A 72,089-nucleotide genomic window follows, 5' to 3' on the forward strand; every position below is an offset into this window, starting at 1 on the left:
AAAAATAATTTAGAAATACAGCAATACCATAAACCAACTATCATCTGTTTAAACTTTAAAATCAAAACCAATTAATTACCCCTCTGATGACTTTTTAATCAGACAGAGACCCAAATTGCCTTACACAGAGAATCATTCATCTCATCACCATTGACATAAACTTCATATCAAAGATGAAGCAAGGATGCTCCTCCAATTACTATTTGATAAAGTACTATTGATGTTAACTAAAGCATTGAGACAAGACAAATGAATTGAAGGAATAAACATATTTAAAGTAGAAATACAATTATCTGGATTTTCAGGTGATATGATGACATAAACATATAGAAAACCTTGGAGAATTGGCAAAGAAATGAATTGAGAAGATTAATAGCTTCAGTGAAATAGCAGGATATAAATTACTCCTCCAAAAATCCATCAGTCTTTCAGTATGATACTACTAGAAAAAGGAAGATTACATATAGAGTTTTATTCAAAGTAAAAACAAACATATTTCAAGGGACATGTGAGACATACATACAATGACAAAAATGGCTTTTAGAAAAATATGGTAACAGGGTTAATGAAGCCTTTGTTAAGAATAAACTTTCAAGAGAGCGTACAAAAGAAATCAGAGAGCTTGAAATATAGGTCTGGCTGAATCAAAATACAGGAAGCATTGTAGGGCTATCACAAGTGAGTGGACTCAACACAAATTTGTATTTTTCTTTTTCACAGTGGATTTACTTTATAGGAGTTCTTGCATCTCTATATTGTAAAATTACAAAAAACCCTTTGGCACTAGCTGGAAAAGAACAATAATGGAATAAATTAGACAAGCAGGACAGAGAAGCAAACAAATATAGTTAAGTGTTCATAAACTATATACTAGGTAAATTGGGATTCAAGGAGCTTACTGATTCCTTGCACTACAAATACTCTGTGTCTTGTGGTAATTTAAGGGACTGCCAGTGCTAGGTGATGCAGTAATAGAGCACTGGACCTGGAGTCAGGAAGACTAAGCTTTGTGAGTTCACATCTGGACTCAGACATTTACTAATGTGTGAACCTGGGCAAGTTGCTTAGCCCTATTTTCCTTAGTTTCCTCATGTATAAAATGAGCTTAGCAAAGACTTCATTAACCTTGTTACCAAATGAACTTTTCAACTATCTTATTTCTTAATTTTTCCATGTAGATTAACTAGTCCCTGCACCAAAATCATAAGGGGTCAGTATTATATATTCCATTTCTTTAAAAAATGTACATACAGTGCCCACCCCATAATACTAGGCATAGGAGTCTATGCCCTTTAATACTTCTTTATTTGATCAATACAAAGAATTATGGAAAGTTCAGGGACATTATCCTGTGTCCCTTACCTCACCTGCTCACATGTGTTTATAACAGGACCTAGACTACTGGCATTTTTACTTCAGTGCTATAATTTCATTACCTAAAATTACCTTCTAACAGTAGCTCTTTGTTATGAATGGATTTTCAGGTATTCACAAAGCAAAATCAAATGATATATTTTGTTTAATCTGTTTTAATTTGTGCAAAGATTTCAAAATACTCAAAGAATCAAAGTCTTCAGCCTTTCAAAATGCAAGTCATGAAATGAATGGGTCATTCATCAGCAGAAGGAGGTTTGAATGAGTTAATTAGGAACAATTGGTGTGACCTGCATGCATATTAAATCATTTAAAAGGCATTTCAAAATTAGTGAAAGGGTGCTCACAGAAAACAAGATTTACAGTACCAGACAGAGGGAAAAGTTTAGACAAGGAGAATCTGAAAGCTGATTCAAAGAATATTCAGAGTGAGTAGCAGAGAGGTGTTGAGTTGCTTACAGTATTCTAAATAGCAGCTGAGAAGGAGGTGGAACAGATGGGGCCAGGAGAAGTGAGAATGGCCTGGAGCAGCCCAGAGGTGGGGGAAAATTATAAACAAGTAAATATTTAGAGAAAGGGAGTTTATGATAATTAGGTTAGTGACAAAGTACTTAATTTGTACTAGGTGTTTCTTGTTTCTTTTAGCACATACTATAAATGAGATATTTAATGATTTGAAAGAAATTAGCTAACTTATGTGTTGCTTACAAGGTAAACACTTATTTTAAAATGTAAAAGAACAAAAAGTTAACCCACTTGGGGGAAGATCTCTCCCTGTCCCAGTTAACCACCAATAAAATTATAAATCTATTGACCAGTCACCTGGTGGCAGGTATACAATGTGAAGGAAGGCAAAGTACCTTAGAGGCACGAACTTCTTCTATTAGATATGCCCTGTAACCTTAGCAGGCTTTTTTATTTCCACAAAATTATCAGTTATGGTACTCTTCTTGAAAAGCTCTAACCTAACAATATTTTCTCATGTTATTATCTAGGGAGTCCAAAATTGACAGAAGGAAGTTCCAATGGGATGTACTCTAGGAGCTTACCAAGTTTACTATGCTGAAGACAGGTATAGTTATTTTTTGTTTGCTTATTTTTGTTTTTGTGGGTTTTTTAATATAGGACAACTATAGGACATACTATTGGAGTGGAATATTTGTGAGAGATGAAATGTTTCATATCTTTAGACTTAATTATACTTGTTTTTTTTTGCAGGTGACATTAGGGAATTTATAAAACAAATCATACGCTTAATGAGTTTGTATTCAATTTCATATTTTATTTCAAAGGGAGAGAGTATGGCAGGATTTTTCTCAATGTGGGTTATGGTTTTGTGGAATAGTGGGCACAATTTTGGAATTAGATTCAGGAAGATTTGAATTCAAATGCCATCTCTGGCACTTAACTCTGTTCCATTGAACAAAACACTTAATATCTCTTCATATTAAACAACTCCCAAGAATATATTTACTAGGTCAAAGGAGGTTTGAAATCTGAAATTATGAGGAAATTGCCAAATGGAGATTTCCCAAGGTGGCTGGTATCTCCAATCAATTACATTTTCCTGTAATAGGTTATATCCTTTTGGCAGAAGCCAGAGACCTCACCCTTGTTTTAGGCATAAGTAATTTAAGCTACAGGCCCATCCCTAGACAGTTGTCCCAATAAACATTTTAAAAATATGATAACTATAACCCACCTTTCTGTACTGAAACCTTCAACGAGATCATCCATTTTCAGGGCTGCTATGACTCTATTACTAATTCTTCCCTTAGGCAGTTTTGGTTCTTTCCTACTGAATTCTGTCCTTACAAAATGCAAAGTTTTCCCTAAAGTTGTATTTTCAGGAAATCAGTTTATCATGTAAGATATGCTTGAACTTAAATAAAAAACCACCAACAACAACAAAATAAACTTAGGAGCAAAAAGGAAATTTTAGGCAACTTTAACTTTTTTTTTCTTATCATTAAAACATACAGACTGTAACAAAAAACATAAATCTAGGAGGATCTACTTAGGCCAGTGATTCCCAGTTGGGGGTTCATGCACCCACAATGAGGTGTTCTAAACTTGTGAAGGACATAGGGAATATGTGGTAAATAACTTTATTATCTTGTTGAAACCTTCAAAGAATACTAATGTTAGTGAAAAATGGCAGTTGGAGGGAAAATAACTTTATGATAAGCAAAAAATGTTATGTAGTGAATAAAGTTTTATTTATTTAAAAAATCCACCTGTAATTTATCTCTTATGTGCATATGCATAATAAATTCTAGAATTTATTTCATTTCATATTAGATAGGGAAATAAGAACATTTGCTGAAAACTGAAGGTTATTGGAGGTCCATATAGTTAGGAGCTAATTAACTATGCTTATTTTGGTGTCTGTAGAAATGAAGATTTCAGTCTAAAGAGTCAGCTGAAATGGGCTGTTGCTACTTCTCTGGTATTCATTGGTTCCCCTCAACCCTGAAAGGAATTTGTTAAATTCTGGTCTTCACTAAAGTAGAGGCTGAACTATTTAAACTTGTTATTGCTATTGTTGTTTATAATCCTCTTTCTCTCTGAAAAGTGTGATTGCTAACTCACAGCACTTTGATTTATAAAAAGTTATCCAAAATTTCTAAAACTCCAATTGTAGATCACCTATCATGTGAGACTTTTGTCCCAATTTGGGCTCCATTTGTCTATGGGCCCTAGAAAACCTTTGGACTATCCTTGAATTCTCCCTCTTGATCAAGGAGATCTCTGGCATTCCCCTAAGGCCATGATTCCATTGTTTTGGCTACACCAATTTTCCCAATTCTGTTATCCTTCACCTAGCCTGGCCCTCCCATTGTCTTGCCTCCCTATGGCCCCAGGCCATTTCCCACCCTTGGTCAGATTGTACTTAAAATATTATTTCACTAAATTGGCATTATTTAGAAGAAAATTAATCTTAAAGATACTGATTCAGGAACACACTCTCTTTTTTTCCTATACAATATTATTAAAGAGAGGATCTGGGTCCTAGTTACTAGCTATCAGGTAATTGGGCAGTTGCTGTTGTCATCTTAATCATCTGGACCAACTTCAGCACATTCTTGTAAGAAGAAAAAAGTTATTCAAAACTGATCAGCTCTCCAGGAAAATCATTCTTTTCTACTAATCCATGGGTCCAAAGGAAGGCAAAAAACAGTACCTGCTCTCAAGGAGCACAGACTAGCCAAGGGTTTGAAATAATAAGATACTCTTCCTATGTTATTTGTTATTTGTTGCAGTTGTTTTCTAAAGAAAAAGATCACAACATATTTTATTGGCATATCTTGTACTCTTATACCCAAATAAGTGTGAATGTGTGTTTGTATGTGTGTGTGTGTATGCATATCTATATATAGGAACATGTGGAAACTACCCTTTTTGGAAACTGTTTACCTGTGAGCCCTTCAGCTTGGTTGAACCCATATAATATAAAACTCACAGAGACTCCAGAGGGGAGTTATACCTTTTTCTGGCTATATCTGAAGAGGTCTAGACTTTGTGGTGCTGCTCGAACCCCAAAATCGAGGTACCGTGCACTGCCTGAAAGAACTCAACTCAAATCTTCTTCAGCCAGAGGAAAAGTTTATTAGTGATAAAACACTTAGGCCAGGTGATGCCAGTAAGGTCTAGAGGGCATGAGAGGTTCTCAGCCTTTTGAGCATGAGATTCTCAGCCCCACATGGGGGCCAGAGTAGATCTTATATACTTTGGGTGACGAGGGGAGGATCTGGGAAAGTGGTCTGGGAAAAGGGTCTGGGTGAGAATTCCCAGAGATTGGGGAGCCAACATGGGGGAGTGAAAGCAGTGACTTTCTTGAGCTCTGCCCCAAACCCCTCCACATACCCATAAAAAATCTCTCTAAACAAATTCTAAAATAGCAGAACCCATAAAAAGACACAGTAAAACAAACTTCCAGCCCAAGACAGCCTGGATGGTTGATCAGAAAGGCATACTGCTCTGTGTAGGGAGAGGAGCGCAGTGCAGCATGGGTGCACAGGCTGCACTGAACATAGAGCAGGCCTCAGAGGACTGAATTACGGGGCAACTGTGGAGGCTTCCAGGCTCCTCAATCCACAAATGCCAAAGACAACTTAGAAGGTCAGTGGGAAAAGTCGGTTTTTTCGGTGAGAGAAGAACTAGGTCAGAGCCAGTTCCAGAGCACAGAGCTCAGGCGCCAGGGTGGTGGCTGTGTCCTGACCTTCTGGCCCACAGACTGAGAGGGAATCAAGTGGCTGATCAGAAGCAGACTGCAGGGATCTCTTTGCTGGTGCTGAGGCAGGAATCTCTTCCTTTGCCTGTGCTTGGATCTGGGTCATAGTTGTGGGTGGTGGTCTTGGGGTGAGAAGGAATGCTGGTGTGGTAAAGCTTGTAGTGGCTGTGAAGAGAAAACCCTCCTCATAGTTCCAAGAGAGAAAAGACTGCTTGTGGTCGATCAGTCAAAGACCACAGCACAGGCCAAGAAAAGAGTGAACACCTCAATCCTTATCACACCACCTTGGAAGAACTGAAAATTTTCAGGTCCCTAGAGATATCTCTGGAAACAGCTATACAAAACCCCGAAGCTTGGGACAGCACATTCTCCAAATTGGAAGCAGACTTTTACCATAACAAAGAGTTTAAAACTCAAGTAGTTGGCTAGGATGATGAGCAAACCTCACAAAAAGAGTCAAGCTATATTATCTTGCTTTGGTGACAAAGAAGATCAAAACATACAACCAGAAGAAGACAACAAAGTCAAAGCTCCCGCATCCAAAGCCTCCAAGAAAAATATGAATCAGTCCCAGGCCTTGGAAGAGCTCAAAAGGGATTTTGAGAAGCAAGTAAGAAAAGTAGAGGAAAAACTGGGAAGAGAAATGAAAGTGATGCAAGAAAATCATGAAAAAATAAGTCAAAAGCTTGCTAAAGGAGACCCAAAAAAATACTGAAGAAAATAACACCTTAAAAAATAGCCTAACCCAAATGGCAAAAGAGGTCCAAAAACCCAAAGAGGAGAAGAATGTCCTAAAAAGCAAAATTGGCCAAATGGAAAAGGATGTCCAAAAGCTTACTGAAGAAAATACTTCCTTAAAAATTAGAATAGAGCAATTGCAAGATAGTGACTTTATGAGAAATCATGACATAGTACAACAAATCCAAAAGAATGAAAAATTAGAAAACAATGTGAAATATCTCATTGGAAAAACAACTGACCTGGAAAATAGATCCAGGAGAGAGAATTTAAAAATTATTGAACTATCTGAAAGCCATGATCAAAAAAAGAGCCTAGACATCATCTTTCAAGAAATTATCAAGGAAAACTGTCCTGATATTTTAGAACCAGAGTGCAAAATAGCTATTGAAAGAATCCACTGATCTCCTCCTGAAAGAGATCCCCAAAGGAAAACTCCTGGAATAGTGTAGCCAAATTCCAGAGTTCCCAGGTCAAGGAGAAAATATTGCAAGCAGCCAGAAAGAAACAGTTCAAGTATGTGGAAACAATCAGGATAACACAAGATTTAGCAGCTTCTACATTAAGGACCACAGGGCATGGAATATAATATTCCAGGGGCGAGATAGGATTACAACCAAGAATTACCTACCCAGCAAAACTGAGTATAATCTTTCAGGGGAAAAAGTGGTTATTCAGTGAAATAGAGGACTTTCAAGCATTCTTGATGAAAAGACCAGAGCTGAATAGAAAATTTGACTTTCAAATACAAGACTCAAGTGGAACATGAAGAGGTGAACAAGAAAGAGAAATCATATTAAGGCTGAACTATTTACATTCCTGCATGGAAAGGTCATGAGACCTTTGTCAGTATTAGGGTAGTGGGAGGGGAAAAATGATATGTGTGTATGGATAGATAGATAGATAGATAGATAGATAGATAGATAGATAGAGAGGGCTCAGGGTGAGTTGAAGATGAAGGGGTGATATCTGAAGAATAAAATTAAGGGGTAAGAGAGGATTATACTAGGAGAAGGAGAAAGGTAGAGGTAGAATGGGATACATTATCTTGCACAAAACAGACAAGAAAAGGTTCTTACAGTAGAGGGGAAATGGGAAGGTGAGAGGAAATGAGGGAATCTTATTCTCATAAGATTTGGCTTAAGGAGGGAATAACATATACACTCAATTGGATATGGAAATCTGTCTTACTCTCCAGGAAAATAGGGGAGGAAGGGGACGAGAGAGCAGGGGTATGAGAGAGAGAAGGGCAGATTGGGAAAGGGGTAATCAAAAGGAAGTACTTGTGAGGAGGGACAGGGTCAAAAGAAAGAATAGAATAAATGGAGGGGCAGGATAGGATTAAGGGAAATAGAGTTGTTTTTCACTACATGTCTACTATGGAAGTGTTTTGCATAGCTGCATATATATGGCCTATATTGACTTGCTTGCCTTTTCAATGAGGGTGGGTGGGTTGGGAGGAAGGGAGAAAATTTGGAACCCAAAGTTTTAAAAACACATGTTCATAAAAAAAATGTTTCCACATGCAACTGGGAAATAAGAAATACAGGAAATGAGGCACAGAAATCTATCTTGCCCTCCAGGAAAATAGAACGGGAAGAGTATAAGAAAAGCAGGGGGAGAGATAGAAGGGAGGGCAGACTAGTGGAAGGGGTATTCAGAATACATGCCATCTTGGGGTGAGGGGAGGGGCAAGATAAGGTGAAAATATGTATTTCAAAATCTTGTGGAAGTAAATGTTGAAAACTAAAAATAAATGAATTTATATTAAAAAAAAAAGAGAATTCCCAGAGATTGGAAAGTCAATTCCCAATAGACAATGGGAATAGATAATGATGGAACTAAAAGGTATCTGAATGAGATTAAAAGGTAGGCTAAGGCTTTCAAAGGGAGATGAGGGGCTGGGACCTGTAGACAAAGAGGAGCCAGATTCCTTTTGGGAAAGGGGCAAAGACTTCGGCTTGGCCTACACCCCATTATTCCCCCCTCAAATAAATTTGACCAAATTCTTTTGGGGAAAGGGGCAACGGTCTTGGCTTCTGAAACTGCTTCCTGCTGGCAATGGGGCATAGAGCTGTCCCTGCCTCTCTGAGTCCCATTTGAGGGGTCAAACTTCAAAAATCCATCTGATGCCAGATTCAGAGGGCCAGAATCCTTGGGTTGGTATACAGCCTGAGCAGTCATCTGGAAGTTGATGTCTCTGACCCTAGAGGAAAGGAATCTGGCAGGGATATTTAGTAAACATGGACCAAACAAACACAAAAGAGATATCATCACTAAAGCACATATACCCCCACTGGACACAAGCAAGTAGTTTAGGGCTATTCTATTATTTAGAACTACTTTTGCTAAGGAATCTAAAGATTGCTGGATTTCCTGGAGACCATAAGCTGTCACATTTGCCAACTGGTGAATAGTCTCTGAAAGGTTAGAGAGAATATGTTCATATGTAGGTTATACCAGGGCATAATATAGTCTGCTCCCTTTTTAAGAGACCAGAGGACATTTCCCAAAAATCCATCACAAAGGGGCTTAGCAATCAAACTATTATTAGGATCAGAGTCTACAAAATCTATCTATGCCTAAAAAAGTTTGAAATTGTTTCTTAGTGGCTGGAACAGGGAGTTTCTGGCCCAGAAACTTCACAGACTGGGGTGCTATCTGGACTTTGTTCAAAGAGACCCTATAGCCTTGAGTTACCAAGAAATTAGTCACTCCTGAGGCAGAGGAACAAAGAAGTCTCCTGGGTGGGACTAGAAATACTGTGAAGAGAAAAATACTTTAGGGTCTCAGAGGTGAACAACAGCTGGGGTGGCAAAAGTATCCCAAATTGTCTCCCACACTTCCAGGGGAACATGGGGAAGTCTGGTGAACAGAAGGAAAAGAGAGATGGGAGGCTTAACTAGAGAAAACTGGCTCCCCAACGTCACCATCAGGTTCCTTCCCAATGGGGAGGGGGCAACGGGAGAACATAAGAGAGGAGTGTTTAAACAACAGATTCTCAAATAGGCAGGGGGAGGGGTATGTCTGGAGACATCCCTCAGTTACCTCTCGAATGCTCATGACCAGATGGGTCAAGGGGTGAATAGGGCCAGAGTAATTGGTTAAAGCAAAGAACATAGCCATGATATAGTGGGTAACCTTACCTTCAGCCTCGATTTCTGCCCAGGGCTTGGGGAGAGAGATGGAGAAAGTGGGAGTGTTGCCTGGACCTGGGTTCCCTTGTCCTACCCAGTCTTGAGAAGACTGGAGGACAGGGTACTGGGGGGCTGCTTTACTACTTCTCTTACCTCAGGGACAATCCTTCCTCCAATATCCCTCCTGGTCACATCTTGGTCAAGGTCCAAGAGGTGTCCGTCTTGAGGGCTTCCGCCAAGGGGGCACCCTGGAGGGGCACTCCTTGGACCAGTGAGCCTCCCAATGGCCTCCCCTGCCCAAGTCTCTGGGCTTCCTCCAAGGGAGTACCCTGGAGAGGCACTCCTTTGACCAGTGAGCCTCATGGTGGCATTGAAAGCAGGTTTTCCCACTGCCCAAGTTGCCAGGAACACCCTTGGGTCTTTTCCTGACCATGGCAGCAGCCCTCTGCCTGCATTCTTTCTCCTCTGCTGCAATTAGGTCCCTGTTGTTAAAGACTCCAAAGGCAATCTCCAATAACTGAGCCTGAGGTGTTTGGGGTCCCATTGCCAATTTCTGTAGTTTTCTCCTAATATCTGGGGCAGATTGGTTAATGAAATACATGCTAAGGATTGCTGCCCCTTCTGTAGAGTCAGGATCTAAATTTGTATACTTTTTAATGCCTTCTACTAGCGTATCTTGCAAAAGGGCAGGGTTTCCCTTTTCCCCCTGAGTAATTTCCTTAATTTTTTGAAAGTTTACTTGCTTTTGAAATGCTGTTTTCAGGCCCTCTAACAGGCAAATTATCATGTAGTCTCTCTTTCCCCTATCCTCACTTTTCTGATAATCCCATCCCAGACCGCTGGAGAGAACTGCAGCTATTCCTGGGGGGTATCTTGTGGGATCATTGCTAGCAAAATGATTCCCAAAATTTTGGGCTTGTTCCCAGATTCTCCTCCTCTCCTCAGTGGTACAACAGGTGGAGAAGAGGACATGCAAATCATCCCAAGAAAGTTCAAATTGTAGGGACACATCCTTGAAGCCCTCAGTAAATTTAGTTGGATCTTCAGAGTATGGACCCAGCCTTTCCTTAATGTGGGTGAGGTCTGAAGTGGAGAATGGAACATGCACCCTAAGTGTCCCATTAGGAGAGGCAGGTACTTCCCTTAAAGGAAAAATCCCTGAAGCCCCTGCAGGAATTGGGGCTTGCGGGGGAGGGGAGAGATGTAGGAAATCCCACTTCTCGTGAGTGAGGGACTAGAAAGTACCAGCTGAACTGGCAAGGCCAAGGAATCCAGCTAGCAAGGTGGAAGATTACCTGGCACCAGAGGAGGGGGAGGGATCAGGGGAGAAGACGCCACAGTGATATACTTGTCTGGAGCCTGAGGAGGGGTCCCGTCCAAAGGAGAGGTCTGGGGAAGAGGCACTGAGTTGAGAACCTCATCCGGAGCTTGAGCTGGGGCCTCTCTGGAAGTAGAGGCTGGGGTGAGGACCTTGCTCAAGGCCTGAGTAGAAGTAGCCTCTAGAGTAGGGACCTGGGGAGGAAATGGAGGGACTAGAGGAGCAGAAGGGGGGTTCTTGGAAGAATAAGGAACAGTTGGAGAGGCCAGAGGAGAATGGGGTGGAGATAGGTGCTGGGGAGGTGGTGCTGATGGAGGTTGGGAAGAGGGGGATGCCATAACCCTAGGAGACATAACAGGATTGTCCAAAAGGTTCATTTGGTCCCCACTCATTGCTAGTGGGGTGGCTCTAGCTACTAGCATCTTACAATCCTTTCTGAGAATGGGATCTCTAGAAAGCTCAACAAAAGCCATTAAGTAAGAAATCTCCACCCATTTTCTTTCTTGGGAATTCTTGGGAAATTAAAAGGATTGACCTATTGTGGGCTTAGAGAAAAGAAAAAAAAGAAAAGAAAGAAAAAAAATATACATGCAACAGTTTCCCAATTCCCTAGCGCCGCCAAGAGAACTGAGAAGTTTGAACCTACGCTTCCTGATACTCAGTTCATCCTCTATGCTAAGGAAGGTATACTCAGGTCCAAGTGCCCAAGCACAGGCAGTGCACCAAAAGCCTGGGAGCATCAGGCAGACTTCAGGACAGCCTTGTAGCTGTCTGACCTAAAGGAACCTGAGAGGTCAGGCCTGAAAAAATAAACTTCCAAGGCAAGCCTGGCTAGCTGCTTGGAAATCCAGGTCCAAATGCTCAAGCAGAGGCACTAGATCAAAAAGACTGAGAGCATCAGGTGGAACTGGGGAGGGGGAGGCTTACCAGTCATGGCTGAAGAAGAGTTTGAGATTTGGCAGTTATTTTCTGATCAGGGAACCATATGAAGAGGTCTAGGACTTTTGGGTGCTGTTGGAACCCCAAAATCGTGGTTCCATGCTGTACCTGAAAGAATTCAACTCAAATCTTCTTCAGCCAGAGGAAAACTTTATTAGGGATAAAACAGTTAGGCCAGGTGATGCCTGTAAGGATGAGTGGTCATGAGAAGTTCTCAGCCTTTTAAGCATGAGATTCTCAGCCCCGAATGGGGGCCAGAGTAGATCTCATATACTTTAGGTGACCAGGCAGGGTCTGGAAATAGGGTCTGGGTGAGAATTCCCAGAGATAGGAATATCTAAGAGATTGAATAGACAATGGGAATAGATAATGAAGGAACTGAAAGGTATCTCAATGGGATTAAAAGGTAGGCTAAGGCTTTCAAAGGGAGATGGGGGACTTGCATCTGTAGACAAAGGGGAGCCAGATTCCCTTTGGTGAAAGGGGCAAAGACCTCATCTTGGGCCACACCCCCATCATATCCACTGTCAAATTACTTCATAAAATTCTTGTTAATTTGTTTGTTTTTTGGTTTAGGGTTTGCTCTCAAGTGACACTAAGTATAACACACAAGTGTATACATATATATATATAATCGATACACATGTGTGATACATATGCATACATGCATATATAAAATATAAATTATTATTGTTTTGTCTTGTCATTATTATTATTGTTATTGTTATTGTTATTATTAAGGCAACCTGTTGCATAAGGAAGATGAACTACAAAATTTCCTGTCCTGCAATTTGCAAATGCAATCCATGGATGCTCAAAGGAGAACTACTGCCCCTAGGAGTTAATCTGCTTATATAGAATGTAATCTAAACCTGTTATCAGTAGTGAAAGGACAAGGAAATGATAAGAGTGATGATGAATAACAGAATTCAAGTTAAATATTTCTTGGAACCAAGAGGAGATAAAATGTAGTTTAAGAAGTATTGAGGTAATGATTTGTGAAAATTCAAAAATAAACAATCCTAACTTACAGATATGAGGCATTAAAAATATGTTCATCATTATAAAAAGTTTCCTCCATTTTCAGGAGTTACAATAATTGTCATAATAGCAAATGTATCTGGAATCTTTAATCATCCTTTAGAAACTCTCAAAATCACCTGCTATTTTCCTAGTTATCTGGACAGTAACTTTGTGGATTTGTCTTTTAACAGCCTAATACTAAAAAAAAAAGTAATAATAATAATAATTCAGGCTTGTTTTTCTACATAAACACTAATATCCCATCATGTAGCAATTACTCCATATAAAAGAAACTAAACAAATATGTAGAGGTATATAATTCAGGTCAGAGCAGCTAGGTAACATAGTGGATAGAACATTGGGCCCTTAATCAGGAAGACTTGAATTCAAATTCTTTCTCAGACACTTATTAGCTGTGTGGCTCTGGGCAAGCCATGCAACCCTGTTTGTCTCAGTTTCCTTTCTGTAAAATGAGGTAGAGAAGAAAATGGCCAACTATTCCAGTGTCTTTCCCAAGAAAACCCTAAATGGGGTCACAAAGAGTCAGACATGACTGCAAAATGACTGAGCAACAATAACATAATACAGGTCAATGAATTGTTTCAGGAATCTGATGAAGAAAAAGGCAATGGAGTAGGAAGCTGACCATATTTGAGTCTGAAATGGAAAGGCAGGGGGAGCTTTTTGGAAGTTTCAAGTGCCATTAATTTCTTCATAGCCTTAGGGTCACAGGTTAATCTGTTTCCTTTATTTGAGGCTCTTCTTGCTCTTCCCTGAAAACTCCTCAAAATGTGATCCAAATTTTGAAAAATGTGAAAGTAAAGTATGTCGCTACAAAAATGATATGATGTAAAGGATTCTGATTTTGGAGTCAAAAGATCTGGGTCCAGTGAATAATCACAACAATGAACTTCCACATTACCAAACAGGGAAATTATCAATTTATTAATATTTTGAAAATTGTGAATTAGATTTTCATTATGAGATATTCTGTTTAAATTCAATTTGTGATGAAAATATTTTGTTTAATTATGTTTCTTAAATTTTACTTATTTTTTCCTGCAAAAGAGTCTTCCTGAAAGATTATTAATCATCCAGTCATAGTAGCCTTTTGCTTATGTATATGTAGAATTTATTACTGAGCTACACTTAAACTCTATTCCAAAACCATGTCATGGCTCTAAGTTGATTCTAGTCTCTAAAGAACTAGAACAACATAGCATAAATTTTTGCAACTCCCACAGACCTAGACTTTACATATGGTTCTGTGAGAAATGAAAGAGTTAAGTTTCCACATAAGGAGATAAGAAATCAGTGAAAACAGGGTAACTTCTCAATGGGGGGAGGGGAGTGATAACACAGTCCTAAGCACATAAAGTATATTAATGGTGGGGCATATAAGGAAGATTGTAACCCAGAAGGATTAGGACCAATCCTGATCCTGAAGGGAGGAGTTAGGCAATTACTAACAATAAAGCTTTCTCTGGCTTCTTCACATGTGCATTTCTCCACTTCCAAGGAAGTATGCCCCCTTCTCCCAAGAATCGAAAGGACACACTTCAACCTCTTTAATAAAAACTCTGAGGCACCAGTCTTCGGAACTGAGTCTGGGATCTTCTTTATAACAGTTCTAGTGATAATCTGTTGAGTTTGGCCCAGTCTGGCTCATTTTGGAATCAACACAAAGTTGGGGAGCAATTAATAATATTTTTTTCAGTGAGAGAAACTTATAAAGGCTATTTAGTAAGTCACATCACTAAGTCAGTAGAGGGAGAATTGCATAAATGAAATCATAGATCTTTGAACTAAGTGAAAAAATTAAGATGAACTCCAAATCTTCTCACCATGATCTGAACTTTTTATGTGCACAAAATATTACTTTTAAGAGTGGAAAGGAATCTTGTTTCTCTTGGGAATCCTCAAAATGAAAGAAAGAAGAAAAAAAATAACCTACCAGTCTGTTTGCATTCCTTAATCTTCCTACCTCCTAGGTTGAGAGGCTAATTTCATCCAGTATGGAAGAACGTCTGAGGCAGAGATTGAGTAGGTGTGAACACCAGTATGATAGTTATGCAAAGCGTCAATTAGCATTTCAAAACTTGTCAAAGTGCCTAAGGAAAATATCTCTTTGATGGATGTTCAGTAGGAAGGTTTAACAGGAAGTAGAATGGCTATTTTTTAGAGTAAAATCTGATGCCTAGAGCTTCCCAAATGTGAAAAGAATTCTGGGTTTAGGGAAGGATTATATTGCTAGTTTAGGGGCTCATAACTTCACTCTATGTATGTGTTCCTTTATACTTTTCAAGTAGGAAAGTGTGTCCTCTGGAAACTTTTTTTCTGTTAACTCAGTGTTTGATGAAGTTAACCATTTGGACTCACTGGCAGAAATTAGAGATACTACATAATGTCCCCAAACTGGGAATGAAATTTAATGATGGAAATACATATTTATGGTACTGGAGGATTTTCATTTAATCTTTTGGTCATACATGCAAAATATTAATTTGCATAAGTTCTCTCATCAGCTTTTAAGAATATTCATATGTACCTATATGTTTCTACATAGAAAATGTAGCTGTAAATATATATATATATATATATATATGTTATATGCGTATATATATATATATACACTAATATTTAATGCAACACTATAAACATCAGCTATTTTAAGTAGTTTTAAAATTGTATTTTTAATCTAGCAATATACTTTAATGAAGTGATCACAGTGTGCCAATCACAGAGGCTGGCAACATGGATGCAACAGAAAGATCATCTCTGACCTCAAGTATCCACAGTTCTGCTGCTTGTAAAGGTAAGATGTATATAAAATAAATACACTGTGACTCAGTGGAAGGGGAAGGAGAAACTAACAAATGGGGAAATCATGACAGGCCTCCTAAAGGAGATGCCTTTAAGCAGAGCCTTAAAGGAAAATACAAATTTTAAAAGGCAAAGGTGCAGAGGGAAGTCTGGACAGTTTGTGAAAGGTCATGGAAGTGTGAGACAGAATGGCAGAATGTTGTGTGTGGGAAATATCAAATAATCTCATTTAGCTGAATTGTACTATATAGGGGAAGAAGAGAGCAATGCATAATCAGTCTGTAAAGACAGGTTGAAATCAGATTATGAAGGATTTTTAATGTTAGAGTAGATTGTATTTTATTTTAGACATGAGGGAGCCACTGAAGTTTCTTGAATAAAGGAGGAATATAATTCTGAGCTGTGCTTTTCAAATATCACTTTGGCAGCCATGTGGAAGATGGATTGGAAAGAAAAGCTGACATAAACTAATTAGGAAACCAGTATAATCTTTTAAGCAAAAGGTGATTGGGTCATTTGCCCACTCTGAAATCTCCACTCTTGTACTTATTTTCAGTCTCTATTGGCTCATTTTCTATTGCCTACAATCATACCTATGTCTCTCCTATCCTAAAAAAAATGAAACAAACAAACAAAAACACACTTTTGATCCTTCCATGCCTATTATCTAATCCTATATCTCTAATTCTCTTTGTAGCTAAACTCCTTGAAAAGGCCATCTGTAAAAGGTGGCTCTACTTCATCTTTTTCACTCTCTTCTTAACTAATTACACTCTAGCTTCTTATTTTATTACTCCATTGAAACTGCTCTCTCCAAAGTTGCTAATGATCTCTTGGTTGCCAAATCATTTTTTTTTTCTTAATCCTCATTCTCTTTGACCCCTTTGTGGCCTTTGACACACTCTCCTCCTTGATAGTTCCTTCTTTTTAGATTTTTGTGACACCACTGTCTCCAGAATGAATGGGGCTCAAAGGGAGGTTCTAGTCAAGCCTTCAGTAGATTTCCTTTTATTATTTTATTATTATTATTATTATTATCATTATTACTTGGGAATCAATGCCATTATTCCTCAACATTTTTTTTGACTGAAAGCCTGTGTTATGTTAATACTAACCTCACTTGACCAAAATCTGACTCATGGAATAATAGTGTTGAGTAAAGATTAACATTCTTCAGGTAGAAGCCAATGGGGAGTTTGAGCTCTCTAAAGTGATTTAGTTATTTGTTAGCTCCCTTAGGTAACTAGGTAAGGAAAGTTTTCCCTGATGCTTGGTTTTCTTGGTTATCTTGATGACATGTAAATCTCTCCACTCAATCAACTGATTATGAAGCCTATAAATGTATCTTAATCCATAACCTGACTTAGTTTACCTATAGAGTCTGTTTAACTAAGTTTGTTTCCTTAAGGGAATGTGTGAAATTATTATTGTTTTTTAAAAAATCGTTTTTTATGGCATTGAAGCAAGCATGGGATTATGAATCTGTCTTTTTTTTAAGCCTAAAAGAATGTGCAAGTTTGAAATATGTAAATCAATGCATTCTCTCTGGCTCTAATACAATTTTGTCTTTAAGAGCCCTTACTAGAACCCTAATCAGGGTTCAAGTTAAATATTTTTGAAACCCAAATTTGTGCTTAAGCATAATAAAACACACCTAGGGTTTTTCCTTTGTTTTTTTTTTCCATCTCTATAATATCTGTGTTATGGTAGGTTTATTTTGGCTATATGAACTCCCAAAGCAGATACTTCCCCAATAACACTAGTTTTCAATGTGAAATATTTTATAGCAAATTAGTCTGATTCACTAAAATTGTGTGAAGTTTCTAATTCTTTTTTTTCTTTTTTTTGTTCATCCTCATATTCCTTTTCAGTGGCCAAATGGTCTTTATCCTCCCAACTCTTCTCATCTAATGTTCCCTATTCTAACAGTAAGGAATTCGGTCTGTTTTTGAAAGAAAACATATACGCACATAAAATATCTCAATAACAAGAAAAGATGATCAGTTTAGTTATACTGTTAAGTTCAATGTGTCAGCATGGGATGTAATCCAAGCTAATTCAAAACCTAATGCTTTTGAGAGAAGTTGAATGTCCAGGACAAGGAAATGTCCACTGTGCTTCAGTAAGACTATGTCTGGTAAACTGTATACAGTTCTGAGCTTCCCGCTGGAGTGTGGATATTGATAAGTAGGAAAATGGCAAAACAAAGCAAACCAAGAAAGTGAAGGACTTATGCCACAGGAAGGTAAATTGAAAGAAGTGGGCTGGTTCCTTCTGTGGAAAATTTGAAGCAAGCACAATCAGTATCAAAGTATTTGAAAGATCATCATATGGAGAAGATAGTAAACTTTTTTATGCTTGGTCATAGGGAACAGAACTAGGAATAACTGATGAAGTTGTGGAGTCCAATTTGGCCTTGACTTAAATGGGGAAGGGAGAATTTTTTTTTAATTAAAAATAAATCTTTTGTAATTATTAGAACTTTCCCAAACTACCTCAGAAGTCAGGGCTTTCTTTTTCTCTCACTAGAGGTCTTCAGGCAAAGTATGTATCACCATTTTAGGGGGATTTTTGTTCACAGATGGAATAGCCTCCGAGGTCCCTTCTAGTTTGGTTTGCATATGTGATAGCACAGTGTAGTCACATAGTAGTCACCTAATGTTATTTGATAGTGGTCATATATGATTCTGATTAAATAAATGTTAAGAATACTTACTATGAGATTTCTTCTATTTATCTCTATCCATGTTATAACAGATTCAGCTTTCTGTTCCTTTTGCTTTGTAATTACACATTATTATCTCTATATCTTTATGCACCAGCCAGCAGACGCATGCCATGTAAAATTTCAAAGGCTGGCTATAGTAATGGACCATTGTCAGGGTTGCATTGGGTTGAGTTCTGATTGAAACGTTTTAAAAAGATGATAAAACTCTTTATATAGTTCTCTCTTTTCTTCCTTCCTTTCTTTCTTTCTTTTCTTTCTTCTTTCTTTCTTTCTTTCTTTCTTTCTTTCTTTCTTTCTTTCTTTCTTCTTTCTTTCTTTCTTCTTTTCTCTCTTCTTTCTTTCTTCTTTTCTCTCTCTCTCTCTCTCTCTCTCTCTCTCTCTCTCTCTCTCTCTCTCTCTCCATGCAAACTACTAATAAGGAGTAAGTTTGGAGAGGAAAACAAACTTAGGGACTCCAAGATAGCAGGAGACATGTTCACCATTAGCCAAGTAAAGGGGTCAAAAGTAGTAGGGGTCTAGGGTGTTAATTTTATGATTCCTTTTGTAACTTTGAAACTAGGACACTTGAAAACTTGTTTTATGATTCCCCCCCAACCAGGGTATATAAAAAAGAAGCTGAAGGAAGTAGAGGAACACTTCTACTTTATTGGGCTATACAATTTTATTTGAATTTTTCATTAATTTATTAAATTTATTTTGATTTAATGAATTCCTTAGGGGACACATTGAGAAAGGAAAAGAAGACAATATCCAATGGTTAGCCCCACATAAACCAGTCAAGGTACAAATTATTCTTGAGTATCATACTCTAGAGACAGAAAACCAGGAAGGAGAATAAAGAGTTATAGATGTTCCTGATTTGATATGGTTATTATTATCTATGAATTAGATATGGACTGAACTGGTGAGGCTAAATTTTCCATCACTATCAGTTAGCTTGCCTACAAATTGTACCAGAAGCTACCTCTCCCCAATTTACCAAGTGCTGATAAGTACTCAAAACATTGTCTGCATTGGAGCTGGAGGTCACATTTCCAAACCAAATGCTACAAGATTTCGGAATAAAGAGGTCACCATGAGTTAGATGATCAGGAAAAGTTCTGCAGGAGAGGTGTGACTTAAGATGGGTTTCAAAAGAGGAGGAGCCTTTGGTGAGGTAGAAAGGAAGGGAGAAATCTTTTGATAGAAAATACCAGATAAGCAGAGACAATTAAAATAAGCAATATGGATTGGGTATAATGAGAAACGTAGCTTAGACAAAGTTAGAGACACCCATAGTACAAGTACCAGATATACAGTGGGAAAACCTGGTTTAAAATACCATATATGTCACTTACCACTGCCTTCTGTGATTTTAGTAAAATCATTTGATGTCTATGGGTTTCTGTTTTCTCATCTGCAAACTGAGGGAGTTGTATTAACTAACATCTAAGGTCCTTTCTGACTCTGTGTCTATGAATCTTTTTGATGTTCACATATCCAGACTATATTTGTACAACCTGTCCCCTGTGCCTGGACTGTTCTCCCTCCTCCATATTGACATCTACATTCTCTTACTTAAAGAAACAGCTCAAATCTCACTTTCTTAAAGATGTCTTCCAAAATTCCTCATGCCACTAATCTCTTCTTTATAAAATGACCTTTCGTTTACACTGTACATCTTGGATTTAAAGTTATTTGTATATTATTTTTCTCATTAGAATGTGAGCTTTTTTGAGAGTAAAGACTTTGTTTTTGCTATTCTTTGTATCCCTACCACATATATAGCACATTGCCTGGCAGCACATAATGAGCTCTTATTAAATACTTCTTGACTGACTGACATCTAAGTGAGGGTTTTCTAATCTTCTAATCTAAGTGGGGGGAGTCCTTTTCTGGATCATATGGTTCGTCTAATAATTTTTCATTGGGAAACTGTGAGAGAGGGAGTGAAAAAAGCTTCTGGAATGATTTAAAGGCTTGCTCATTTGGCATTTTAACAACATTTTCATATCTATTATCTCTTTGCCTCCTACTGTAAGTGCTGTGGGATTGATAGTAAGACAGATATTAATCATGCTTCCACTCACACACCTCTGTTTTCTAACTGGGGAACACAAAATGTATTCTTTTTTTTTTAAATGATTTGTTTTATGTTTCATGGTAATTAGTTGAATAAGTATTAGAACCCAGGTCTTCTGCTGCCCAGGTCTCTGGGTATGGGTTTCAGTTAGAATATAGGGGAGTCATTAGATCTAACTCATACTAAATTTCTCTTGACAAAACATTTGGGGCAACAGGCCACAAAGTCCAACTCTTCATCTTACTTTTATTTTTTATAGCTCTGTACATTTGGGCTAATGGCAGCACAATTGCCATGGACTAAGGCTCAACTTGAGCATGCTTTGTGAATACTTTATACATATGCACACACACACGGATACATATATATGTATACATATAAATATTGCTGTTAAAATTTATTTTTACTTATTTTTCAATTAATAGTATTCTTTTTTTTTTACCAATTATATGTAAAGATAGTTTTTGACAGTCACTTTTATGAGATTTTAGGTTCCAAATTTTTCTCCCTCTCTCCCTCATTTCCCCCTTCCCAAGACAGCAAATAATCTGATATAGGTCATACATATACAAACATATTAATCACATTTCCACATTAGTCATGTTGTGAAAGAAGAATCAGAACAAAAGGAAAAGACAATGAGAAAGAAAAGAACAAAATAAAAGTGAAAATAGTATGCTTTGATCAGACTCCATAGTTCTTTCTCTGTAAAGTGGATAGCATTTTCCATCACAAGTCTTTTGGAGTTGTCTTAGATCGTTGTATTGCTGAGAGGAGCTAAGTCTATCATATTTAATCATCACACTGTTGCTGTTACTGAATACATTTTTCTCCCCATTCTGCTCACTTCACTCAGTATCGGTTCGTGTAAGTCTTTCCAGGTTTTTCTGAAATCTGTTTGTTCATCTTTTCTTCCTGAACAACAGTAATGTGAATGCTTTTATAAACAGACTACAGAAATACTAAGAACAACATCTATGAAAAAGAGTCCTCGATTATTTGGTACAAGCATATTTTTGGTCAAAAAACAGAGGTGTTATATTTTTAATGTAATGTCAGTCTAAAAATACTTACTATGTTGCTTCAAAGAGAGATGGAGTGAAATCGAGGGGTAAGGGAGGTGGAAACATTACTGCTTCTCTAAACAAATTACCATAAGTAGAAGAAAAAGAAATAGAAACAGTAAGCTTAAATTTAGGCTTTTTAATATGCCCTCTACTTTGGCATGGAGCCAGGATTATTTTGTATTTTTCCCTTAATTACAAATTCCCTAAAATATCTAGTTATTTTAGTCCTTTTATTTGGATAGTACATACTTTCAGTGGTAAAGAGCTAGTTCAACACTTTGATACCAGGGATAAAGTGAGTGTGTATGCATGTGTGTGCACATTGGCAATTTGAATGCCTGATGACTTTTATTTAAAGGTGAAATTTTTCATCTTTTTATGTGATTTTTAAATGATTTTTTTAAGTTGGCTAAATGCTTTACTTAATTGCTACATATACTGCACAGACATTATACAAAAGAGCAATTAATCAAACCCCAACTTACTAGAACTCTCAATTAAGTGATTCAACTTCTGTATTTTGTCTTCTCACATGCACAAGTGCATGCACAATAAATGCTTATCCTCTTGACAAATGCAAACATACACAATGTACTTCTAATAAGAGGATAAAAAATGAAATGAAGTTTAAATTACAAGAAATGGAGGTAACTACATAATTTAGAGTTTTAAAAAAATCTTATAGTAGATGCATTGAGGTCAGTGCACATAGTGTCCAATTTCTTATATCCGTTTCTATAGCTATACTGCAATGATGTGTAATGAAATCCTCAATTATTAGACTCATTTACATTAAATAATACACCACATATAGTAACTAAGGCACAAAAGTGTGATCCTACACCAGATCACCTTAAGCACTATCTTTAACATTCTCAGAAATCATGCTCTTATTTTAATTAGTCATATTTCCATCTGTACAAACCTATCACATCAGTGCTCACCTGCCTCCACAGCTATGACTTGCTTCTGCAAGATAGCAACTGGCTTTCTATAAGCAGGTTTCTAGATTTCATTGCCTAATAACACCACTACTCTTAGCATTATAAATGTTGCCAAAATTTTTACAATTAATTCCCAAACACATCCTTAGGATAATTATTTTCTCAATTGTTGCTGCTGTTGTTTTATAGCATATGGTGGCACAATCTACCTATGTTCAGTCAGTTTCATTTTTTTCCTAACATTATGCATAAATTGTAGTGCTCATTCTAAAATTCTACCAATCAGAAAACTTATCTTATTTTGAGGCTTATTTATGTCTCGTAGAATCCTTCTCTTTCTTTAAAATGTAGCTAATGGGCATCTTTTATGAGACTTTTCCTAATCAGTCCAACTGAATGTTCCTTCCTTCCCCAGCTAGATCTTATTTAACTACATTTTTAAAACATTGTATATATACACCTTATATTTGTGCTATGTACACATACACATGTATTTGCTGTCACTAATATTAAAATTTAAGGGTTTCATTCTTTGTACTTATAACTTCAATACCTAGTATAGTGCCTGATAAAAAGTAAGGGGTATTAAGTGTACATAAAATGATTGATTAAAGGCACTTCTTCCTCAGACACCATCCCTTAACTCTTCAGTGAGTACAGTTCAGTCCTGCAAATTAGCTTGTTTTATGCTGACACCTGGAATACACACACAACACACACACACACACACGTGTGTGTGTGTATACATGTGTGTATGCACACAATACATGCACACATAGACTATATATACACATATGCATTATATATATATACATATAAACACATATACATATGTTAGACCATAAACTCTTTTGAGTGTAAAAATTGTTTCTTTATTTTTCCTTTGTAACAGTTCTTTGCATATAGCAGACATTTAATAAACTTTTGTTGAACTAAATTAAAATGAATTTATTTAACCTGTCTTCTGAACACATGGGGCTTTATTCTCTTTGGAGCTAAGCTCTTTTCCTTTCTCTCATCCCATACTTACATCCTGTGCCTTGGATTTCATATTTATTGTTCTCTAAGGCTCATCATGAATAACTTTTTCAATTAAAAAATAAAGTAAGAAAATGGATTTTAGGAAATTAGGAGAAAACATTTATTTGTGGCTAAAGATTAAGAATTGAAATAGAACAAAATTGAAGAAAAAGGAAAGCAAAGAGGGGGAGCCAAGGTGGTAGAGTAAAAGAAGGGACTCACTTGAGCTCTTCCCCAAATCCCTCCAAATCCCTTTTAATAAATGACTCTAAACAAATTCTAGAGTAGCAGAACCCACAAAAAGATGGAGTGAAACAAATTTCCAGCCTAAGACAACTTGGAAGGTTGGCAGGAAAGTTATGTTGCATCAAGGTAAGAGAGAAGCACAGGGCAGCACAGGGCACACCAGCAAAGACTGGACCCCAGAGAACCCACAGCAGGCCTTCTGGTAAATAAATCACTACCAGTAGAGGCACTGTCTGCTTCTAAAGCTCTCGGCCAACAGACATTAAGGTAGTCAAACAACTGGTCAGAAGGAGTTTGCAGGGGCCTTTTCACTAGCACTGAGGCAGGACTCTATTGCTTTGCCCATACTCAGATCATGGGTGCAGCTGTGGATGGCAGTCTCAGGGCAAGGGGGAGTACTAGCATAGCAGACTTGTGGCCAAGGTGAGGGGGAGGGGGACACATGTTACAGTTCCAGGGCAGAAAAGAGTGCTTCTGCTTGCTCAAAGACCAGAACACAGACCAAGACAGTAGTAAACACACCTCTTTATATAATACCAACTTGAAAGAGATGAACACTTAAAGGTACCTAGAAGTAACTCTGAAAACAGATGCACAAAATCCCTGAATTTTAAGGCAGTGCTCCCTCCACCCTGGAAGCAGAGTCCTACTTTAACAAAGAGTTAAAAGTCAAGTAATAAGCTGAGGAAATGAGCAAAGACCAGAAAAAGAAAAGAAGAAAAAATTATCTGATTATAGAAAGTTACTATGCTGACAAGATCAAAAATACACTCAGAAGAAGACAACAAAGTCAAAGCTCCTACATCCAAAGCCTCCAAAGAAAAATAGGAATTGGTTTCAGGCCATGAAAGAATTCAAAAAGGATTTTGAAAACCAAGTAAGAGAGGTAGAGGAAAAATTCAGAAGAGAAATAAGAGTCATGCAAGAAAATCATGTAAAATGAGTCAACAACTTGGTAAAGGAGACACTAAAAATACTGAAGAAAATAACACCTTAAAAAAAACCAGCCTAGGACAAAGAAACACAAAAATCCAATGGGGAGAATGCCTTAACAAGAAGAATAGGCCAAATGGAAAAGGAGGTCCAAAAACTCCATTAAAATTATAATTCCTTAAAATTAGAATGGAGGAAATGGAAGCTAATGACCATATATGAAATCAAGAAAGCAAAACTCAAAGAATGAAAAACTAGAAGGCAATGTGAAATATCTCATTGGAAAAACAACTGACCTGGAAAATAGATCCAGGAGAGATAATTTAAAAGGAAGTGAATAAACCTCATTCTCATCAGAATCGGTTCAAAGAGGGAATAACATATATGTGCAATTGGGTATGGAAATCTATCTAACCCTACAGGAAAGTAGGAGAGGAAAGGCAAAAGAGAAGGGACAGGGTTGATAGAAAGCAGGGAAAATTGGAAAGGGGTAGTCAGAAGCAAAACTTTTGAGGAGGGACAGGGTGAAGTCAGTGAGAAAATGGAATAAATGAGATGGAGGAATAAGATGGAGGGAAATATAGTCAGTAATAGTTACATATGAAAAAATGACTCTAAACAAATTCTAGAGTAGCAGAACCCACAAAAAGATGGAGTGAAACAAATTTCCAGCCTAAGACAACTTGGAAGGTTGGCAGGAAAGTTCTGTTGCATCAAGGTAAGAGCAAGCAAGTTTCTCTGCTAAAGGCCTCATTTTTCAAACATATAGAGAAGTGAATCAAATTTGTAAAAAATAAGAGCCATTACCCAATTGATAAATGATCAAAAGATATGATCAGATTTCAGATAAAGTAATTAAAGCTATCCATAGCCGTATTTAAAAAAAAGTGCTTTATCCCCAATTGATAAATGTTCAAAAGGATATGAACAATCAGTTTTCAGAGGAAGAAATTAAAGTTACCTATAGTCACATGAAAAAGAAAATGCTCTAAATCACTATTGATTAGAGAAATGCAAATCAAAATAACTGTGAAGTACCACATCACACATATGAGATTGACTAACATGAAAAGAACAGACAATGATGAATGTTGGAGAAAATGTGGGAAAATTGGAACACTAATGCTCTGTTGGTGGAGTTGTGAACTGATCCAACCATTCTGGAGAGCAATTTGGAACTATGCCAAAAGGGCATATATATATATACATATATATATATATATGTATATATGTATATATATATATATATGTATATATGTGTATATATATGTATATATGTATACATACATACATACATACATATATACACATATATGTATATATATGTATATATGTATACACACACACATACATACATATGTACATATATATATACACACATACATATATATACCCACATGTACACATATATACATATATATAACTGTGCATACCTTTTAACCTAGCAATAACACTTTCTAGGTCTATATCCCTAAGAGATCATAAAAATGGGAAAAGGACCCACATATACAAAAATAATAATAGCAGCTCTTTTTGGGGTGGCAAAGATTTGGAAATTGAGGAGATGTCCATTAACTGGAGAATGGCTGAACAAGTTGTAGTATATGAATTGAATGGAATACTATTGTGCTATAAGAAATGATGAGCGCAGGGGCAGCTAGGTGCTGCAGTGAATAGAGCACCAGCCCTGGATTCAGGAGTAGTTGAGTACAAATATGTCCTCAGACACATAATACTTGCTAGCTGTGTGACCCTGGGCAAGTCACTTCACCCTATTGCCTAGCCAAAACATAAAACTAAATTAAATTTAAAAAGAAATGATTAGCAGGTAGACTTCAGAAAAACCTGGAAAGACTTATATGAACTGACGCTGAGTGAAATGAGCAGAACCAGGATAACGTTGTCCACATTGTATGATGACTGATGTTGATAGACTTAGTTCTTCTCAGCAATACAAGGATATAAGACAACTCTAGAATACTCCTGATGAAAAATGTTATCCTTATCCAAAGAAAGAACTTAAGAGTCTGAATGCAGATGGAAACATACTATTTGTGTTCCTTTTCTTTTGTTATTTGTTTTGTTTCTTCTTTTTCTTGACTTTTTCTTGACTCCTCCCATTGGTTCTAATTCTTCTTTACATCATGATTAATACAAAAATATGTTTAATATTAATTAATTAATTAATATTAATAGATATTAATATTAATAATTATATATATAAGTAGAGCCTATATCAGATTGCACACTGTCTTAGGAATGGAGGAGGGAAGGAAGGGAGAGAAAATTGAAAACTCAAAAGCTTATGGAAGTGAATGTTGAAAAGTAAAAATAAATTAATTATAGAAAGTCCTCTAATTCACTATTAATTGGAGAAATGCAAATTAAAACAATTATGTGGTACTGCCTCATACTTTTTAGGTTGGCTAATAGGACAAAAAAATAAAATGACATATGTTGGAGGGATGTGGGAAAAGCAGGACATTAATTTGCCATTGGTGGAGCTGTGAATTGATTCAGCCATTCTGTGGAGCAATTTAGCACTACTCCCAAAAATATATAAAGCCATATAAAACCCTCTGACCTAGCAATATAACTACTAGGTCTATATCCCAAAAGAGATAAAAAACAAAAAAAGAAAAGAACATATATATACAAAAATATTTATACTCCTTTCTGGGAGCAAAGAAGTAAAAATTGAGGGGATACCCATCAATTGGAGAATAGCTGAATGAGTTGTGGTATATGATTATGATGGAATACTATGCTATATTTATGCTATACTTATGGAATAGATGGAATACTATACTATACTATACTATACTATACTATACTATACTATACTATACTATACTATACTATACTATGCTATGCTACGCTACGCTATGCTATACTATGCTATATGATACTATACATACTTATTCTATAAGAAATGATGGGAAGGATGCTCTCAGAAAAACCTGGAAAGACTAACATAGGGTGATGTAAAGTGAAATGTACTGTGTACAAAGTAACAGCAATATTGTAAGAGGGTCAACTGTGAACGACTTAGCTATTCTCAGCAATACAATGTTCCAAGACAACTTTGAAGGACTTAAGATAATAAATGCTATCCAACCCCAGTGAAAGAACTGATGATGTCTGAATAAAGACTGAAGCATACATTGGTTTTTTTTACCTTATTTTACTTGAGGTTTTTTTGTCTATGTTTTCTTTCATAAAGTGACTATTATGGATATATTTTCCATTACTACACATGCATAACCTGTATCAAATTGATTGCTTTCTCACCTGCAGGTGGGTAAGAAAGGACAAGAGGGAATTTGGGACTCAAAGTTTTAAAAACAAATGTTAAAAATTGTTTTTACATGTACCTGGGTAAAATAAAGTAGTAAATGAAAAAGGTAGAGCAAGAAACGGCTGAATATAACAAGAAGAGAGAAGAGAAGAATGAATATAAGAACAAATAAAAGTGAGAAGGGCATGTATTTCTTACCAAATGGCTACAATAAAGCATACTGTCTATACTGCATGTGCCATAGACAAATAATGGGCTATGTATATAGCTTGTGTTTATTTGTAAACATATTGCCACATACATCACTTTGTCTGAATTTTTTAAAAGCAATTCACTAATTTGAATTTTGCTTTTAATAAGGAAGCATGCTCTACATAGCTTCATCATTTGGGGAAGCAAGCAACAATAAGAAAAAAAGTTTTTAATTATTCTTGAAGTTTATCAAGGACAATATTAGAGCAGAAGATTAAATAAAGAAGAAATTAACTGAAAATTTTGCAATAGCAAGTAATAAATTCAATGTACTATGCAAAATGTTAATATTAAAAATAATAATTGATAATGACAATGCCAAAATTTCGTATATCCTAAAATTCTCATAAATTTGGGCATAGTTTTTGACTCATATGTTCTTCAATTCTTTTGTTATCCCCTCATAGTATAGTTATTCTATTCAATTCAGCTATGTGCCAGTTACTGTATTAGTGCTGTGATAAAAAAGGACATTTTTAATATCTAATTTGGGGTACAAATGAAATATAGAAACATCATTCTTTCATTTATTTATCTATCTACCTATTTGTTTACTCACTTCTTTATTTACAACTGTCGGTAGAGAAATAACAATTGACTGCCTGCCCACTGTCAGCCAATTTTCACACATACACATGCACACACACACACACACACACACACACACACACACACACACACACACTGTCCTACCATTATATAACATAACATTATAGTATATCTGCCAGTTAGGCTAGTTGGTGCCCTGAAGGACAGCAGAGTTAGATTGGAGGCCTAGAAGGATAAGTGTAGACAGCATCATTTTACAAAAATGGAACAGAAGGTCAGAAAGGTTAAATGACTTTCCCAAAGTCAGTGACTAATTCAAACAATGAAAAATTCCACATATATTTATCAAAATAAAGGGTTGCATTTTGTAGAAAATATTTTTGAGTCTCAATATCTCTCTTAAATCTTCTCAAATGACACCTACTCTATCAATGAACAGTGCAGACCTTGAATGTGTCCTTTGCTTATCAGTCTTCATTATCTAGCTCTGAAATTCTACTGGACATCCAATTTCTCCTTCCATAAATGATTTCCTTTCATAAAAAAAAAAGCTCGTTGATGCAGAAGCACCCACAGCAATGTTAGGAGAGTGACCTTTTACTTCCATCCATACAAGGAAAGTAACAGCATATAATGTCTTGTACTGTGCACAGAGACCACAAACGAAATTAATGTCTTTACAAAGGGCATAAGAACACTCTCACAGTGTGAGGTACAGAGTGTGTACATGTTCATTTGGCAGAACCTTCTATTTTGACAGAAAGTCCCAAGGTATATTTATTTTGGTTGAGTTGTAATGAAAGAACCTTAAAGGTGTCAAGATTTAGTTAAGTGAAGAAAGCTAATAAATGTGCTGATGTTTAGGGAACATTTTGTGGTTTGACATTTGTGTTAAGTTTTTGAGAGGGTTAGAGCTTATATAGAGATTTTAAGCACTCCCTCTTGGTATCTGATAGGAACATCAAAAAATAAATAAATAAAGCAAAGTTTTATGTGTAATATTTTAACATATCTTCATTTCAGGCTTAGGTTAAAGTATGGGGAGAAAATGTATTCTTTGTGATGTAAATATTGCACATTTAGGAAATTTACATAAAACCTGGAATCATTTTATATTTCATCAAAATTAGAATAATATTATCCTTTAGAGATATAAATAAAATCAAATTCTCAACAATTTAAATATCTTTTGCTTGCTGTTTTTAAGTGAGGATTACTTACATGTTTAGTAAATGTGGAAGGCAGGGGAGGGAACAACAGAAATTGGCTTTGGTAGTATATTTCATACAATGAGCTTCTTCTATCATGAGAAAGATGGCAATGCCTTTTTGAAACTGTGAAAAAACATAACCTGGGATGACATAACTCATAAGAATAGGAAAAGATCAGAGCAGGCCACCTGTGCTGAAGACAAGCTTTTCATAATTGTGCCTCCAGCATAGAATAAACTGTTCCCATTGGGAAGACAATTCAATTCATGTCTCTCTCTGGAATGGTGAGCAATTTCCAGGAGATCATATTCTATTATCTACATTACAGATGGGAGAAAGCTGTCAGGGTTTTACTTACTTCATTTCTATTTCTTTTGCTCAGGTAACTTGGATTCCAGCAGTGTTGGTTTCATAAGGAAAAAAAAAAATCTACTTTTGTTTTCTTTTCTTCTCATCAAGAAATACTTGTAGCAAAAGTGTCAAGGAATTGTGAAACTGATAACATAAAGAAAAAATTCAGAAGAATAAAATATAAATGATCCACTACAAAAACAAGAAGGCCCATTGGTTTCCTAAGGAATTCATCATTGCCTCAGAAATCTAGGCCTTATGAACGTTTTTTTAAACTACTAAATGTAAAATTACTGATTGAGCCATTCATACATTCAAGTTTATTAATTTGACACTATCCAGGACTAGCAAATGAACACATTTGAATAAATTTACTAATGTTCACATAGTTTGATTTAATATTTATTTTTTAAAGTGCTGTTTTTACTAAATTAAAGTTTAGTATGACTTCTTAAAGAAAATTATTTTAGTTTTTTTTTTATTTTTAGCTATCATATTTTAAAATTATTCTTTCATTCAAGAAACTTGTATTAAGTACCTAATTATGTGCGACAGTGAGTCCTGCACAAAGGATGCAAGGACAAAAAGGAAAACATTCTTGACATTAGAAGTCTTTAGAGAAGAAATGATACATACAGAATATCAAAATCAAAATATATACCAAGTAGAGAAAAAACAACTGGAAGGGTTGAAGACACTAGAAATTGGGGGTATCTGGATTGTCTTCCTGGAGTAATTTACAACCGAATTGAGTTTTTAAGGAAACTAGGGATTCTATGAGTCATAGTTAATAAGGGAGTACATATCTGGCATGAAACAGTCTGTTCAAAGATACAGTGATAGGACATAAAAGGTTCTGAATAGATGACATCACACAGGGCAATCTGGATAAATCACAAAGTAATTGAAGGAGCCATATACCATAAGCCTAGAAAGACTGGCTGTAATCTGAAAGTGAAGGACTTTAAAAATCATACAGATGGTTTTGTATTTAAGCCTAGGTATAATAGGAAGATAGTGGAGTTTCTTGATACCCTATTTAAAATATGTGTTAGATAGCTGGTTCTGCAAGATTAGACATCAGAAGAAACTCATATGGAATCTACAAATATGAAAGTCATCTTCATAGAAATGACAGTTAAATCTATTAGAATTGGTGAGGTTTTCAAGAGAGAGACCATAGAACCAAGGCAGAGCAAGTTAGGGTAAATGATCTAGGTGATGAGCTGGCAAATAAGACTAACAAGGAGTGGTCAGACACAAAGGAAGAAAATCAAGAGAGTAGTAGTATGGGAAAAAAAGAGAGGGAGAGATTATGCAGAGGTAGATGGTGATAAACTCTATTAAATATAGGGGAGGTGTCAAATACAATGAATGGAGAAAAAAGGTTATCAGATTTGGAAACTAAGAGACAACTAGTGGTACCTTTTCAGAGATCATTTTCAGTTGAGCGATTAAGTTATAAACTATGTTGCACAACGTTGAGGAATCAGTAAGAGAAGATAAGTGGAGACAGCACATGGACACAACATTTTCTAAAAAATTTCCTGAGAAATAGAGGAAAGGTTTAGGATGATGGACTACGTGGACATAGGATCTTGTGAATCGACAAGTCTTGGCCACTGATTGAAATAATTTTCTTATTCAAATTGTTTTTCTTCCTCTTTAAGTGAACTCACTTCCACAAATTTTTGTCGTCTTGTATGTTGTAAGAGGCTCTGTACTAGGTGCAGAGGCTAAATACTAAAATATGAAATATTCTTTACCTTCAAGAAATTTACATTCAACTATGGGGATGTACTATGTAAACAAATAAGTGTACTACAAGAAACACTGAGCAAGAAAAGAGCTGTAAAACCTGAGAGGATCACAAAAGGCTCTCTAGTACACTCCAAACCAACTTTTCCTATGACAAACGGGTGACATCTGCCTCTCAGTAGTATCAGGTAACCTGAAGGATTTATGTTTCTTATTTTAGGAGGGCATTTAATATCACTCCCATTTTATTTAACCATGTAACATCAAGCACATTTTATATATTTTTTAAATTTATTTTTACTTTCATTAAATATTTCCCAATTGCATGTAAAAAAATTAACATTCATTTTCTTTAATTGTCAAGTTCCAAATTTTCTCCCTCCCTCCAGCTCCTCTACCCTCCTTGAAAAGGCAAGCAATTTGATATTAATTATACACATAAAGTCATGCAAAGCATTTCTATATTAACCATGTTGCAAAAGAAAAATAAAGAAACTTTAAAAAGTATGCTACAACCTGCATTCAAAGCTCATCAGCTCTCTCTGTGGGTAAATAGCATTTTTCACCATGGGTCCTTTGGAATGATCTTGGATCATTGTCTTGATCAGATTATCTAAGTCTTTCACAATTGATCATTATTGTAATATTGCTTGTTACTGTGTAAAATGTTCTCCTTGTTCTGCACAGTTCACTTTGCATGAGTTCATATAAGCTTTCTGAGGTTTTTCTGAAACTCTCTTGCTCCTTATTTCTTATAGAACAAAACTATTCCATTACAATCATATAATACAACTTATTCAGTCATTCCCTAACTGATAGGGATCACTTGATTTCCAGTTTCTTACCATTACAAAAAGATGTGCTATTAATATTTTTTAAACAAATAAGACTTTTATCCTTTTTATATCTCTTTGAGATACAGACCAAGTAATGGTGTTGCTGGGTCAAAGGAAATGCACATTTTTATAGCCTTTTGAGCATAGTTCCAAATTATTCTCTACATTGGTTGGTCTAGTTCACAATTCCACTAACATAAAATTAGTATATGAAATTCTCTACATCACCTCCAGAATTTGTTATTTTCCTTTTCTGTCAAGTTAGCAAATTTGATAGGTTTGAAATGGTATCTTAAATCTTTAATTTGCATTTCTCTAATCAATATTATTTAGAGTATTTTTATGTAACTATTCATAGCTTTGATTACTTCTTCTGAAAACTGCCTGTTCATATCCTTTGACCATTTACAAGTGGGAAATGACTGTTATTTTTACAAATTTAACTCAGTTCTTTATTTATCTGAAAAATGAGGCTTTTATCAGAGGAACTTACTATAATTTTCCCCCATTTCTGATTTCACTTCTAATTTTGGCTGCATTAAATTTGTTTGTGTAAAAGCTTTTTTAAAATTTCTTGTAATCAAAGTTGTCCATTTTACTTACTGTGATGCTCATACTGTATCTCTTGTTTGGTTATAAAGTCTTTCATTATCCATAGATGTGACAATTACATTTTCTCATTTCCCCTAATTTATACTTATCATCATAGTAATTATGATATCATCTTTTATGTCTAAATCATTTACCCATCTTGACATTATCATGGTATATCATATGAGATGTTGGTCTATGTCTAGTTTCTTCCAAACTGCCTTTCGGTTTTTTCAAGAATTTTTGTCAAATGGTCAAAAACCTGGATCTTACAGTTTATCAAACACTAGATTATACGATGGTCATTTACTACTTTAAGTAGATTTTGCAAGGAATTTTCACTTCAGAAATATATCAAGAAAAAATGTACAACCATTTCCCTGAATATCTCAAGGACATAATTCTCCTTCTACCACATTAATCTGTATAGTGGAGCTTAGGTTTGAAATTCAGCTCAGTTAGATAGTATATCTCTGAAGCATTTATTCCACTAAGTTCATGTCCAAAGGTTTCTGTTTACTGTTCCTCAGGTTGCTGACACTGGGATGGCAAAACATATGTTCTGGAGTCCTAGATGCCTCTTTTTGGGTGGCTGGCACTTCTAGCCAAGATCAGAGTCTACACTTCCTGAAGCTAGTATGGAAAAGAATGAAAAAAGATAAGAACCTATACACACTTCTCAAGGCCAATTGACCTCAGCAGGAGGAAAGCCCTACTGACTCTTCCCCCTACAGCATGGTTCTCTCACTTGAAGCCATATGAAAAGGAATCACCTTGGTTCCTCTAGGCACAAACACCCCCAAAAGTGAGAGTTGGATTTGACTTAGACTCTTTTGAAAATGCTGACAGTTCTGGCTATGTAAATTAGTAAAATCTCCATCACCACCCTCTGTTTCTGTGATTGGAGTTTGGGGCCATGAACTTCATACCTACCCTTAAGGAGAGAGCACATATCTGCCATCTCATTTCTCATCTAGCTGTACTACTTTAGAACTTCTATGACTGATTTCTCCAGTATGACCAAAGAAGCTGATTGTTGGGATAACCTCATCATCCTGTAAGATCTCATCAGACTTTGTACTCTCCTTCATCACTTCCCTCTGCCTCTCTGATTGGAAAGTGAAGTATGAACTTCAAACCCCCATTTAAGGAAAAAGCTCAGCTCAGATATCTTATTTCTCCCCTAGCTACTCTAATTTGAGCCTTTTCATACTAACTTCTCTGCCATGTCATCAATACCTTCTCCTCTTTCCACCCTTTTCCAGCTACCTTTAGTGTTTTGTTTTCCCCCATTAAATTCTAAGATTCTTGCAGTCAGACATTTTCTTTCTTTTAGCATGGTACCTAGTACAAAATATTTTCTTAATAAATGTTTATTGACTATTGAAAAAAGCCTTTCCCCAATCACAATGGAAAACAAGTTTTTATCAGTTACGAAACGTCCACAAATGTACTTCCCCTCATACATCATCCCAATTCTACAACAATCAGTCTCCTAGTTTTTCCATGTAAAGAGGAACCATCTCAGGTGTACTCAATGAAGGAAATGCATCTGACCTGTGCCTTACAGGAATTCTGAGATGAATTAATGGAGAGGAAGTATATTCAGGCATAAATATGGTTTATTTTGACTGGAGGGAGGTAGAAGATAGAATGTCAAGTTTGGAGAACAGATAGTAGCTTAGTTTGACTGGAATACAATATTTGTACATGGATGTAGTTGAAACAAAGTTAGAAAGATAGGAGGGAGCAGATTGTGGAAAAGCAAATGATTGGAAAATGATTAAATAAGTAAAGGAAAAAAAGGAGAGTTTAGGATGACTCTGTAGTTAGGAATTTCAGTAACTGGATGAATAGTCCTTCCCTCAACAGAGTTGAGGGTGAGTCAAGTTTGGAGAAGGTGAGATGAAGGAAATGCTAAGAAATTTCCTTCTACACATCATGATTTTGAGTTACAGGGTAATCAGGAGAAATGTGCCCAGGAAGAAGTTTCATAGGCGTAACTGGAGTTTAAGAGAAACAATGAAGGCTGAATATTGATTTCAGTTAGTCAGTCAGTAGACATTCTTTGATTATCTACTATGTGTCAGATACTGTGCTAAGCTCTGAAGTTACAAAAAAAATAGATAGATAAATAGATAGATAGATAGATAGATAGATGAATGGATAGATAGACAGACAGACAGACAGACAGACAGACAGACAGACAGATAGATAGATAGATAGATAGATAGATAGATAGATAGATAGATAGATAGATAAAAGAAAGTCCCTGCACTTAAGGACCTCACAGTCTATGGAGGAGACAAAAATAGACTTCGTGATGCAAATGATTATGTACAATCAAGCTATAAACTGGAGAAATGGCAATCAATAGCAGAAAGGTACGGAATCAGACGGAATTGGGAAAGGCTTCCTGTATTATTACTAGGGACCTGAGGAAAGCCAGGAAGCAGAAATAATGATAGAGCCATTTCCTGCACAGAGGAAAGGCAATGAAAGTGACTAGATTTGGGATATAGATTGTCTTGTTCAAAAAACAGCAAGGATGCCAGTGTTACTGGATGACAGAGTACATGGGGGAGGAGGGACAAGAAAGTTTGTTGTAAGAATACTGAAAATTTACAGGTGGGGCAGGTTTTTAAGGGTTTTGAACACCAGAGGTTTAGGTTTTATTTGCATATAATTGATATGTGAATTTGTGGGAGCATCTGAGGTCATCAAAGGAGGGTGTTTAAAGAGAGAGATGAGGGCCCAGGACAGAGCCCTAGAACAATCTCATGCAGGGTACAGGTGACTTGTAATTTAGACATAAATTTATAGGTTCTATACATTTAATTCAGCCAATATTCATTATAAAACTTCAGAAAAGGCACTCAAGCACCCTGTATTCTTATGTTTCAATCAGCTAATTATAAGAGCTACTTGATATTTGTTTTAAAATGGTTAGAAATTTTTAGCATCAATAGCTTATATCTCTACAAAATTCTTTAACTATTAAAACATTATCAAATTATGCACTAGACGCCAGAATGCTGGTGGTCCTTCCTAGCCCTACTAACCCCATTCTCTGCCCCTTTTACCTTACTGAGAAATATGAGCAGAGATGTGAAATGTCACATTAGTCATAACTTTCCACCAAGAATGGGATTAACAGCTCTGAAACATGCAAATTCTCTGGCACTGATGTCATAATAAAAATTTAGTCCAGAAGTAGTAGTCTTCTAACAGCTCATTCACTACCACATACTCTTTGATCTAGTGATACTGACCTCCTCACTGTTCCATAAAAAATAAAGTCAATCCCTCAGTTCTGGGCATTTTCTCATGTGTTACCTCCCATGTACAGAATGTTCCCCCTCCTCATCTTCCCCTATTGGTTTTCCTAGCTTCCTTCAAATCCAAATTGGTGACTTTGTACAGCCTTCCCTCACTTAAATTAATTCACTAGCAAGTCATGACATCACCTTCCTGATGTCATGGTCCTCTCTGAGAATAAAGGACAAATGATAATATCCAATCTCCTGCAAGAAGTCTTTCCCCCTTTTAATTCTACTGCATTCCCTCTGTTAATTATTTCATAAGTATCCTGTATATATTTTTGTATATATTTGTTGGCAAGTTGTCTCCCCCATTAGATTGTGAGTTCCTTACAAGAGCTCCTTGATTGCCTTTTGCTTCTTTTTGCATTCCTCAGTACTTAACACAGTGCCTGGCACACAGTAGGTTCTTAAGAAATGCTTATTGATTGATGTGACTATTAAAAAAAGAAATAAGGTAAAAAATGTTCTATTTTTATGACTTTTTATCACATAAAAGTGAAAGTATACCTCTCAATTTGTTTACTTTCAATACTGTCATGTAGACATATCCTTAGTTTCTGCCAAGTTGCTATTCTTTGGGATGTCAATGATAGAAGTCATTTTGCCCAGATTCGAAAAGGGAAGGTAGAAAAAGAAATAAAAAAGCTTTTAGATGTATTAACAATAATTACATAAATTGGAGACACACAAGGCCATATACCGCCATGTAAATCTTTTCTTGTAAAAAGGAAGTTTAAGAAGTTCAATATCTCAGTCTTTTTCAATGTTATCATTAATGCCATGACCAATCTAATGTATTGGCAGTCCTCACTTTTCTCCGTCATTTTCCCTTAGGGCAAATTTATAAAAGCATTTTATTGCCTTTCACACTTCTTGCTAGTATTATCTCATTCTGATTTTGGACAATGTCATCTTTTATCTGCCAGCTTTAACTGATCAAGGTTATTTCTGTTTAATCTTCATTCTCCTCTTCCTCATTTCCTTAACAGATCTTTCTGTGCCTGTGGATCTTTGGTAGTACTATTTGAAATCATATTATATGATCTTATATCTGCTACTCTTTTTTTTTTAATTTTTGCAGAAAATGCTGTGACCTAACTTGCTTTAATTTCCCTGGCCCTTAAAATGTATTCTCTTATTTCCCCTTTAAAAAACTGGCACTCTTTTTCCATATTATACTTGGTAGATTGCTTGGAATTGTAAAATTTTGTGTCAGTGACATGTAATTCCTTTTAGTTTATCCACATTTTATTAATTTCAGCTTTTATATTTCACAGCAACTCATTTAGAATTTACTTAATATTTTCATTCTGAATCAACTCCTCTCAAACTAAGCTCAATGTTAACTCTAACTCTATTGACCTAAAATGTGTAGCACTTAAATATACCTGTCATTTCCTCAATTAGGGAACATCTTGCATATAATGTACTTCACAGCATATTCTTATCCGTTCTTTGCACTACAATCCAAGTCTCCCCAAAATTTAACCATAAAAATTTAAAATTTTGGAAGTCTTAATTACTTTTTCTCTACCATTGGAGTTCTCTGCCTGTATACCTGTTACAAACTCATCTCACTATATGATCAACATCTTTTTTTTTTCTATTGTATAGTTCCTTGATGACATTCTTTACCCTTATTCTTCTTCAGACCTCACTGGTTACATATTGCAAACTACCTAAACTAGTCATATGAATGATTTCATATTGATTTGTATGAAGAGGGGTCCCAGGCCATGTTGTCATACAAGCAACCCAGTAAACATTAGTAAAAAATATTAAAAAGAAAAAAAAAGATAGTCATATACTATTCTGGGAAACTTGGTGTCAGTAAATATGTTTTATGGTTATAAATCCCTTCCAGTGGTCCTGCCAAGTTTTAGGGCTTGGTACAATCCATGAGAGGTCATCCACACTCAGGAGGATGTTACCTTCCATAGTGAATGCTTCTTCAACCTGTACTCAATTCTGTACCTCCTCCATCAAAATATTGAGTACTTTCACAAACATACATATTGTTTTAAGCCTCACCTCCAATTGAATATCAAAAAGACATTTAGCAAGGTCATTTCTGTTATTATCCCCTACAGATACCCGAATAACCTTAATCAATGAAGAGTAGATAACTTATTATAAAAGATAATATAGGCAACATTTTGCTCTACACAGGCACATATACTGTTTTCATAATTAGCTCAAAATAAAGACAATGTGATCTTATGCTGTCTATATGTCCAAGTCAATTTTGTCAAGGTAAAGATGAAGTCTAGCATTGCATATCATTTGTGTAAGCCTGAATATCTCCTAATATTGTACAGCCCTGGCCTATGATAGTAAATTGTAGTTATAGTAGTTCCACTATCTTTGATAGAGACATCATTTTGTTGTAACAATTTTTTGCCTAATTGTTTCCTTTTTTGTTTATGTATAATATTTGTGATACATTACTATAGTATCTTTTATTATATATTATTTACAATATTGCATCAATGTTCAACAAGACACTAGTCTATAAGGTGGTGTCTGTTTTAACTCTCTCTGGCCTAGATATCAGGAACATATTTGTAAAACAGAAAGAGTTTGGGAGGATCCCTTGTCCTATGAGTACAAACAGGTTATGTAATTTTGTAATATTTTTGAATATGTAATAGAATTCACTTGTAAACCAATCTCTTCCTTTTTAAAATTTAGTAGTTAATTTATGGCTTTTGTGATTTTTTTTTCTGAGAGCTGTCATTTAAATTCTTTATCTTTTCCACTGTTAACCATCATTATTATTTTCCTCCTCCATCCTATTCTGTTATGCTTTTTCTCCTTTACTCTTTTGAAAAAAAAAGAAGACAGGGGTAAATAGAGTGCATACAGAACCAGTATTCAATTGATGCCATCTTCTTAAATTCACCAGCCCACTCTTTCATTCCACTCAGCCAGAACTTAATCACAAATTCTTTTTTTTCCTTTCATATTCAACACCTCTTCACAGTTTACCTTCAAATGTTAGATTTCAATTTGATTCTAATTTCTCCATGAACCTACCCTCTCTTTTATTCCTCCCTCTCTTCTCCTTGTTCCCTCTCAAGGAGAAAATTACATTTCTGCACCAAACACTTTTTGTATCTCAGTTATATGTGTTCAACTCTCCTTTGTTAGGTCAGATGAAGGTGGGGAGCAAGTGACACTTGCTTTCATCCTTATATGTATGTCCTACTTATACCAAAGTATTATATGAGGAAAACAGCTATGTCAAAGATCCTCCCTCTTCCCACTAGGGAAATAATGTTCTAGAATGTATCTTTCTCAACTTTCCCTCACTTGTTTTAAGATCATCAACATAAAATAAAACCACTCTCAAGCTCTCTGTCTTATTTAATTCACTGTACTGTCACAATGCCTTTGGGATTCTATTTGTGCATTCTCCCTCATGTAAATGAAATATTTGATACTTGTGTAGTCTTCTCTGGTTGCTCTACTGAGTTTGCTTGCCATTTTATGTTTCTGTAGACTCTTTCTTTAGTATTTAAAAGTTTGATCTTTCTTGTGGTCTCTTCATCAGGAATATCAGGAACTTTCAGTTTCATTAAAGGTCCATTTCCCTCTCTGGATGCCTTGTCCCAGTATAATGTGCAGGTTTTATTCATACCAATATATATTATCTTTCAGAATATCTTAATAAAAACTCTCTATTTTTTTCTTTGTTAATAGTATTTTATTTTTACAAATTACATGTCAAGATAATTTTAGAATTTATTTTTACAAGATTTTGAGTTCCAAATTTTTATTCTTCCCTTCCTCCCCTCCCCTATTCAGAAAATAGTAGGCAATTTGAAATAGACTATACCTGTGCTATCATTTAAATCAGAAGCTCCCAAACATATTTGGCCTACTGCCCCCTTTTCAAAAAAAAAATATTAAGAACCCACCTGGTAACATACTTTCTTAAACATTTAATTTTTTTTTTGAAATTTGCATCATTTAAAAAAATATAGAATACATATATTTTTAAATGATACACCTTAAATTTAATAATTAATTATAAATTTGTGGGCTTTTTCCTTGCATTGAAATTTTGATAAAACAATATTGCATCATGTAACTATATAATATCATATAGCAAATAAGCCATTATGCACACATATTCCTGCTGATGCATACTGGACTTCCCAAGAAGGTGTGTGTGGCATGCTTACCTACAAACATTTGCTTGTTAAGACCTGTCAGTAGACTGGGCCACTGAGCATTTAAACCTTGTATTTTGTGTGTTTATTTGGAAAATAATGTAATAACTATGACTTTAACCATTATACAACAACTGAATCATGTATAAATGTGTTTTTTTATTTTTCTTACTTTCTCTACTTTCCATTTAAAAATAATTTATCTATTAATTTTCAGTTTTCAACATTCACTTCCATAAGATTTTAAGTTTTTTTAAAAAAATTAATTTTCTCCTTATCCCTCACTTCTCCCTTCCCCAAGACAACATACAATCTGATATAGGCTCTACTTGTTCATTCACATTAAGTACATTTTCACATTAGTCATGATGTAAAGAAGAATTAGAACTAATGTGAGGAGCCACTAGACAGAAAAATCAAAAGAAAATTGTGAAAGAGAAGGACAGCAAATACCATGCTTCCATCTGCATTCAGATTCCATAGTTCTTTCTCTGGATATGGATGGCTTTTTCCATCATGAGTCTTTTGGAACTGTCTTAGATCCTTGCACTTCTGAGAGGAGCTAAGTCTATCAAAGTCAGTCATGTCACAGTGTTACTGTTTACAATGTTTGCCTGGCTCTACTCAGTTTACTCAGCATCAGTTGATTTAAGACTTTGAGGTTTTTCTGAAGTCTGACTACTCATCATTCTTATAGAACAATAGTTTGCCATTGCATTCATATAACATAGCTTGTTCAGCCATTCCCCAATTGATGGGCATCCCCTCAATTTGCCATTCTTGGCTACCACAAAAAGAGCTGCTATAAATATTTTTGTATATGTGGATCTTTTTCCTATTTGTATGATCTCTTTGGGATGCATACCTAGAAGTGCTATTGCTGGGTCAAAAGGTATACACAGTTTTATAGCCCTTTGGGCAGAGTACCAAATTGCTCTCCAGAATGGATGGATTAGTTCACAACTCCACCAACAATATGTTAGTGCTCCAATTTTCCCACATTTTCTCCAACATTTATCATTTTCCTGTTTTGCCATGTTAGCCAATCTGATAGATATGATATGGTACCTCAGAGTCATTTTGATTTGCATTTCTCTAATCAATAGCGATTTAGAGCATTTTTTCATGACTGTAGATATCCTGGTGATATACTGGACATTTTCTTTTTCTAGGTAACTTTTGTTATTGTTTTTTCTAGCTATTTAAAATAATTTTTGGTAGTTTGATTGCTATGACACTAAATAAGTAAATTAATTAAGGTAGAATTGTCATTTTATTATATTAGTTTGGTCTACCCATGAGCAACTGATATTTTTCCAATTATTTTGATCTGACTTTATTTGTGTAAAAAGTGCTTTGTAATTGTGTTCGTGTTGTTCCTGAGTTTGTTTTGACAAGGAAACACTAAAAATTTTTTAATGTCTATGGTAACTTTAAGTAGAATTTCTCTATCTCTTGCTGTTGGGCTTTGTTAGTAATATATAGAAATGTTGATGATTTATGTGGGTTTATTTTATATCCTGCAACTTTGCTAAAGTTGTTTATTATTTCAAGAATTTTTTTACTTGATAGGATTCTCTAAGTATATCAGATCATCAGAAAAAAGTGATAGCTTTATTTCCTCCTGCCTATTCTAATTCCTTCAATTACTTTTTCTCCTATAATTGCTACAGCTAACATTTCTAGCTTAATATTGAATAATAATGGTGATAATGGACATCCTTATTTCACCCACAATCTTATTGGATATGCTTCTAATTTATTCCCATTACACATAGTGCTTGGTGAGGGTTTTAGATAGATACTATATATCATTTTAAGGAGTATTCCATTTATATCTCAAATGAGATACATGCAGCATTCTTATGCTGTCTAGTGTTTTTAATAAGAATATGTCCAGTATTTTGTCCAAAGCTTTTTCTGCATCTGTTGAGATAATCATATGATTTCTGTTAGTTTTGTTGTTGATATGGTCAATTATGCTAATAATTTTCCTAATACTGAAACAGCCTGCATTCCTGTTATAAATCCTACCTGGTCATACTATATTATCCTCAAGATCAGCTGCTGTGATCTTTTTGCTATATTTTATTTAGAATTTTTGCATTTATATTCATTAGTGAAATTGGTCTATAGTTTTCTTTCTCTGTTTTGGCTCTTCCTGGTTTAGGCATGAATAGCATATTTATATCATGCAAAGAATTTGGTAGGATTATTTCTTCACCTATTTTCCTAAACAGTTTATATGGTATTAGAATTACTCGTTTTTTGTTTTTGTTTTTTTGTTTTTTTAATATTTGGTAAAATGCACTTGTAAATCCATCTGGCCCTGGAGATTTTTTTTCTAGAGAGTTCACTGTTAAATTTCTTTTTTCTGAAATAGGGTTATTTAAGAATTTTATCTCCTCATCTATTAATCTAGGCAATTTATATTTTTCTAAATATTTCTCCATTTCACTAAGATTGTCAAATTTGTTGGCATACAATTAGGCAAAATAACCCTAATTATTGTTTTACTTTCCTCTTCATTGGTGGTGAATTCACCTTTTTCATTTTTGATGCTAGTAATTTGTTTTCTTCTTTCTTTTTTTAAATCAAATTAACCAAAGGTTTATTATTTTATTGGGTTTTTTCCCTAAAAATAGCTCTTAGTTTCATTGCTTAGTTCAATACTTTAATTTCAATTTTATTAATCTTTCATTTGGTCTTCCATATTTCTAATGTAGTATTTAAGTGGGTATTTTTAATTAGTTGTTTTTCTAGCTTTTTTACTTTCATACCCAATTTGTTAATCCCTTCTTTTTCTGTTTTATTCATGTAAGCATTTAGAAATATAAAACATCCTCTAAGAACTGCTTTTGCTGCATCCCATAAGTTTTGGTATGTTGTCTCATTATTGTCATTCTCTTGGATGGAATTATTGATTGTTTCTATGATTTTTTGTTTCACCCACTCATTCTTTAGGATTAGATTATTTGGTTGCCAATTAATTTTTAGTTTATCTTTCCATGGCCCTTTATTACATGCAATTTTTATTGCATCATGATCTGAAAAGGATGCATTTAATATGTCTGCCTTTCTGCATTGGATTGTAAGATTTTTATGCCCTAGAATGTCATCAATTTTTTGTGCAGGTGCCACGTACCACTGAGAAAAAGTATATTCTTTTCCATCCTTATTCAATTTTCTCCGGATCTCAACCATATCTAACTTTTCTAAAATTCTATTCCCCTCCTTAACTTCTTTCACATTTATTTTGTGGTTAGATTTATCTAATTCAGAGAGGGGAAGGTTGAAGTCCCCCACTAGTATAGTTTTGTTATCTATTTCTTCCTGTAACTCCTTTAAATTCTTTCTCTTCTAGGAATGTGGATGCTATACCACTTGGTGCATAGGGATGATATTACTTCATTGTCTATGGTACATTTTAGCAGGATATAGTTTCCTTCCTTATCTCTTTTAATTATATTTATTTTTGCTTTTGATCTGTCTGAGATCAGGATTGCTACTCCTGGTTTTTTTGTGTTGTTTTTTGTTTGTTTTTTACTTCAGCTGAAACATAATAATGAACAGAGTTTGAGTTGAGTTCTGGGAGGCAAAATGACAGAGTTAGCTATAAATTGCTATAACTTTCGCATATTCACCTCCAAACAGCCATAAAATAGAGACCTCAAACTAGTTTTGGAACAGCAGAACCAATAAAAAGATGGGATGGAACAATCTTTGAGGCCAAGAAAGTTAGAAGATGAGCAGGAAAATTATGTCTTACTTGGGTAAAAAAGGAGCACAGTCCAAGACAAGAAGCATCTCACTACATGAGAAGCAAGCCCCGTCTCAGCAAATTGAGTAGACCCTGAACCTCAGTGAGGTAGAGTAGGCAAAAACCAACACTAGGAGCCTCCATGTATCTCAGAATATCTACAGCAATGGCAGACTCCAGTTCTGAGAACCTCCACATGCTTCAGTGTAACCCTGGGCAAATGGACCAGCAGCAGCAGCCAGACCAGGGAAATCTACTGGCTTCAACACACTCCACTAAGATCCCGGGTTGGTACCAGGTAATCCACCAGAATCCTAAGGTCTCCAATAGCACCAACCACTCTCCACCCTACACCCTCAAAACAGCACCAGACGCAAGGGTTCACCATTGGCCACAAGTCAACATCAGTGCAGCACTGGTAAACAACCAGGGCCTGCAGCCCCCAGCACAAGAAACCTGAAACAATGCCCTTCAACCCTGGGATCAGAGATTAAATTTAAGAGATAGGAAAAGGGCCAAAAAAGGTAAGCAAAAAACAACAATAATAAAAAAAAATCTGACTATAGAAAGTTATTATGGTGATATGGAAAATCAAAACACAAACTCAGAAGAGGACAACAATGTCAAAACATTTCTGGACAAAGCCCCAAGGGAAAAAAAGGGAAGTAGTCTCAAACCCAGAAAGATCTTATGGAAAAACTTGAAAAGGAGCTTTAACATCACATAAGAGAGATGGTAGAATAATTTGGAAAAGAAATAAGAGTAATTCAAGAGACTTATGAAAAAAGAGTCAACAACTTGGAAAAAAAATAATTGCTTAAAAAAGAATTGGTCAAATGGAAAAGGAGATACAAAAATCCATTGAAGAAAACAACTCCTTAAAAGTAAATTGGCTAAATAGAAAAGAAAGCACAATAGCTAACACAGAAAAACAGCTCTTAAAAGTTAGAATTTGGCCAAGAATCAGTGAAACAAATTCAGAAGAATGAAAAAATAGAAAAAAATGTAAAATACTTCATGGTTAAAACAACTGGAAAAGAGCTGGAAAATACATCTAGGAAAGACAATATCAGAACAATTGGACTAACTGGAAAAAAACTTACCCACCAAAACTGAAGATAATCCTTCAGGGATACTAAATGAAATAGAGAACTTCCATAATAAGGGATTCAATAAGGTTAAGCTGTGTATGTTCCTATATGGGAAGATGATACTTGTAACTTTTAAGAAATTTCTTATTATTAGGGCAGTTAGAAGGAGTATACATAGAAAGAGGTCATGGGTATTAGTTGAATGTAATAGGATGATATCTAAAAAAAATAAAGCTAAGAGTAAGAAAGAAGAATGCACTGGGAGAAAGGGAAAGGGAGAGGAATAATGGGGTAAATTATCTCACATAAAAGACACAAGGAAGCTTTTATAGTGGAAGGGGAAATGAGGGAAGTGGTGGGCAATGCTTGAACATTATTTTTATTGTAATTGGCTAAAAAAGGAAAAATACTTACATGTACAAATATTTATAGCAGTTCTTTTATGAGGGCATCAAATAGGGAATGACTTGAACAAGTTGTGGTATGTGATTTTGGTAGAATACTATTGTGCTATAAGAAAAGAGGAGCTGGAAAGAGGCAGAGTCAAGATGACTGGGAGTCACCTGAGCTCTCACTCCAAACCCCTCCAAATACCTTTAAAAAATTACTCTAAACAAATTCTAAATCAACAGGAGACCTCTTCCCCCCCGAAAAAAAAAAAGAGTGAAACAAATTTCCAGCCCAAGACAACATGGAAAGTTGGCAGGAAAAAAACAGTTGCACCAGGGTGAGAGTAGCACACAGTGTTGCCAAAATAACCCTGGTTCCTGCAAACCAGTAGCAGGCCTCGGGAGTAGTTGAATCATCAGTAGCAGAGGCAGCAGCTGCTTCTGGAGCTTTGAGCCTGCAAAAGGTAAGAGGACTGAACAACTGGTCAGAAGGAGATTACAGGGGTCTTTTTTTGCTAGCACCAAGGCAGGACTTTGTTGCTTTGTCCATACTGTGATCCAAGTCACAGTCCTGTGTGGCACTCCCAGGGTGAGGAGGAGCACTAGCACACCAGGGTTCACAGCCACAATGGAGGGGGTGACCATTCCACAGTTTCAGGGCACAAAGGAGTGCTTGTGGTTGCTGACAGACCAGAACACAGATTAGGAGTGTAGTAAACAACTCTCTTAGAACATACCATGGAAACTTACAGGTCCCTAGAAGTTACAGCTGTACAAAATCCCTGAAGTTTGAGACAATGCAAACTCCACCCTGGAAGCAAAGTCCTAAGTTAACAAAGAGTTTAAAGTAAAGTAACATGCTAGGGAATATGAGCAAACAATGGGAAAAAGCTCTGACCATGGAAAGTTACTATGGTGACAAGGAAGATCAAAACACAAACTCAGAAGACCACAAAGTCAAATTTCCCACTTTCAACACTTCCAAGAAAAATAGGAATTGTTCTCAGGCCATGGAAGACCTGAAAAAGATTTTTCAAATGAAGAAATGTAGAAGAAAAATTGCGAAGAATACATAAAAGTGATGCAAGAAAATAATGAGAAAAGAGTCAATACCTTGGTAAAGAAGACCCAAAAATATACTGAAGGAAATAACACCTTAAAATAGATGACTAAATGGTAAAAGAGGTCCAAAAAGTCAATGAGGAGAAGAATGTCTTAAAAAGCAGAATTGCTCAAATAGAAAAGCAGGTCCAAAAGCCCCATGATGAAAATAATTCATTAAAAATTAGAGTGAAGCAAATGGAAGCTAATGACTTTATGAGAAATCATGAAACAATAAAACTAAACCAAAAAAATGGAAAAAAAAGAAGACTATGTGAAATATCTCATTGGAAAAGCAACTTACCTGGAAAATAGATCCAGGGAGCAGCTAGGTGGTGCAGTGGATAAAGCACTGGCTCTAAAGTCAGGAGGACCTGAGTCAAATCCAGCCTTAGACCAAAGACATGATACTTATTAGTTGTGTGACCCTGGGCAAGTAACTTAACAACAATTGCCTAAAAAAATGATCCAGGATAGATAATTTAAAAAATTATTAGACTGCATGAAAGCTATGAATAAATAAAAAGTTCTACCACCAGAGGGTAAAATAAAAATTGAAAGAAGTCAGCAATCATCTTCTGAAAGAGAAGCCAAAATGAAAACTACCAGGAATTTTACAGCCAATTTCCAGAACTCCCAGATCAAGGAACAAATATCACAAACAGACAGAAAGAAATAATTCAAGTATGGTGAAGCCACAGTGAGGATAACACAAGATTTAGCAGATTCTATATTAAAAGATCTGAAGGCTTGGGATATGATATTCCCAAAGGCAAAGAAGCTAGGATTACAACCATGAATCACCTACCCAGCAAAACTGAGTATAATTTTTCAGACCAAAAAAAATGAAAATTTAATGAGATAGAGGACTTTCAAGCATTCTTGATGAAAAGACCAGAGCTGAATAGAAAATTTGACTTTCAAATACAAGATTGAAGAGAAACATAAGGAGGTAAACAAGAAAAGGAAATCTTAAAGGACTTAATAAGGTTAAACTGTTAATACTTCTACATGGGAAGATTATATTTGTTACTCATAAAACATTTCTCATTATTAGGGTAGTTAAAAGGAGTACATGTAGACAGAGAGCATGTGTATGAGTTGAATATGAGAAGATGCTTTCTAAAAAATAAAATTAAGAGATGAGAGAGGAATGTACTAGGAGAAAGAGAAAAGGAGAGATAGAATGGCCTGAAGTATCTCACATAAAAGAGGCAAGAAAAAGCTTTTACAGTGGAAAGGAACAAGGGAAAAGTGAGGGTAGTGAATTAACTTTATTCAGTTGGATATAGAAATCTATCTTACCCTACAGGAGATTAGAAGGGGAAATGAATAAGAGAGGTTGGGGTAATAGAAGGGAGGGTAGATTGGGGGTGGGGGTAGTTGGAAGGAAAACACTATTCGGGAGGGAGAGTGTGATTTCCTTTCACCCTGAGAGAATCTAATAAATGAGGTGGGAGGGTATAGGATGGGAGGAAATATAGTTAGCAATAGTAACTGTGGAAAAATTTTGAAGTAAATTTCTCAGATCTCTCATTTCTCAAACATATAGAGAACTAAGTCACATATATAAAAATAAAAGCTATTCTCCAATACAATCTATAGCAACATGAAAAAAAAATGCTTTTAACTTACTATTGATTGGAGAAATGCAAATTAAAATAATTCTCTGGTACTGCCTCATACTTTTTATTTTTCTTTTGTTTTGTTTGGCTTAGAATTTTTTTTTTACTTTTTTATTTGTTATTTTACTTATTTTCAGTTTTCAACATTCACTTCCACAAGATGTTGAGTTCCAAATTTTCCCCAATGTTGTGCCTCCCCCAACCCCAAGATAGCATGCATTCTAAATACCCCTTCCCCTTATCTGCCCTTCCTTCTATCTCTCCAGTTCTCTTAACCCCTTCCCCTTCTGTTTTCACGTAGGGCAAGATAGATTTTTATACCCTATTGCCTGTATATCTAAATTCCCAGTTGCATGTACAAACAATTTTTAACATTTGATTTTAAAACTTTGGGTCCCACATTTTCTCCCTTCCTCTCTCCCCACTCACCCTCACTGAGAAGGCAAGCAACTCAACACAGGTTATACATGTATGGTGATGCAAAATGCTTCCATAGTAGTCATGTTGTAGAAAGCTAACTATATTTCCCTTCATCCTGTTCTACCCCAGGTTTATTCTGTTTTCTGTTTTGACCCCGTCCCTCCTCAAGAAGTGTTTGCTTCTGATTACCTTCTCCCCTAGTCTGCCCTCCTCTCTATCATCCCCCTGTTCTTTTGTTCCTTTCCCCCCTATTTTCCTGTAGGGTAAGATAGATTTCCATAGCAAATTGAATGTGTATGTTATTCCCTCCTTAAACCAAATATGATGAGAATATGATTTGCTTGATCCCTCTCACTTTCCCACATTCCCCCTCCACTGTAAAAACTTTTTCTTCTGTTTTATATGAGGTAATTTACCCCATTCTACTCAGCTCTATCCTATTGTATTCAAGAATGCTTGAAAGTACTCTATTTTACTGAATGTCCATTTTTCCCCCTGAAGGATTATACTCAGTTTACTGGGTAGGTGATTCTTGTCTGGAATCCTATCTCCTTTGACCTCCAGAATATTATATTCCAAGCCCTCTGATCCCTTAATGCAGAAATTTCTAAATATTTTGTTGTACTGATTGTGTTTCCAAAATACTTGAATTGTTTCTTTCTTGCTATTTGCAATATTTTCTCCTTCGCCTGGGAACACTGTAATTTGGCTACAATATTTCTAGGAGTTTTCTTTTGGGGGTTTCTTTTAAGAAGTGATCAGTAGATTCTTTCCATTTCTATGTTACCCTCTGATTCTAGAATATCAGGACAGTTTTCCCTGATAATTTCTTGAAAGATGATGTCTAGGCTCTTTTTCTGATCATGACTTTCAAATAGTCCAATAATTTTTTAATTATGTATCCTGGATCTATTTTCTAGTAATGAATGATGTTGGTAGGTCAAAGTGTATGCATGGCTTTATAGCTTGTAAATTGATTAGTTACTCATCAATTAAGGAATAGTAGATCAAGTTGTGGCATATGATTTTGGTGGAGAACTATTGTGCTATAAGAAATGACAAGGAACATGGTTTCAGGAAGTCATGGTAGTAACTATATGACAGATGCAAAGTAAAATGACAAGTAATATCAATGTTGTAATGATGATCAACTGTGAAAGACTTGGTTAATCTGATAAATAAAATGATGTGAGACAATTCCAAAGGACTCAGGATGAGAAAAAAAATATTATACACCTCCAGAGAGAGAGAATTTTTGACTCTGAGTGCAAATTGTAGTATAATTTTCTTGCTTTATTTTTTTTGTAACATTGCTATTATGGAAATATGTTTTGAATTATTACATATTAATAATTTATATCACATTATTTGCTTTTTTAGTGGGTTGTGGAGTTGTGGGATGGAGGGAGAAAATCTTAAACTCAAAATCTATAGAGAAAAGAAAGTTGAAAGTAAATAAGATAAATTAAAAATAAAAATTATGTCATATTTTTTCCTGTTTTAATGTTTTGATTGCCTTATGGAGCCATAACTTATTTTTTCTATTCTGATTTTCAAGTCATATTAATTAGTCTGGGTTGATGCTTCTTATACTAAGACATTAATTCTCCTTTTAATTCTTTCCTCTAATGCTCTCATTTTTTTTTATTTCTTTCCTTTAGGTCTCATTTGATTTATAAAAATTACTTTCATTTTTTTCTTTTTAGCTCTTGTTCCATTTTTTTTTTAAGGAATACTAGTTGATCTTGTGGCTATGGTATTTTTTTTGTTTTTTGTTTGTTTTCTTTCTGAAGCTTGTTTATAAGTATTTTGAAATTATTTTCTTCCTCTAGGTTTGTGTTTTTGGAATCCTTTATGCTTGGCATAGGTCAGGTCAAGAACCTGTAAACTCCAAGTTCACCTTTAATGATCTAACCCTGGACAAGATCTGGTTGCTGTGCTCCTGGACACCATTTTGCAAGCTTCTGACCAACCCAGTTTGTCTGGCACAACTATAGGCTTGTAATTCTTTGGAGGTCCAGTAGAAGGTTACTAGTTTCAGACTCTTTCAGTAAGCCTGCCTGAGCTTTCTGCCATGGTCACTTCATTTCAGGCTTCAAATGAGACAAGGAGATAAACCATAAAATACATGATGAAAAAATGTTCCTTGAAATAATAGTTCTTGTGGCTTTGTGGGATATGATTAAACCTACTACACCAAATCTTTTCTTTTAATGAATTCATTTAATTAAAACATCACATTTAAAATAATAATAATATAGCTAAGCCTTTCAGATTTATTCTATGGACAAATATGATATGTATGCCATATATGCCTCTATCCAAATCACTGAATATAAGTCTTAAAAAGAATAGAGACAAGGACACATCCCTGGGATACTCAGCTACAGACCTTTTTCTAGGTTGGCATTTTGATTAATAACTGTTTTATTAATTTCTTTTTTTTGACCTTCATCCATATCATGTCTGAAATACCATTTGTCAGTCCCTAAACCAAAATAAATGACCCATATGGCAATCCATAAGCATTTATTAGGTGCACACTTTCTGAAAGATGATATTTTAAGTGCTAATAAAATAAAGTCTGCCTTTTATTTTGTCTTTGCCTTCAAGTAGCTCATATTCTACTGAAAGATGTAGCATATACATTTATAAGTATATACATCTTACATAAAGATGGAAATAAAGTTACTTACACCCATAAATATGATATTAAAAGGTGCTAGCAATTGTAAGGAGAGGGAGATCTGAAGACAGGCTTTACATAGAAGGTGGAATTTGATTTGAGTCTTGAAGGAAAATAAAGATTCTAATAACCAAAACTGAGGAGGTAATGCATTCTGGACATAGAGTATAGCCAATACAAAGACATGAAGATGGGAAATGGATTGTTGTGTATGAAAAACAGTAAGATGGTAAAATTTTCTGGAATAATCATCTATAGCACTAGCACTTCACAGAAAAAAACTGCTTCATTGCTGTGCAAGAAAGAAGAAAGAGAATGAAAAAAAGTTTCATTAGCTGCAACACATGACTTGAAAATATGTGCATCAGAGAGAGTTATTAAATAATGGAACTTTCAAAAGATTCAAGATATCCAGTAAATTCTAGACCCTAGTTATCACATGGGAGCCCATTGAGAGTAAATATAAAGACATAGGGAAGAAATAGCATTTGTGAATCTTTGGCAACCCTTCCCCACCCCATGGAGGCAGTCAGCCTAACCTATAAAAACCAAAAACACAGCCCCTGCTGCTGCTGATTTAATATTGATATGACCCCCTCACATAGTGTTGTTGTTAGAGCAAGTCAGTGCATCAGGGAAGCAGTGAGAATTTATTGAAACAAGTCTATGCAAGGCTGATCCTGGGGTATTCTTTACCAACAATACTCAGAAAATCTTGTTCTTTATTACTCAGTATTTGAGTCTTACTTCAATGAAGTCCAGCCCAAAATGATTTATTCCCATGAAGGGACAGTTTTCTTTGTAAATTCTTGAAAGAACAGAGAGCCCTGGTGAGAAGCACAATTGATCTGTGATGTGCAGCAGGAAGAAATTATGTATTTGGCCTGAATTCAGATTGCTTAAGGAACAGCATACTTCTCAACAGTTACTGAAGATGTCATAATTGATAAATCTGATGGTGTTCTCTCAGTGCTCATCCTTCTTGGACTGTCTGCAGGTATCCATCTTGTTATTTATCCTTTCCTTGTAGATACTATCTCTTCTTTTAGATTTTGTGAGTGTGTACTTCTGGTTCTTTTCCTACCTACATGACTGCTCCTTCTCAGTTTTTTTTTCCTTGCTGTATCATCATTGAGATCCCATGTCCTCAGGCTCTGATCTTTTCCACCTTCTTTCTTTATGTCATCTCTCCTGGTAATCTCATCAGCTCCCATATATTCATTTATCATTTCTTTGTAGTTGATTCCCAGATCTATATATCCATCCCACACATCTTTCCCCAGTCTCTCCCTGGGTGTTCTGTATATATACGGAAATAGATGGATAGATAGATATAGTTATAGTTAGAAAGATACACACATATTCACACACACATATATATACACAAATATACATACATATGTGCACATACACATGCACATAGCACACACACATATATACATATGTACACATATACATATGCACACATGTGTCTGTTTGTCTCTATATACATACATATACATGCATGTACTATAGACATATATATACACACACATACATACACACGCATGCATGCATGCATGTACACATATATACGTAGACACATATATACATATACTGCAACTTTTCCAAAACAGGGTCATTCTCTTCCCCCGGGATCTTCCCCTCCTCCAAATTTCCTGACTTCTTTTCAGGATATTGCCATACAATGTTTTAGTTATTGTTGATTGTTCACTATCCTTAGTGGTTTACAAGATTTTTCAGTCATACAACCATAATATTTTTCATATTCATTACCTTTTTTTCTGCTCATATGATCACAATCTTATTTGGAATTATTATTCTTTCATAAAAAATAATAAAGTAGCATCTTAATTAGATTCCCTGCTCCCAACATTTCTCCCAACTGTTCTCACAATTACAAAAATGTTCTTTGTAATATACAACTCTATCATTCTTTTAAGCAAGTATCTTTAGTGGCTTCCTATTGTCTCTAGGTTATAGTACAAATTTCTTACCTTAGCAAATTTTTTTTCTTTCTAAATCTATTCTTCCCAGATGTATTTCAAATTACTCTCATTAATGCATCCACTATTCTAGCCAAACTAACCTACTCTCAGGTTCCTAAAATTAAGCACCAATTCCCTAGACCCCATGACTTTTCATGGGCAGTGCCTCATGTCTGAAAATGTACACTCTTACCTCTGCTAATTAGATTCTATTGTTTAAATTAAGTCTTAATATAGATGTCACCATATAATATTTCCTGTCCTTTAAAGATATTGGGCTCCCCTGCTGGGGAGCAGAGGGCACTGACACAAGCTTCTTGTTTGGGGAGTCTAGGGCCTTGTCACTGGCTTTGTGTGCTGGGGCATCTGATGTTGGCAGTTGGAGGCTGTAATGTTCTGGCAGCTTACCTGGTGTTGGGCTGGAATCAGCAATTGTAAGGGTAGTGTGGCCCCTGGAGATTTCTTGCTCACCTGGGCCTTTCCTTCCTTTTGCTTTCTTCAGCTCATTTCAGAAGGATGTTTGCCGGATGTTTATCTGCCTGGGGCTCCTTAGAGCACTGCTTCCCTTAGTTTTACTGAGGCACTGGGAGACCCAGTTGCTGTAGAATACCAAGGCACCTGGTGGTTTTCCAAGCTTGTTTCCACTGGTACCCCTGCCTCACTGAGGCACTTGGGGGTCCTGGTGTTGGTGTTTGCCTGCTCCACCACCTGGGTTTTAGGATCTCCTCCTGGTATTCTGAGTAGGGCTTTCCACTAGCTTGCTGGGACATCTACTATTCTACAGTACTCCCCTTCCCCAAGGGCAAGAGGTGCCTTTCCAGTTAATCCCTCAATCTACCTGAGCTATTGGACTGCTGCACCCAGTCTTTCTTCTGGTTCAGCTGTTCCACGGTTTTTCCTGGGGTGATATTTTTTGGGCTTTCAGGGGTTAATAAAGGAGGGTAAGAGTTATTTACTTCTTACTCTGCCAGCTTGGCTCCCGGAAGCAGAAGTTGATGCCACCATACTCTCAAAGCTTTTCCTATTTCCATAAATGTTGTTCTTCTTTCCCCCTTCAATCATCTTGTATTTATTTGTGTTTACTTATTTAACCTTCAAACCCCCAGAAAATCCATTTTGTACTAATGGATTAAAAATCTATTACACTGTTCTGTACATACTTTATTCTTAATAAATGCTTGCTAATTTAATGAATGGAAAGAGAATTATTTTGCAAATAAGATGACCTCATTGTCCTTCCCAAGTATTATACTTACTAGCTGTGTGATGATAGAAAATCACTAAAAAACTACCCGAGATTCAGTTGACTCTTTTGTATAAAGGGATATTCAAATATATGCACAACCTCATTGAAATTATTGTCTAAAAAGTTATTATGTACCTTGAAATAAATATAAATAGGAAATTATTATTATTGCTATTATAAACACAGATGAATTGTGATCTAGATTATGCTAATTAATTATCTCTATGAGATTACATCTCTAGGCTCCCTAATGTCCATTTTTAAGGGAATTTTCACTTATGTAAGAGAAACTCTCATAAATAATCTCCTGAAATATGTTATATCTTCTCTCATGGACTTAGAGTGTGCCCCCAAAGAAAGTAATTATCAAGACAGTCAACAATTTATTGACTTCTATTATATACAAGGTACTTGCTTGGTTCTTATAGCTTGGTGCTATAAGAATAAAAAAAGTAAAAAAGAAGGAAACATTAATTGTAATATCCTCAGACCCAAGCACAGCACCTTGTATATATCTAGTTCTTAATAAAAACTTTGCATGTTCAACTTAATTGAATTTCCTGATTTAGGAAATTTACATTTTACTTTCGAAGAGAAAAATGAAAGGGCTTTTCACAGATTTGTTCAACATTTTGTTTAACTTCATGCTCATCCCTTTATGTTTGTTCCTCGTCATTTCATCCCATCATATTTAGGTGGTATTAAAATCTCATGGCCAAGTACTAGCCTATCTTAATAGAAACTGCCTTTAAGAAAAAAATCACAGTTCTCAGAATAGTGAAATCAGGAAAATGGTGAAAAAATGATCATTTTTTATATAGAATATTGGGATCATATGATAATTGTCTCTCTAGTAATGCTGAGTAAAAGCTATTCAGATTACTATGAAGAACTAAAAAAGGGGGGAAAAAGCAATTGGGTTATAGAATGTTGTAGGTTTCTATCATAAACTTCTGTTTGCAGGGTTAAAATTAAATCTGTTTTAAATTGCATCAAGTTTAACCATGCTTGCTAAACTATCAGCATCAATGTCTGATTTTTGGTAAGGCATTACTACCAAATATATAAATTGTGAACTTAATTTGAGGTTATAGATTAAAAAACCAAACAATTTTTAAAACAGCATTAGTCAATCATTTTAATTCTGTTATTTTGACTTACAGATATGCTCATTCATTAAAAAAGTGGAGTCTAAAAATACACACCTTCAATAATTAATAATTTAGTCACATTGGTATAATATTTATCTGTGAATAATGTTTTACAAGATGCTACTCAAAAAGAATTACAAAGACATGATCCCTGTACTTCAAAAGTTTCCAGGTAAATTTCTTTTCAAAATAAAATAAAATTATTGATAATTCTAGATGAAATAATTATAAAGGTCAGAATGAAAACAGAGTAAGAAAATAAGGTTTTAAAAACCAGTCAAGGAATTATGTCTCATATTCTTGATTTTGTTTTCCTCTGAAGTACAATTCTTTTAGCACTTGAAGATTTAGAGTTAGAAAGCACCTTAGAAGCCATCTAATCCACACTCTTTCATTTTACAAATCAGGAAAAAATTAAATGACTTGAATGAATGCATTTTGTTAATAATATATCAGTAAAAGGGAAGGATTGCAGACCATGTCATCTGTTTGCAAAGCCACTATCTATATTTTTTTTAAAGAATGATGTTCTACTACTAGGCATTGACTAACATCTCACACCCTATACCAAGATAAGGTGAAAATGAGTAGATGATTTGGACACAAGGGGTGATACCATAAGCAAATTAGGAGAGCAAGGAATAGTTTACTTGTCAGATCTATAGAGAAAGGAAGAATTTATGACCAAACAAGAGATATAGAACATTATGAAATGCAAAATGCGTAATTTTTGTTACATTAGATTAAAAGGCTTTTGTACAAAGAAAGCCAATGTAACCAGGATTAGAAGGAAAGCAGAAAGCTGGGAAATAACTTTTACCACCAGTATTTTTGATAAAGACCTCATTTCTGAAATATATAGAGAACTGAATAAAATTTATAAGAATACAAGTCATTCCACAATTGATAAATGGCCAAAGGATATGAACAGGCAATTTTCAGATGAATTAATTAAAGCTGTCTACAATTATGTGAAAAAATGTTCTAAATCATTATTGATTAGAGAAATGAAAATTAAAATAATTCTGAAGTACCTATAAGATTGGCTAATATGCCCCCCTCAAAAAAATAAAATGATAAATGTTGGAGAAGATGTGGGAAAATAAAAACAGCAATGCATTGTTGATTGAGTTGAGAAATATACCCAAAGGTCTATAAACCTGTACCTATCTTTGACCCAGCAATACCACTACTAGGTCTGTATTCCAAAGAGATCACAAAAAAGGGGAAAGAACCCACATGTACAAAAATATTTATAGCAGCTCTTTTTGTAGTGGAAAAGAATTGGAAATTAAAGGGATGCCCATCAATTGAGGAATGGCTGAACAAGTGGTGGTATAAGATTGTAATGGAATACAATTGTACTGTAAGAAATGATGAGCAGGAAGATATCAGAAAAACCAGGAAAGACTTACATGAACTCATGCTGAGTGAAGTGAGCAGATCTAGAAAATACACAGCAATTGCAACATTTTGTGATGATTAACTATGATAGACTTAGCTCTTCTCAGCAATACAATGATCCAAGACAATTCCAAAAGACTCATGATGGAAAATTCTAACCACATTCAGGGAAAGAATTATGGATTCCGGATGCATACTATTTTCACTTTTTTGTTTTTTCTTTCTTATGAGTTTTCCCTTTTTGTTCTGATTCTTCTTTCACAATATGACTAGTGTGGAAATATGTTTAACATGATTGTGCACGTATAACCCGTATTAGATTGCTTGCTGTCTTGGGGAGGGGGTAAGGGAGAAAGAGATGGAGAAATATTTGGAGCTGAACATTTTATAAAGATGAATGTTGAAAACTATATTTACATGTAATTGGAAAAAACAGTAAAATATTATTAAGGGGAAAAATCCTTCCTGCAATAACAAAAGAAGAAGAAGAAAAATGATGTTCTGCCAGTGAGAGCCATTGAATTGAGAAGCTGCTTGGAAGATTTTGCCAATTCATCTTTCTATAGTACCTAAAAGTCATAATGAACATGAAGATGATGATGATATTAATGATAATGATAAACTTAATGTAGCTAACATTCGCATAGGTTTTTAAAATTGCATTTGATTCAAAAAGTTTTTTTGAACATCAACTCAATTATGGTTCTAACATTTTTTAAGGCAATTGGGGTTAAGTGAATTGCCCAGGGTCAAGCAGCTAATAAATGTCTGAGGTCAGATTTGAACTCAGGTCCTCCTGACTTTAGGGCTCATGTTCTATCCACTGTGCCACTTAGCTGCCCCTTGTTTCTAACATTTTACTAGGTGTTCCTTAGTACAAAAGAAACATAAAATATCCACAACCCACAAAAAGTTTATTAACTAATAAGAGAAAACATACACATGAAATAAGACTAAATTGCATAGAAAAAAGTAATATCACCTACTATAGTAAAATAATGAATTATATGGTAAAATAAGAGTCAGAAGAGGACAAAATTATCAAATACAGCTAAGCAAAAAAGGGAGTATTTCACCTGCACCTCAATGGATGGGTAGGATTTCACTAAACAGAAAACATGAGGCACTTGGGGCAATGAGCATAACATGAACAAAAGAACAGAGACAGGAAAGACAAGAAAATACAAGCTACATTTCAATGGAGCTGTTTCACTCACTGTATTTCTATTACCAGTACCTAGGATAGAGTAATGTTTTTTCTTTTGTAAATACTGATTCATTGATTTATGGTGTATATGGGGAAATGAAGAGATTAACTAGACTTTACAAAACTATATTTCAAAGTACTAGTAAATAAAGATGGACAGTTATAATAAGATTAATCTTTGAAATATAGAAACATTAAGATTTGTAATAGGCAAAGGAGAGCCATTATGAGTTCTTAATGGAAGGGTAGGAGGGAACAATATTATGACAACAATTATATGTTTAGATTAAACTAAGAAAATCATGAAGACTAGATTAAAGTGATAAATACCAGATAATTTTTTAAAAGCCTGAGTCATTTCCCAATTAATAGTCAAAGAATATGAATAGGCAGTTTTTAGATAAGGAAATCAAAAGAATTTATAATCATGTAAAAATGCTATAATAATTATTTATTTTAGAAATACAAATCAAAACAACCTTGAAATATCATTTTATACCTATTAGATTGGCTCAGATTATTGAATAGGAAAGAAACAAATGTTAAAGAGGATATGGAAAAATTGTGGCACTAATTTATTGTTGGTGGAATTGTGAACTGATCCAACCATTTTGGAGAGGGACCTAGAATTATGCCCAAAGAGTTATTAAACTGCCTATATTAAACAAGATCTGTTTCCAAAGATGATTAGGGAAAAAGAAAAAAAATAACCTGTATGTTCTAAAATATTTGTAGCGGCTATATTTATGTTGGCAAAGAACTGGAAATTAGTGAGGATGTCCATCAACTGGAGACTGGCTGAACAAGTTGGGATATGTAATTGTGATGGAATAATATTGTGCTCTAAGAAATGATGAGCTTGATTATCAAAAAAAATTGATGGACCTACGTGAAATTATGAAGAGCAAAATGAGAAGAATCAAGAGGAGATTATATATAGTGACAGCAAACTTTTTTTGAGAAGAACTTTGAGTGAATAAGTCATTTTGACTCTTATAAACACTGAAATCAACTACAAAGGTCCTATGAAGAAAGATGGTATCTGCATTCAGAGAACAAGCTGATAAACAGAGATTTTTAAAGAATGATTATATATGTACATATGTACATATAAATGTGTGTATGTTTGTGTCTAATTATTGCTATTTATAGGGAAGGGGGGAGTGAAGAAAAAAGGGAAAAGAAGAAATTTACATGGTAACATCACTATATATTTAAAAGGAATAGCAAGTTGTACATAATAGGTTTACAGTTTTCTGTGCAGGTATTTTTTATCATACTATATCATGGAAATGTTTGTTTTATTCCACAAATTAAAAATAAAAGATACACACACACACACACACACACACACACACACACACACACACACGTTAAATAAAACCTGTAAGGAAAATTCAGTAACTCAGTTTCATATAATGAGTAGCAGTGCTAAAGATGTTCAATACTAATTAAGAACTGGAAACAAATTTGTGATGCATTAGAAAAGAAATTTTGTTTATTGGCTCAAGATAGTTACTTTATAGCTATGGAGACTGCCAAGAAATGCAATTCCTGCCATTGTATACAATGAAGAAATACACCAGCTTTGGATGTATATTCAGAGAATGTAAATACTAGCAAGTCTTTGGGACTTTCTCCACTGACTTCCTACTTCTGGAATTGAAATAACTAGCATATTAATCATAAATTGGTGGTAACTGACCCCATCATAGAGTTTGCAGAGGTTTACTCAGTCATCTTCACATCCTATACATGTGTATTTTTTATCCTAATTTCAGGAACATATATTTATAATTCAAACATATAAATTTCAATTACATGTGGATTTGTGATTTTTCTACATAATGGCAATAGTTGAAACAAGTGTATGAACTTTTAGGGGAATGATATTGTTGGAAGAAAAGAATCAAGGACCTCAGGCTTAGCCTTAGAGTAATAAGGAGTTGGGAATAAGATTCAAAGAACATGTTGAAGAAAGATTGGTAAGTAAAAGCAGCTAAGTAGTATACCACATCCTCCCAATAATACTATTGGGGCATACAATCATAACTAATCAAACCTAGGGCTTTCATGAAAAGTAAATATTAATCAACTCTGTTGAAAAAAAATAAATTCAATTAAGAAGACCAAAGGGAGAATTCTGGACCTTGGGGCACAAGGGTTCACAGCAAGACTACAGGACCCCACTCAACCACTCATGGGGAAGCTTTTATGTGGAGGGACAGGGCTAAGTATTTTAACTGAGGTCAGAAAGCATTATCTGAAAACTTCCTGCTTTATCAAGTCATTCTTGATAAATACACACCAAGCCCACTTGTTTCTACACAATGGTAAAGTGCTTCTAGGTCCTTCTAAATTTTTGTGCTCTGGGACAAAACCCCTGTTTCCCTGCATTAAAAACTTCTTCATATATACCTGCTCAGAAGCTGGGGGAGGAGAGAATTTTAATTAGGAGGGTTTAAACATTATCAAATGTTGCATAAAATTTTTGATCTGAGGTGAAAAAAACATTATTTGATAAGTATGGGAAAAGTATTGTTTTTGAGTATAGTGGGGGCAGTTTCATTTAAGAGTAAAAATATATTTTTAGGTCATGTTGGAATGAAAGCAATAATACGCACATTACTTCGAAATTGAAATCTTTATTAACTGGCTTGAACTTTGGGATACAGAAGTGGGTAAAAGATTCAAATTGTGGATGTAGATTTGAAGGTGATTGTCATAGAAATAATAGATATTATCATCAAATAAGTTTGCTTCTTTGAGAGAGTAAATGCAGACTTAGAAGAAGAGATCACCAAGAAGCTCAAGGGTAAGCTAAGTAATTCTGGCACTCACTCACCTTGGGAAGGCCCATCAAAATTTGTTGCTTTGCTTTTGTGAGCTGCAAAAAGGAGGCCTGGAAAGAATGCGTATCATAATTTTATGTCTTTACCATGCAAGGCTGTTCTCAAATGGGAAAGTTTAATCTGTAAATTTTACTTTACTAGTTAAATAGGGAATTTGGAAAAAAAACTTATTTCTTATGTTCAGATAAGAGGCCTCTCCATCAATTAGTATAGCACATTATATCATATCAAGGCACATGATTAATGAAATATTGCTTGATGAAAGCAGCAATGATTTCAAAGAATTTTTTTTAAAGTGAAAACATGTATTTCTTAATTGTTTTAGAATTCAAAAGAAGTTCAAATCATACTTGGGAAATATTTATTGGAGAAAAGAAGGGGAACATTCCTTATTATCATTATAATGGCTTCTTATTTCCTCCATTCAACAATGGTTAAATGCCCACTGTGTGCAGTAGCTATGCTAGTCCTTCAAGTAGAGTGTTTAGTTAAGACAGGTTTCTCTGCCCTCATGGAGTATGGCAATCTCATCAGCTCCCGTGGTTTCAACTTTTTCTCTGTATTAATGACAACAGTATCCACATATTCAATCTCTATCTCTTCCCTGAGTGTCAGTCCCACATTTTCAACAGTCTGCTAGACAATTCTAGATGTATTATAGACATCTTAATCTCCAAATAAACTCATTATTTCTTTTCCTTATCCCAACCTTCCTCACAATTTTCCTATTTTATCAATAACACATTGCTCTTATAGCTACCAAGGTTTGCCACTCAGGAATCATACTTTATTCTTCACTCTCACTTAACTCCCATATTTCATTTCTTGCCAAGTCTTTTTAATTCATCATCCTCTAAATCTCTTGCACCAGTCTTCTTTACTCTACTTTATATTACACTGTATGCTCCCTGAGAACAGGAAGTATCTTTAGCTTTTCTTTTCCCCACAAAACTCAGCACAGTTTCTGAGCACCTAGTAGTGCTTAATAAATGTGTTCTGACTAGATGATTGACTATTCTACATGGTTTAGCCGTTAAAGCCCTGGAATTGGAGCCAGGAAAACCTCAGTTTGTATCTTGCCTCAGATAGGAACTAGCCATGTGATCCAGCACAAGTGATTCAGGTAATTTTCCCTCTATCAGTTTTGGTTTCCACATTTCCAAAATGTGGATAATAGTAGCATCTACCACATAGGGTTTACATGGAGACAAAATGAGATTTTATATATATATGTATATATAATATATATATGTATATATAATATATATATATATATATAATATATATATATATATATGTATATATATGTATGTATATATATGTGTGTGTGTGTGTGTGTGTGTGTGTATAAAGTTCTTTGTAAACCTTTAAGTGTTAAATAAAAGTTAGTTATTATTGCTAATATTACTCAAACCTTAATCATACTTAGTTATCTCTTGACTGGAATTTGCAACAGCCTCCTAACTGGTCTGGGTGCCTCCAGGTTCTTCTCTCTCTAAAATATCTTTCACATATCTGCCAAATTGATATTTCTAAGAATGAGATTAGACCTTGTCACTACCATACTCAATAAGCTCCAGTGGTTCTCATCATCTCAAGGATAAAATACAAGATCTTCTATTTGTCATTTAAGGCCCTTTACAATCTAATTCCAGCTGATTTTTACCTTGATGCCCCTCACACACTCTACTTTCCAGTCAAACAGTTCTCCTTAATGTTACCCATATATGGCACTGTCTCTCATTTAATCCTTCTGATGAGGAAGGCTCTTCCCCTTTTCTCTACCAATTAGAGATCCTAGTGCCCTTCAAAGTCTATCCGAAATAATTTTGTCTTCAAGAAACTGTTTTTCCTGATTTCCCATTATTTGCCCTTTATCATCCTCCCCTTCTCTTGGGGCAGCTAGGTGGTGCAGTAGTTTGGAATAATGGGTTTGGAATCAGAAAAACTCATCTTCATGAGTTCAAATATGACCTTAGGTACTAGCTATGTGACCCTGGGCAAGTCACCATATCCTATTTGCCTCAGTTTCCTCATCTGTAACATGGGCTGGAGATGGAAATAGCAAACCACTCCAGTATCTTTGCCAAGAAAATACCAGGTGGAATCACAAAGAGTCAGATATAAAAGAAATGACTCAATATCCTCCCCACCAATATAGTTTTCTAATTATCCTGCTACTAGCCCATTTTTAATCTATTAACATATATTACATTTTCTCTCTATCCCATTTGTAAAAAAATAATGTACATTCCTTGAGGACAAGAAACTGAATTGCTTTATTGTTTTATCTGCCAAGGGCCTAGCATGCATAGTATCTGGAATAAAGCAGACACTTGCTATATACTCATTGATTTGGTATACACTAATAAGCAGTAAGACACAAACAATAATACCAGACCTTTTAATAAACATCTTTAATTCTCTCTTTTAACATATCAGTCAGTAAGCAAAACTTTATTAAGGTGCTTTTTAAATTTTGAAACTATTCCTGTTTCCATTAATCAGTATTTCATTAATCATTTGTCTTGATATGATATAATAAACAGTACTAATTGATGAGTAGGACTCTGATCTCAATGTAAATATGCTTAATAATTAATACATTTATTTATTTTTAGGCACCATTTCCTTTCCATGATGTATGAAAACACCATCAGTTTCTGTCTAACATAAAAAGGGCATTAAATAGTGATGAGTAGTAAAGGTTACATACATTGAAATAGATTTGATGTCTGACAATTTAAAGGATGTTGAACAATGTTATCTACATATTTCCTCTCATTCCTTCTATGTAACATAGTTCATATGAAATTTCAAAGTCATAGGATGAGTTAAAGTAATAATTTGCACTGTCAAGTTATTAAGGGAAAGGCAAAGAGTTTCCCATAAATTATCTAAAGTTATCTGTGAAGGTGACAGATTAATGAAGAATTGTTCAAACAAAAAATTACTAAACCTTAGGGAAGGAAATATATGATCTCACTTCCATAAGAATCTTTAATATTTAATGGCATTTAAAATCATAGGATGATTGATCTAGGTTTGGGTTTTTGAGGTTATGTAGCCCATACTCTGACATTTTAAATCTGAAGAAACAGACATAGAAAGCTTATGTGAACTACCAAAGTAGATTCAAAATAAATGCTTGTTGATTGAATGCCTGCAGGGTACAGGTTGAAAACTCAGGTCCTTTTACTCCATGTTCAACCTTCTATTCTTTCCCTTGCACCATTCTTCTGTGTATGTGTGTTTGTGTTTGTGTGTATATGTGTAGAAGAATTTCTTCTTTTAATGATTTAAAAAATACATTATCATTTAATTCTATCCTTAAAGGTAGGCATATATTGCATGCCTTACCTCCATTAGCTGCCATATTAACTCAAAGGTTCCTTTTTTTCCTCACCCTAAGGAGAAATTGAGAATTGTGTGGAAAACTCAGTGTAGGAAGGGTAGCTGGAGGCTCTTTATGTAAGCAAAAATTCCATCCCTATGGGCTAAAAATGAAAGTATCCAAAGAAATCATTGTCACATTATTTTAAGGGGCATAGACCAGAAATGGATTCTGTGATGGTTTGCCTGTTTTTATCTCTGACGCTACTGAATTTGAAAATGCCCTTTCTTCCTCCATCGCTCCTTTTCTTCTTTCTTCTGTCATTTTCCAGCCTTTATTTTCCCTTTCCTTTCTTATTTTTATCCTTTCCATTCTGAATAATGCTGGTGCTTAAAAGTTCTTTGTATTTCACTCTTTCAGGAAACAGTTTTACAAATTGATGGTTTTTAAAGGTCAATAGTCCATTATTCATACCACTTTAAGAGATGATACTTCCAAGTGATATTAAATAACATTCAAGCAGTTACTTCTAGGGCCAAAACCTCTGCTACCAATTGCTGGATGCATAGACCTGCCACTCCTTGCCATGACCTACTCCTACCTTTGTGACTCAGTATCACTGATTACTCTGAAGATTGAACTACTTCCTTTGAAGATGTAGGTGCCATCAAAATTTTCAATTTTCTATTCTATTTTGATAGCTACCTAAAATTCTCTAGGCTCATATCTATGTGTGGGTTAAAGGGCTATTTCAGAGAGAAATATTGTTGAATATGTAATGTAACTAATGTCCTAATAGTCAAAGCAGTGTAGGTAGTATATTTTATAGAGTTTGTTTTTGTCAAAGCAAAGGATCATTTCTAAACTTAATTATTCATTAAAAGTAGCTAAACATCCTCTTGTTTTGAGTCCTTTGACTTATCTTTGAGCAAAATGCATTCGCTTGATGAGCAGCTATCCAAGGACTACTTATTATGATGCATAATGTCATGGATTACTTAGCACCCTGGGGATAATGTGTGGTGGCACAAAACAAAACCTTTTAGCCCTAGGGATTGTGGAAAAATGAACACAGTTATCAAAAGAATATAAAAATCTACAACTTTCTTCTTTTTAGAGTATTTTTTCTCCAAAACAATGAGGAGATGTCTGTAGCTGGTGCTTTATTTAAGGTATTTTAATATAGTGTCTGTACTTCATACTTACCTCCCCAAAAGATAAGTCGTACTTCAGCAGAGTGAATGAAACCATGGCCTCCTCTACTGTGGGTCTATTTGTGTTTCATTCTATCCCTATGCTGAGAAATATGAAATGTCATCTCTGTGTTGTATCACCATAATAGCTAGCAACATCTGACCAAAAGACAATAATCTCAACACATAAACTTATTAGTCATGGTATTGTATAAAGAGTACTTTATTTAAAGTGAAATCATCAAATTCTAATTCTGCTACTTACTATCTTTGTGACCTTGGGAAATTAGAGAAATGGGTTAAAATAAGGTGCTCCTCTTCCAGAGGATTAATAATAAAGAATTCTACTCATTTCCTGAAAAAGAGGTAATAAACTAAATATAAAGAGTATGGTATAATTTCTTTTTTGGCAGTGGGGGTTAAGGTCAATATAGAAATTAATTTTGCTTATATATGAAAATTTGTTGGATTAGATTTTTTTTCTTTTTTTTTCACTTTTTTTCCACTGTGGTATGGAAAGAATTGAGACAATAAGTATTTGATAATATATATGAAATTTGAATTTTTGGAGACTTAAAAAAAGCTTTGGAATTCAGTGGCTAAACAGTTGTTAGTGCTAACATAAGAATGGGGGTGAGGGAAGAAGGGAAAGAAAATAACTTTGTGAAAGATTGAGATTCAAGAACATGCATCATCAAGAACCTGTCTTATAAAATTACTCTGGAGAATTAAAGGGAGTGTTTAAACATGCTCTTGGATATCCAGCACCAAAGCTTGGATATCCAGAATAATCACCTACATGGAATTATGACAGAAGCAGATATGTATAAGGACTCAAAAGGAAAATAAAGAATAGAAATTGATGGTTGGGCCATAGTTCTGGTCTAAAGAGGAGAGAAACTCAGATTAAGAAATTTTAAGAGTGAAAAGAGATTCCATGTCAGTGAGAGATTCAAAGACACTTAGTTTATATAAGCTTAACTATAATGTCAATAAAATACATACAAGAAATTTTGGTAGGCAATATTTGTCATTGTGCACTAAAACAACCAAGACTATCTAAGGAATAAGGTAGGAGATATACCAACAAGAGGGTGGGGGGAAAACTATGCAAAGGCATCAAGACAGAAAAGAGAATACATGTGGAACAACCTGAAAAACTATTTGGCTGGACTGGAGAATGTGCAAAAGGGAGTAATGTGCAGTAAGCTTAACAAGATATTCTGGATCCCAATGGTAAAGGGCTTTAAATGTTCCTCTCTCAACTTTGCTTGGAATCTTCCTTAATATACTACCCATATCCACATTAATTATTTCTATTAAGACAGGCACAATTGGCATAATTAGAGTCATAGGATGTTAGTTTGACTGTAGAGATTATCTGGTCCAACTCCTTAATTTTCTAGAGGAAAAAAAAATTGATATTGAGATGACAGAAGAAAAAAAATTCCATATTTACAAACTGAACTGAGTGTTCTGACTGACCAGCAAATAAATTGTGAGATGATTGAGTAACACTTAAAACAGTGTGTTCCATGTTTGAATAATGTTTACAAATTGGAAGGGAAGACTGGTGTTGAAACATAATCCTTCCCTTTATAGTGATAACAAATTTTATTATTTGTTATAAAAGCTTAGACATGTCTATAGATCAGTGCTCTCAATGACATGGTTATTCCCTCTACTGGCCCACATCCCAATTTTGTCATGCCTTCTCATCTTGTGTAATTCTTTTCCACACTGTACCGCAAATCTTCCACAGAGCATGCACTGAAATGTTGAGATACTTTCTTTGGGTCTTTCACTCTTATGACACTTTTGTATTACATATAACATATGCTTACAAATACAAAATCAGTTCCACTGGCTTACTTCTTTATCTATCATAGATATCAAACTACACTTAAAAAAAAACAAAGAAAAAAATTATATTTCACTGCATACAGTACACGTTGCTCATTTTTTATATACATAGGTAATTGACCAATCAAGATGTGAGCTCAGAATATGAGCTCAGTGGACATTTTTGCATCACTAAATACATTTTATAAGCAATGGTTGATGCCTCATTCTTAATGCCCTACTTTAGATATGAAGAAAAAGTATTATAATGACTTCATCTAGTATATTAAGAGAATAAGGTTTTTCTTGCCTAAATAAACTTTGCCATTTTTCAGCACCAACACTTTAAAAAATATTGTTGAAATTTCTCTCAAAGTATATCACTTCTTCCTTTATATGTAACATATTATCAAAGGACTAGAAAGAATAGCAGGATCATCTAATTAATTATCCTGGTAGCTTAACAGGACAGTACCCTCATGTTTCCCCCAAAAGTGGTAATTAAACATCTACTTGAAGACATCTAGTGATCAGTAGTTATCTATCTCAAGTAATAGCACATTTCACTTTGGAAAAGCTCTAATTTTTAAAATGGGTTTACTTATATTAAGTGAGAGGTATTATAACAGTAAAATTCTTGAGTATAGCCTGAATCAGATTAAAAAACAATGGAGAAATTTTTAACAAAATAAGCAAAAATACAATAAAAGATAAAAAATGCTAACTTGTAGTGTTCTAAGTCAATATACAACTTTCAGGAACCCATTTCTATTTGAATTTGAAAACTGTGTATGAAATAATTTACCCTTATGCAACTTTTGTTTTTATTATTCCACAGGGGTGACAAATACTATGGAATACCTAAGCCTGGGGGAAATTTCCCAGGGGAAGGAGCAGTTCAAAGAGCCAATGTAAATGAAAAGGTCAGGAACATGATTTTCTTAGAAAAGAAAAAAATAATAATTAGGAACAGATTTGATTTGCAAAATGGGACTCAAAATGTATACTAATCTAGGAATTTCCTTGTGAATATGAGAAAAATTGCCAGAAATGTGGCTAAAATTTGTTATTTATTTCTTGTCTCTCTCATCAAAATTGTTTTATGGCTGCATTTAATGTTTAGGATACCTCTTTGTACCATTAGATTTTTAAAATTTGTTGGGGTGTGTTATAGAGCCAAGATGGCAGATAAAAGGCAGGAACCTACCTGAGCTCTCCTAAATTCCCCTCCAACAACTTTAAATGATAACACAAAACAAATTCTGGAGCAGAAGAAGACACAAAAGTACAGGACGAAACTATATTCTAGCATGAGACAACTTATAAGATCTACAGGAAAAGGTCTGTCCCACTGATGGAGAGTTGAACAGAATACATCACAGGCTTCACCTCAGCAAGCCAGCAGCTGGCCTTGGGGGCAACTGAATCTGCAGCAGTGGCTTCTAGAGCTCTCATCCCAGAGACAGTAAGGAGGTCAAACAACTAGTCAGAAGGAGACCATAGTGGTCCTTTCCTGACACTGAGGGTAGGAATCCGTTGCATTGCCTATCCAAGTTGCACTTCTAGGTTGTAGTTCCAGGGCCAGAAAGACCGCTAGCACAACAGTGCTAGCTACAGCAGGTAAGTGGAGAGCCTAGTCAGAGTTGGAGATTGGAAAAGAATGTTTATGGTGGCTCACAGGCCTGGAGAGTAATAACAAATCTCTCCTTAGATTATAACACCTTAAAAGAACTGAAAACTTACTGACCTCACCAAAAATAAATAAATAAAACAAGCTTTGAAGACAGCTGCAAGCTGAAAACCCCTGAAGCTTGGGACAGTGTCACCTCCATTCTGAGAGCAGAACCCAACTTTAACATATAAAGTTAAAAGTAAAAAACAAACAAAAAAACAGATTGGAAAAATTAGCAAATAACAACAGCAAAAAGAACCTGACCATAGAAAGTCATTGTGTTGAAAGTGAAGATCAAAACACAAATGCAGAAAAAAACAACAAAGTCAAAATCGCTATATCCAAGGCCTCAAAGAAAAATGTGAATAGATCTCAGGTTCAAAAAGAATTCCTAGAAGAGTTCAAAAATAATTTGGAAAATCAAGTAAGAGAAGTAGAAGAAAAATTGAGGAAAATGAGAGTGATTCAAGAAAATCATGGGGAAAAAAATCAATACCTTGATGATGGAGGCACAAATACTGAAGAAAATAACACCTTGAAAAACAGAATCGACCAAATGATAAAAGAAGCACAAAAAGTCACTGAAAAGAACTTAAAAAGCAAAATTGGATAAATTGAATAAGATTAAGAAAACACTTAAAAGAACTCTTTAAAAGCAGAATTATCCAAATTTAAAAGGAGGTATTAAATCTCAATTAGAAAAAAAAATCCATTAAAAATTAGAACTGGACAAGTAGAAGCTAATGACTTTATGAGACATGAAGAAAAAATCAAACAAAATCAAAAGAAAGGAAAAAATAAAATAAAATGTGAAATGTCTCATTGGAAAAATAACTAATCTGGAAAATAGATTAATGAGAGACAATTTAAGAGCTACTGAACTACCTGAAAGCCACAATTTTAAAAAAAGAGAGAGAAAGACAGCCTAGATGTCAGCTTTCAAAAAATTATGAAGGAAAACTGCCCTGATATTCTAGAACCAGAGAGTAAAATAGCAACTGAAAGAATCCACCAGTCACCTCCTGAAAGAGATCACAAATGAAAACTTCCAGGAATATTACAGTCAAATTCCAGAGCTCCCAGGTCAAGGAGAAAATATTGCAAGCACCCAAAAAGAAACACTATAAATATCCTGAAGCCACAATCATAACACGAGATATGGCAGCTTTTACATTAAAGAATCAAAGTGCTTAGAATATGATACCCAAAAGGGCAAAGAAGCTAGGATTACAACCAAAAATCACCTACCCAGAAACACTTCAAAAATGGATATTCAGTAAAATAGAGTACTTTTAAGCATTCCTGGTGAAAAGATCAGAGTTAAATAGAAAATCTGACTTTTAAATATTAGACTCAAGAGAAGCACAAAAAGGTAAATGCAATAGAGAAATCATAATGGATTAATTACATTTGAACTGTGTACTTTCCTATATAGGAAGATTATACCGGTATCTCAAGAATTTTCTTATTATTAGGGCAGTTAAAAGGAGTATAAATAGATAGAGGGCATGTGCATGAGTTGAATATAATGAGATGATATGTATAAAAATAAAATTAAGGGGGGGGAAGGAGTAATGCACTGGCAGAAGGGGAAAGGGAAAGGAAGAATGGGATAAATTACCTAACAAAAAGAAGCAAAAAAGAGCTTTTACAGTGCAGGGGAAAATGAGAGAGATGGAGGCAATGATTGAACCTTATTTTGAATTAGAATTGGCTCAAAGAAGGAATAACATAAATACTCAGCTGGTTATAGAAAACTACCTTATCCTACAGGAATAGGAGAGGAAGGGATAAAGAAGGGGGTGGAGCTGTTGGAAGGGAGGTCAAATTCAGGAAGGTGGTAGTCAGAAGCAAAACACTTTTGAGGATGGATAGGGTGAAAGGAAAAAGAGAGTAGGAGAAACAGGGTAAAAAATAGGATAGAGAGAAATATACAGTTAATAATCATAATTGTAAAAAAAAGAATTACAGCTAGTTTCTCTGATGAAGGCTTCATTTCTCAACTATATAGAGAACTGAGTCAAATTTATATAAAAAAAATAGCTAACCCCCAATTTACAAATAGTTAAAGCATATGAGCAGGTAGTTCTCAGATTAACTAATCAAAACTATCTATAGTTAGAAAAAGTCCTATAAATCACAGTTACTTAGGGAAATGCAAATTAAAACAGCTCCAAACTACTGCCTCCCACCTATCA

Source organism: Phascolarctos cinereus, unplaced genomic scaffold (genome assembly GCF_003287225.1).
Source record: "Phascolarctos cinereus isolate Bilbo 61053 unplaced genomic scaffold, phaCin_HiC Scaffold_7;HRSCAF=346, whole genome shotgun sequence".
Classification (NCBI taxonomy): Eukaryota; Metazoa; Chordata; class Mammalia; order Diprotodontia; family Phascolarctidae; genus Phascolarctos; species Phascolarctos cinereus.